The sequence below is a fragment of the Coenobita brevimanus genome, chromosome 22 (assembly GCF_032717465.1).
Source record: "Coenobita brevimanus isolate Jiangsu-jjx chromosome 22, ASM3271746v2, whole genome shotgun sequence".
In the NCBI taxonomy this organism is placed as follows: Eukaryota; Metazoa; Arthropoda; class Malacostraca; order Decapoda; family Coenobitidae; genus Coenobita; species Coenobita brevimanus.
The window spans coordinates 4,373,856-4,445,944 of record NC_136975.1 but is presented as its reverse complement, the minus strand read 5'-3'; the positions used below and the strand labels follow the sequence as shown (position 1 = coordinate 4,445,944).

The window sequence follows — 72,089 nt, the reverse complement described above, 5'->3', positions numbered from 1 at the left end:
CTTAAAATTCTTTAACTCCTTTATAGATTTTGCTACCTCTTCCAGTGTTATATCCCGTTTCTATCTGCAAATCTCTCTCGGCTGGCAAAATGTCCTCTTCAGTTGGGATTGGTCTACAGTATTTAGAACAGATTCAAAGTGCTCTTTCCATCTTCCTTTTATATCCAAATCTTTAGTCATCAAATTACCATTTCTATCTCGTACAGGTATTTCCTTCCTTCTCTTTTCAGTCCCAGTTAACTTCTTTATGGCCTGATACGCTGCTCTTGTGCCCTGACCGTCATACATTATCATATTAAAATAACCTTCCAACTCTAATCCACTCATTAAGCAATTTTGCCAGTGATAAAACCCTCCTACTTCAGTGGATCCTTTCTCACCCAGTCTTCAGGTGCAGTTCCTGGTAAAGAGACCTTTGGGCCCTGGTGCTAATAAGGACTCCAGAAAGTACGCTGGAGTGAATTTCCCCCCGCAAAATTGACTAAGTGACGGTGCATTTTTACTACAAAACTTAGGGAAACATTAAAAATTCACCCCTATTTCTACTGTACACTTTAGGATGTCTTAAATATATCACCAAGCCTCTAAATCTCCCCGAACTTCTACGTAACATTGGCAAGTACCTAAACGTAACCTAACCTTTCGATGTCAACAGTACCAGGGTTCAACATCCTTTCCATAGGCCTTCATTATTAGCACCACATTTTACTGATCATGATGCTCAACATTCAAGATGTGAGAGATGGCAAGTTTACGCCTAGATAAAATAAACTGAGCATAGCTGATGTCTAATGGGTTACGGCACTGCAGTAGGATGAGGCCAGTGAGAGCTTATATCTGAGAGACAGTTGAGGTTTACTTATTCCAGTGCCATTTAAGAGTAAACGAGTCTGGTCATCCTTGCCCTAACCTCTCTGTGGCAGGGAACATAAATATACGGTACACAATGTGTATCCTGCATGTCCAGCTTTGTAAAAAAACATTACCACTGGGTTTTAAAACTCACTGTTCACTAACCTCATTATTTATCCTACTGATTTATAGTATTGAAATGTATCAATATTTATGCCTATAATTCTACCTCAAGATTTCTTTTTCCTTGGCACAAAACAGATGCAACAGCCTTCTTAAACATTTTCCCACCCTATGTGAATGCAAAAAAACTGCTCTAAAATGATGGTGATACTGCCACAATTACAATGCTACTGAATAAGGTAGGTATAAGACTAATCTACTGCCTATCTTTAGCTAACAACCTTTATCCACTACCCAGAAAATGTTACAAAGACAATGAAGGTGTGTAAAAATTAGTCACCAAGTCTCTACGATTACATATTTTTTGTATTACAGTATTTCTTCTGCCTAAAGACATTTACATTCAGCTACGGCAAGATTTAGGATGGGGGTTGGTAGAGATATGTTTACCATGTTGAATAAAACCATCTGAAGGTAACAAGAACAAACTATAAAAGGACGAAGCCATATGGAAAGGTTACGTATAAATGAGGCTTGGGGTGGAAGACAATGAAGTGGACTTATGATTAACAGGAAGGAATGAGCATAAGTAAAAGAGGGTCACAGTGTCAAGACAATGGGGACATAAAGAGAGAGAGAGAGAGAGAGAGAGAGAGAGAGAGAATGTGTGTGTTTAGGGGCTCTGAGTTTTGCTTCCTCATTCTCCAGTGTTTCTTTGGATGTTATTCATGGAAGTTGGTATTTATCAACTTTTTATGTTCACCAAAGGATTGCTTAAAAAAAAATGCACTGATATTTTTGCAACTTAAGCACATATGACGTAGTTCATTTACATAATGTTTTTGACATATCAGATCGAGCCAGGATATCGGGGGCTTGAATGGTGAGCGAATCGAAGCGTGGCCCATTGGATCGGGCAAATTTGGCCTGTCTGGACGTCGTTACTGTGCACTCTGCCCTAGGGTGGGAAAGGAGGTCCGGATGATGATGATGACTGACCTTTTTTCCCACATGGCTAGGGTAAGGTATGATCCTTAACATAATGGATGGATGGAGAAGCTGCAATGATACACAGCCGTGGCTCAGTGGGTTAGAGCGCTCCACTCTGACCGAAGGGTCGGAGGATCGAATCCACCCAAGGGTCATTGGTAGACATCAGGAAGGGCATCCGGTCATAAAATGCTACATGCTCCAAACCAAAGTCCTCTACCCAGGGGCAACGCCTTAGCCCTTATCCAAAAAAGGGATATCTGGCGTAAAACTCACCACACACCATCCTGGCCGAGATTTGATCTCGGGCTCTCGCGGTTCATAGGTGTGCCCGTTACTACTAAGCCAAAGACAGGATCCCCACTTTGCCTCTAATGAACGCGGGCTTTTACAGACCCCATTACACTATTGGAATAAATCTCAAGCTAGCCTCAGTTTCTATCTCTCCTGGTTCTCACCCCAACATGGTGCAGTAGAGTTCTACAGATGACCCAGGGGCGGCGCAGCCAGTGTTCAAGAAGGCAAACCCAGAGTCAAAAGACTGGTTCTGCCGCATAGCACCAGGAGACCAAGTAAGCAGCAACACGTACAATGTGCCACCACCCCAGCTTCAACCTCCAGGAACGGGGACAGCCTACCGGCCAGTGTACCCAACCCTGCACCCAGAGACACAGGCCCAGTGGCAAGTGCCGACACCACCTGCGGCTCCTGGTAAGGCTACTATGGGAATGTCACCATCCCAGTACAAGGCATGGGCCCGCAGCGTCGAGTGCTGTAGCAGTGGTTGCAAGTGGGTCCCACCCTTAGCCGTGGGTTACACGAGATTGCTGTGTGATCCTGAAGTGCAGCAATGCATGGATGCATGGGTGGCCAAGCACAGATTCAAGGCCACGTGCACGGAGGAGGCCATCCACGTGGTGAGGAGCGTGGTGGTGGGGCCCAGGTGCACCTCTGGGAGCATGGTTAAGCTTCTTCACATACACAGAGCCCAATGATGATGTGTGTTCATATGTGGTAAAATGTACAGCCAAGGCGGTAAAGTGTGATTTTAACTGCCCCTAGTGTTCCATAAATCTTGATGATTTCATGCTATCGAAAAAGCTTGTGATGAAGCTGACTCAGCAAAATTTACAGAGACCTACTGTATTAATCACCTCGCAGGCGGGAGCAGACACATCGTGGGATGCAAGGAATACTGTTTCAATGTGGACAGACGGTCTATGACGAACCTGTACTTCATTGATGGGGTGGAGCAGCTGTATCTGTTGCTGCAGCTGTGCAAAGCGTTGGGCGTGGTGCCACACGACTTCCTCAATGTGCCCGTGATTATAGGGGCCATTGCAAAGGTAGAAGAGCTCCCAATCCCCGCCCAAACCAATACTCCCCCATATGCCCAGATGGAAGAAAATGTAAACCTGCTGGAAAAGTGGTTCCTGGAGCACTTCGGGCACATGACATTAGCAGTGAACTGCGACCCTCTGCTGGAGATGAAAGGGCCAGCCCATCACATCCACCTGCACCCCTGTTCAAACCCCTACGTGGTCCACATGCCAGCGTCCGTCCCCCACCACTCTACGATGAAGTTCGCCAGCAGTTGGAAGAGGACATAAGGAAGGGTATCATCGAGCCAGTACCGGCTGGAGAACCCACAAAGTGGTGTTCCCGTATGGAGGTGGTCCCGATGAAGGACGGTAGGCTGTGCAGAACAGTGGACTATCAGCAACTCAACCACGCAAGCCAGCAGGAGACCCACCCCCCACTTGATGCAATCACCAGCGTGCCAAAGAACACGTTCAAAACAGTAGCAGACACTTATTCAGGGTACCACCAGATCCCCCTGGATGAGGAGAGCAATAAGCTAACCACCGCCATCACCCCGTGGGGCCCCTTCCGCTACCAGCGCACACCCACCGGCCACCGTGCAGGGCAGGACACCTTTACCAAGCACTTCGACAACACAACAGCAGATCCCCAGGAACCTGAAAGGTGCCAACATGCTCCTGCATGACCGCAGCTTTGCTGATGCTTTCTGGTAGCCTACACATACCAGTTCCTGCGAGTGTGTGCGAAAAATGGGATCACACTCCGGCCAGACAAATTCTGCTTCTGCAGGAGAAGCGTGACCTTCGCAGGTTATCAGTCCTTGCCAAGACTTGCTAAGCAGTATAACCAATTTCCATATGCCGTCATGCCCCTCCCTCACAGATATCCGATCGTGGTTCGGGCTGGTGAACCAAGTGGCGCCATTCCTCACCATTGCATCACTCATGGAGCCCTTCGGAGAATTATGGGGGGGGGGGAATTAGGGAAAGTAATGTACTGGTAAAAAAAAAAAAAAAAAAAAAAGAGAAAGTAATATACTGGGACGGCAGACTCCAGTCCATCTTCGAGTCAACAAAGGAGGCTATAGGCAAGCTTGTGGCAGAGGGCCTCCAGTATTACGATGCCACACGGCCCACAGCAGTGTTGACCAACTTCAGCAGGCTTGGCATCGGTTTCAAGGTCTTCCAGCAGTACTGCCAGTTTGTCTCAAGAGGCCCCCCTGTGCTGCAAGGGCAGCTGAAAACTGGCCCTGTGCAGCAGCTGCCATTTAACAGCAGCTGAGAAGTACTACTCAGCGTAGGAGGGGGAGGCCCTTGCCATCAAATAGTGCCTGAAAAAGGTGCACCTGTTCCTGCTGGGATGTCTGGACTTCACCTTCACAACAGACCATTGTGCACTGACCAAGATCTTCAAGGAAAAAGAGCTGATACATATCAGCAACCCCCGCATACTCAACCTCAAAGAGAAGACACTGATGTACTCGTTTCACATAAAGTACCTCAAGGGGGTGGCGAACCAAGCAGCAGACTCACTCTCAAGATATCCCCTGCTATGGGGTGGGCAGGACGAGACAGACCTGGTGGAAGACAAGGCTGCATGTGCCATGGTCAGGGCAGCGATGGCCTGCACCCTAGAAGACAAAGGCACCATTGTGGACCTCCATCAGTGGGAGGAGTAAGCACACCAGGATGAGGTCTACAGGCTTCCCCTTGAGCACGAGCACCTGGGAATGGGCCGATCAGACGGACGAGCAACTGACAGCACTCCATCCATAACACAGAATGAGGGAGCGCCTGTCATGCCAGGGGGACACTGTCATGTATGCCAGCGATGAGGGGCACCTGTGACTTGTAATTCTCACCGCCCTTTGATGTGCGGTCCTACCCAACCTCCAGGCAGGTCACCAGGGCAGGGACACCATCCCCAGGCGTGCCAGGCAATGCATGTACTAGCCCAGTATAGATGCTGAGGTGGAGCAGAAGTGGAGGAACTGTCATGCATGTGAAATCAATGCCCCATCACACCCCATGGAAAACTTGCTGCCAATACCCCCACCAGTGTACCCCTTCCAGCAAACAGTGGCTGCTCTGTTCCAATTGGAGGGGGAAGAGTTCATCAGACATGTTAACTGGGTGGCTGGAGGTGGAGCATCTGCCCGGGGGCACCGCCAGCTCACAGCTCATAACGGCATTTCGTATGTGGTTCAAAAGGTTCAGCATCCTGGAAGTCCGGTCTTGTGATGGAGGTACAAACCTCATGAGTGGGAAAAATGAGGGCATTCCTATCTGTGTGGCATGTGCAGCTGAGGGGGTCATTGGCTCAATACCCAGAGTTCAACAGCCGAGAGGCAGGCAGGTCCGCCAAAAGGCTGCTGAAGAACCACACTGGACTTGGACGCAGCCGCCAGGGCCATATTGCAGTACCTCAACACCCCACTACATGACACAGAAGCGTCTCCAGCCGAGCTGCTGATGGGACGTCAGCTGTGAGACTCCGTACCCGCTGCCGAAGAACACTATAGGATCAGAAGCGATAAGTCGGAATGCTGAGAAACAGGGAATGGGCCATAGCCCACACTAGGGATGCAGCAGACACACGATTCAACCAGATGGCACACAACCTCACCCTTCTCAACCCAGGCCAATGGGTGAACCTAGAGAACCAGGAGATGGGGTGGTGAGATTGTTGGGGTTACTGCTGACACACCAGCCCCAAAGGCAAAACCTGGTGTGGCTGGATGGTAGTGGGCAAACCTCCCTCAGGAACGGCTGCCACCTCCACCCCTACGAGGAGATAGAGGAACAGACACCCACCACGCACGTCCAGGGTGGTCTCTGGCAGGGGGACGACCGCAGGGGTAAGGCCCCTCAGCCTTTCCCTCCCCTGGAGAAGCCACAGCACGCCTAGGTGACACTGCTGTGTTTTGTACCCCTGGGCATGTTAAGCTGTTTTGTAATATGTATAACCTTGCTGCGCTCATACCATGATACCAGAGCAATGGCTGCTCCAACGCAAGTAACTGAATTCCTTATCGTTGTATCCATTATGTCATTCTTACACCAGCATATATGTAGCTGTTTTGTAGTATGTATAACCTTGCTGCGCTCATACCATGATACCAGAGCAATGGCTGCTCCAACGCATGTAACTGAATTCCTTATCGTTGTATCCATTATGTCATTCTTACACCAGCATATATGTAACATGTAAATATTGCCTGCACTGTCAAGTAACGCCTAGTCTTATGATGAGTGTCAGTATCTGCCCACAGTTTTCTTACTGTAGTGACCTCCCTCCTCCCCAGCCAATGTGCTTTGTATCAATACTGCAGGAAGTGGGGATTCACTGCAATGGAGGGGGGGTGTTGCATTTGCACGAGAAGTTTTCCCACCACCACCCACACCTGGGGCTTGATGGGCAGTCTGACTCAAGCCGCACCAAAGAGAGAACGCGCCCTTGCCTGGACCTATTAGAATAAATCTCAAGCTGGCCTCGCTGTTTCTGTCTCCCTCCTAGTTCTCACCCCAACAGCCCATTAATGGTTATTTCTACAGACTGGCATCTCAATGACAAAGTATCACATTTTTAAAGGTACTCACCTTTTTAGTAACTTTCCAGCAGAGTTGCTCCCCTATGTCAAAGGTGGTGGTGGTGGTGATGGTGGTGATAACAATCGCAGGGGCAGCTTCCTCTGCCATCAAGCTGCCCCTCCTCCCCAACTGCCCTGAAGTACAAATATGATTTAGAATTAATTTACCCTTTAACTACAATGACAGTGCTACCTCAACGATTGCTGAAGTCTATGCTGAAGGACAAAACTTAAGGCTATAGCTAACCCATCCATCTCAAGGAGTCTCAGTTAATATTCTTGCCATATGGATATCTATCTACCTATCCCTCAAAAGGAGGATGGTGGAAAGCAGAAGGGTAATTTCAGCATCGAGTCAGCCAGATTCAAGTGCAGACAAGAATGAAAACAGAACTGAGTGATGGGTTCTAATAAACAAGTATTTCTCAGCGGAAAATATTCACACCAAAATTTCCATTGTAATTAGTTCATCTACTAAACAGTATAATGCTACCTCCCTGTTCAAGTTAAGCTAATGCAAACAATAAGTGAACTATCAAGTGACTGACAATCTTAAAATGCCTTCATTCCAATCTTTTCCACTTAATGATGGGGAGAGGCAGGGTGCAAAAAGCAAGAACAGAGGAAACACAATAAGAGGAACAGTTATATCTAGATCACCTCAGCTTCTTCACCCACCACAGCTATGGATAGGATGTGGCACGATTTTAAAAAAGCGAGAATTTACCAACATTTCCTTCATTCTTTCATTTATAAAGGCTCCAAGATGCTTGCATACATCAACCAAGGTCACCTAAATGCAGCTCTCCATGCTGCTGTATTTCTAGCAGCTTCTCTGTTCAGCCCCTTATGCCTGAGGTCACACTGAGCATCCCAGATAGTTTTCAGGCTCCCTCTCACAAGTCCACCCTCAAAGTTCGCACATCTCACCCTCTGCACCCAGTTGTCATCCTCCATCCTCTCTACATTCCCAAACCACCTCATCTACCCATTCTCATCACAACACATACTTTCAAGTCCCATCCTTCCACCCAAACCATCTCAGCCTACTCCTTTCTTTCAGCTCTACTCTCAATATTCACTCCTCACACTCTGTCCCCAGTTGTCATCCTCCATCCTCTCCACATTCCTAAACCATCTCAGTCTACTGCTTCCACTCAACTCTACCCTAAACGTTCACACATCTTACCCTCCACTGTTATTCTCCATCCACTTCACATGCGCAGTGAAATGAACCACAAATTTCTATTACTGCACCTACATATTATACCTCTGCCCTTACCACACTGAATAAAACAGGTCTCAAAGTTTCAATCACCTTTTTTCCTAATGTTTCTTGCATGGTCTACTGTATATTCTGTTAATTCTAACATCAGTGTCTGAATAACGAGATTAATTATTGTTACCTCCCTGTCCCACACTGCCACAGGCTCCAACAACAGTAGTACAATATAGGATGGACGTTGCCCAGTGAGTTGTTCTTCCTAAAGGCTGCCTTTAGGTGTACAACAACATAGTGCAGCATAGGCATTGTAAATAAACACTGGCTTCTAAAGCTCACTGTCCTTAATTTTTCAAATAATTACACTTAATGCTTGCCAACTTCACTATTTTCACAACTACTGAAGATATACAAACTTCACTGACAATGTTTGCACCAACACAAATACCGGAGCTATACAATCTTCACTAACTGCTTGCCAAAAACACTCCCCTAATTTCACAAGTACTAAAGATATACGGTACAAACTTTGCTAACTGCACTGACAGTGAACTACAAAGTGAACTGAAAACTGACAAACTGCTCTAGTCTCTTCTCCATCCACATATAAGCTTCCTGTATTCTAGAGTTTTTTTTCTTTTTCTTAATGTGTCTGACTCTAGGCATAGGCTTCACAGCCTGCTCCCAGGGCCAAGTAGTCCTCCTACATACCATACACCTCTACATGTCACCACTTCTGCACTAACACCCACTGTCCATAATGAATACATGCTAGGGTTGTCTCACACAGGACTGGTGTATTGGTTTTAGTGGGGATATTTTTACGACATGTCGGTAGGTCTTCCGATACATCAGTAAAGTTGGATTTTATGAAATTCAAATCCTTAACCTGCTCACTGCCCCAGCAGGGATTTGAATCTAGGTCTGGTAGGACTGCAGGCCACCTCTCTATCTCTCTACTGATTAAGCTACAAAGTTCTTATCTATTCTCAAGAGAGCAACGGTTACAACCATTACCAACTCGGAGACATCCAAAACATGCCAGAGTTACTTACACTACATAACTCAAAATGCTTTAGCATACAAACTGAGATAAAATTACATAATTTAACAAACAATCACAAATAAAACACTATTGAGAAAAAGGGCACAAAAATTAATGTACAACTTCTCCCTCAAACACAGCAGGCTAACTGACAACTCTCGACACACAGCCGAGCTACGAGAAACATTGGGAATTCTCCAGCACAATCTAACTGGCAAATCCTGTTTCTTAACATTACGCTGTTCAAAGAAGTGCTATGGCAAAGGTGTATAGGTAAGGTAGTGACATTCTAGCATTAAGTTATATTATGCAAAAAAAAAAAAAAAAAAGTCATTTCAATTTCTTAACCATGAGAAAAATTCTTACCACTAGGAAATTCTTACCTGACAGGGCAGGTTCACTCCCACAACTGGTAAATTTTTATAAGTTGCCAATATACCCCCCAAATTGTGCAGTATATTTTACTGGTAGTTTTGATGAGATCTGAGTGACTGACGTTCATTTTTGTCGGAAATGCTTCATTTTGCCTCTTTTTCCAATCATGAACTTTGACTGGATAAGGACTTGAAATGAAGCATTTCTGACAGAAAATGAAGGCAAAAATCACTCTAATCGCACCACAAGAAAAATATGTTGCACAACCAGTTAACCTAACCAAACAGACCTAACCTAACCTAACCTAACAACCAAACAGACCTAACCTAACCTCACGAAGGCACAAATCACTCAAATGACAAAAAAACGCCAGAAAAATATACTGCACAACCAGTTAACCTAACCAAAAATAGATCTAAGCTAACCAAACCAAACCTAAGCTAACGTGCTGCAGCGGAATGCTTACCTTAGAGATACGATGGCCCAATTCACCTCCTCATCCAGCCAAAGTTCATTATTGGAAAAAGGCAAAATGAAGCATTTCTGACAAAACTGAAGATCAGTATCACTCAAATCTCATCAAAAACTACCAGACAAAAATACATTGAGTTTTCTCAATAATTTAACGGCTTCCTCCGGTTTCGAGTGGAAATGCTTAATAACGCGCAAATAATCAATATTATACCCAGTGCACAGATCACATCTTACTTCTTCGGAAGGATTTAAATTTTCCTCCCAGAAGGAATCAAAGACCGCGTTTCAAATTGATTGGTAGAAGACCACCACGTGACAAAGTATGCCTATGAGTGGGTGAAACAGACCTAGCAGATGCATGTGCAGTCGACAGGAGGAGGAAAACACATACAAACGCACGCATTTTTTACACGGACTGGCCAAGTCAAGATCCAAGGTTTGGTTTTTGGGGAAATTTTAATTCATAATCTCTGTAAATATCAATTTCTGAATAGGATTATGGGGAATCATTAGCATTTTTAGGTAATATACTATGCATTTCTGGTGATAATGTCCCTGAACTGCATATTGGCAACTTGTAAAATAATACCCCACAACTTTAGTATGTAACTGACTACACAATTTTTCATTAACTTCATTGTTACCGAGACAGGAATGAGTCTCCTTGTTACTATAACCAGTATGTTTTCACTGGACAAAACTAAGCCTCCCACATCAATACTGTGTGGTTGCTTATATTCAGTTATCCATCACCAGACATCCTCATCCCATAAGGGGTGGCTACAAATAAATTCCCTTTACAATGCCCTGTTCTCTACCATTTGATTACCCTCCCTCCAACTCACACCTCCCCCTCCCATCTCTCGACTCCATCACTCCATCTTATCCTTGGATATGATGTAGGAATGAGAGTCCTTGGGGGTAATTCAGCCTTCCACAATTACCTGACCAAAAAACAGCCGAAAATGCTTAGGTTAAAACAAATGCATTACATTCCTGAACTTATCTGGGCAGACTTCTGTCACTCACCTCCAAGAAGTCAGGGCCCTACGCAACAGAGTTCTCCAGGGAGTCTCCCATCGTTCCTCTTGAACCAGAATCAGGCTGCCTTATCCGGAAATAGGCCATCTTGATACTTCGTTTTCACCTACACGAACCCATGGCCACCACTGTAACACTACTGCAATTATTGCAGAAATAATTAAATTTCAAGATCTGTGACGCCCTATTTCCAGATTTCCTACTCGAATGAAGTGTTGACAGAATCCTTTCGAACGTTCGTAAATAGGGGGTGCCATTACTGTACTTAATACTGCGCATCTTATATTTTACACAATATGAAGTGATTTAATTTAATTGTTGAACGCTGTTTTACTAACCTGTTTCACACAAACGGATGTCTCCTGTGTGATGTATATTGCACAAGGATCTGCTCTATGAACGCACCTATCTCCGCCATCGACACTCGTGTGAGCCTGTGAGGTGTGACGATTACGCCACATGCTTAACGAACGCTTTTAACGCACGAAAGTTTTGGTGCAAGTTTTAAGTGATACGCATTTTAGTTTGCACTAGGCTATGTAGGTTATAATCACTGGGGAGTCTGGGGGGCTTCACCCCCACTTAGGTTTCAGCGCTTCTAGTTAGGTTTCCACGGTTTTAAATTTTGTACATTTGAGTTTGAACGCTGTTTTAGTTGTGAGTAAAAGATGGAAGAGGAGCATAAGACAGTATGGATCAGTTGGATCAAGGATTATGTGGGTAAAGTTGAAAGTTGGAATACAAATGTGGGCGATTGTGTGTGTGTATGCGCCAACGCAAGATCGTGCTAGCAGAGTGAGAGAAGAGTTCTGGACAAATGTAGAAGTGTGCATGGAAAAGTTTGGAAGGAATGATAGAGTGTTTTTGATTGGTGATATGAATGGTAAAGTTGGGAATGTGAAGGTGGATGGAATAGTTGGTGAGTGGGGTGTGCCTGCTGAGACAGATGAGAATGGGAGTGCGTTAGTGGACATTTGTGCTGGGAGGGGGTTGGTGATAGCCAATACCCTCTTCAGGCATAAAATGATCCACAGGTATACATGGCGAGTGATGAGAAGGGTGGGTGGTGAACTGAGTGAAAGGAAGGCAATGATTGATTATGTGTGTGTGGATGAAAGGATGCGAAGATGTATATTGGATGCAAGAGTTTATAGAGGTTGGGGGAGTGGACTTTCTGACCACTACTTGGTGGTGGCCAGAGTTAAAGTTCAAGTAAGATGGAGGAATAGAAGAAGGGAAAGACGAGAGGAAGGACTAGTTGCAAGGAGAGTGGAAAGGTTACAAGAGGATGAGAAAAAGGCAGAGTATAAGAGAGAAGTGGAGGAACGATTGGGCAAATATGAGTTGGAGCAGATGGGGGACGTGGAAGGTGTGTGTAGAATATTTACAGAAGAAATATGTGCAGCATGTGATGTGGTGTGTGGAAGGAAGAGAAGACGGAGGGGGGTGCAAGGAACAGCGTGGTGGACTGAAGAGGTGAAACGGGCTGTGGCACAAAAGAAGAAAGCATACAATGAATGGATGAGAAATAGGGGCGTGGAAGAAGTTGAGAGGCGGAAGAGAGAGTTATATGTAGAAAGAAAGAGAGAGGTGAAAAGATTAGTAAGAAGAGAGTGGATGAGGAATTTGGAAGGAATTTGAGTGTAAAGTGGAGGGACTGTAAGAAAATGTTCTGGAAAGAGGTGAAAAGAGTAAGACAGGGTGGAAGTGAAGTTAGCAGGGGAGTGAAAAATAAAAATGGTATATTACTAGTGGAGAAGGGAGAAAAAGTGAGCAGATGGAGAGAACACTTTTAGGAATTGTTGAACGTGGAGGATGGAAGTAATGTGAGTATAAGTGGCTGGGGAATGGCTGGAAGAAGGAGGGAGGTGAGAAGACAGGAAGAAATCAGTAGGATAGAAGTTGTGGAAGCAATGAAGAAAGTTAAATCAGGGAAAGCCCCAGGAATTGATGGAGTGTGTGGTGAAATGCTGAAGCATGGGGGAGAGATAGTAGTAGAATGGATGTGGAAGATGTGCAGATTGGCCTGGGAGGAAGGTAGAGTCCCGGAGGATTGGAAGTCAGGTATAATTATTCCCTTGTACAAAGGAAAAGGGGAAAAAAAAGTGTGTGGTAATCATAGGGGCATTTGTCTTCTTGGTATAATAGGAAAAGTGTATGGTAGGATACTTATTGACAGAGTTAGAGAAAGAACAGAGAAATTAGTTGGAGAAGAACAGGGAGGCTTTAGGAAGGGAAGAGGTTGTGTAGATCAGATATTCATTCTCAGATCTTTAGTGGAAAAGTTTCTAGAGAAGGGAAAGAAGTTGTATGCGGCTTTCATGGATTTGGAGAAAGCATATGACAGGGTGGATAGACTATGATTGTGGAAAGTGTTAAGAATATATGGAATAGATGGGAAGTTGTTGAATGCTGTGAAGAGTATGTACGATGGTGCGAAGGCTGCAGTGCGTGTGGATGGTGAACTAAGTGAATTTTTCTCTTTGAAAGTTGGGTTGAAACAGGGATGTGTCATGTCTCCATGGCTGTTCAATCTGTACATGGATGGGGTAATAAAAGAGGTACAAGGTAGGGTAGTGGATGTTGGAGTGGCCCTGGTGAGAGAGGATAGTGTTTGGAAACTCCCTGTACTGTTGTTTGCAGATGATACCGTGTTGTTGAGTGAAGACGAAGGGGAGCTGCAAGGCTTGGTGGATGAGTTTGAGAGTGTGTGTAAGAAACGGAATCTAAAGGTGAATGTAGGGAAGAGTAAAGTGATTGTCTTTGAGAGAGGTGAAGTCAGTGAATGTACTGTACAGCGAGGTTGGATGGTGAGGAATTGGAAAATGTGAGTACGTTTAAGTACTTGGGTAGTGTGATGAGTAAGGATGGAGGTTTGGAGGGTGAAGTGCTTGAAAGGGTACAGCAGGGAAGAAAGGTTGCTGGTTCTTTGAAAGCAGTGATAAGAAACAGGGAAGTGAGCATGGAAGTGAAAAAGTTACTACATGACAGTATTGTGATACCAACTCTAACTTACGGAAGTGAAGCTTGGACGTTGTTGGAAGGACACAAGTCAAGAGTGAGAGCCGTGGAAATGAGTTATTTAAGAGGAGCCTGTGGAGTCACATGGAGAGACAGGCTGACGAATGAGGATATAAAGGAGCGTTGTGGTGTTGATGTGGATGTGATAGGAAGCGTTATGAGGAACACACTGAGGTGGTTTGGCCATGTGGAGAGGATGGAGGGTGAAAGACTGACGAAGAGAGTGTATGTGAGTGAGGTGGGGGGGGAAAGAGGGAGGGGGAGGCCGAGGATGAGATGGAGGGATGGGGTGGAGAGGTATATGAGAAGGGGGGTGTGAGTTGGGAGCAGGGGAGTGAAATGGCGGGGGACAGGGCGACTTGGAGGCGATTTGTTTGTGGCCACCCCAAACGGGATTGAGGCGTCTGGCAATAGATAGATAGATAGATAGAGTTTGTTTTGGTGTGCTGACATTATCCAGTCGGCGGGATCGGCAGTAAACACGCTATTGGGGGCGTTCAGGTGACTGTCTAATATCACTAAGTAGGTATATTTCGTTTGTTCTCCAATATTTTTTTAAATCTAAAATCAAATGTTAATCACCTAAGACGTATCTAGTACTAAAATGATTTTCCTTGAGAACGTAGGTCTATAAGAAAACAGCTCGAATCTGTGCGTCACCTATCTTTGCATTTACCTTACACTGTACATTTTTTTTTATATTAGAGCAGACAGTTAAACAGTAGATAACACTAGAACTTCTACCATCTACTTGCCCAAGATTTTGCCATATGCAGTCCATTTTGCATAGTTTAGCGGCAGAACAAAACAATGCAACAGCTAGTTTTCCTTTCCACAGGACTTCGTGATCATATTCTGTATCTGCTGTTACAGCTCAAAGTTCAATATGTTGAGAAATTTTAAACTAAATTACTGAAGAGCGTAACATCATATTCTACCAAGTTTTTGTTAAAGCTAAGAATTCAAGGTCAGGAGTTGTTGCTTTTAGAGATCATTCGGCACGCTTTTTTGACAATGGGTCACTCTCACAAAAATACGATGATGTGGGTGCATGGACTTTGACGAGCCGTAATTATGAGTTAAGATTTAATCCTTGGTAACCAAACTTTTAACTTGACCGAATACTGATACCTCTCCATCTTGAATGTCAAGTTGTAATACTTGATTAGTACACTATCTATCTATCTATATACCTAGGCTGCTTCCCCCAAGGAAAGGGAGGTAGCCGAGACAGGACGACACACTCCCCATTTACTCATCCATTCAAACACATTCATTCGCATCTTAGGCCCATGGGGAGAACGGACAGATCCTCACCGCACCACACCGCACAAGGGTCAACTGCGCAATGCAATCAGTGACACCCGCAGCAGGGTCCGACAGCAGAACTGGTTTACCCCTGCCACATCATAACATACCCATCCCCTTACCCGCACCTGACCTGACTAGTTGATCAGACCAAATGCGGGAGAATATCCCCTCAGGGCTGCGTCATCACTTATTCATTCACAATTTCTCTCCATTTATTTGTCACGCACAGCCACTCTTCCTTGCTCAACAGACATCCCTCTCGCATCCAGTGCTCTCTTCACACTGTCCATCCATCCTATTCGTGGTCTTCCTCTCAGCCTTACACCTCTCACATCAGATCTAGTTATCTTTTTCACCAATCGCTCATTATCCATTCTCTCCATATGCCCAAACCATCGCAACACCCTCTGCTCAACTCTACCAGCCATCTCCCGAACAACTCCAGTTCTCCTTCGCACTTCATCATTTCGCACTCGATCCATACGCGTGACTCCACACATACTCCTCAGACACCTCATCTCCATTATATTCAAACTTTTCCTCTCTGCTACACCCATATTCCATGTTTCAGCCCCATATAACGCAGTCGGTACCACAACACCCACATACAACCTTCTCTTTACGTCCATTCTAAGCGAACGACATCTAAACACTTTTTTCATTCCTCCCAGCACCTTTCCTACTTCATTTATTCTACACTTCACTTCTGCATCTATTCTTCCATCCACAGCAACATGTGACCCTAGATATTTAAAACACTCTGCCTCCTCAAGCAACTCGCCATTCAAAGCTATATTCATCCCCCTACCATCTACCAACCTCGTACACTTCATCACTTTACTCTTATTCTCATTTACTTTCAATTTCCTCCTTTCACACACCCTTCCAAACTCCTCTACCAACTGTATCAATCTCTCCTCTGAATCAGCCACCAGTGCAGTATCATCTGCAAACAGCAGCTGCTTCAGATTCCACTCTCCACCATCAACATTCACCAGACTCAGACCTCCACCTAAAACTCTTGCATTCACCTCCCTTAGAACACCATCCATGTAAATATTAAACAACCAAGGCGACATCACACATCCCTGTCGCAGCCCCACTCTCACAGGAAACCAGTCACTCACAGCATTTCCCACTCTTACACACGCTCTACTATTTACATAACTTTTCACCCCTTTTAGTAACCTACCATCAAGTCCATACAATCTTAAAACAGTCCACAAAGCCTCCCTATCAATTCTATCATACGCTTTCTCCAAATCCATGAATGCCCAAAACACATCCTTGCCTTTCGCAAAATACTTTTCACACACTTGTCTCACAGCAAACACCTGATCCACGCATCCCCTCCCTCTCCTAAAGCCACACTGCTCTTCACCAATCACTCCCTCTGTACCCTCTCTAACTCTCATAATTAACACTACCATACACCTTACCTACAACACTCAACAGACTTATACCCCTAAAGCTAGTACATTCATACTTATCACCCTTGCCTTTATACAACGGGACCACACAAGCACTTGCCCAGTCAACTGGCACCATACCTTTCACAAAGCACACATTCAACAATCTTACTAACCAGTCAACAATGGTCACTCCACCACCTTTCAGGCATTCCACAGCACACCCATCCATACCTGCAGCTTTCCCTGTTTTCATCTCCTTTACTGCCTTCTCCACTTCCTCCTTCGTGATCAAAGAATCATTCAACACTCCCAACACATTTATTCCTTGCACCCTTCCACCTGCCACAATCTCAGCCACCCTTTCCTCCTCTACATTTAACAATCTTTCAAAATACTCTGCCCAGCTCTTCCTTACTGCATCCATCTCAATTAACATCCTTCCATCCTCTGCTTTTACTCGTTCTTCCTTCCCAGACTCTCCCTTTCTCATCCTTTTCACCTCCTTCCAAAACATTTTCTTATTCTGTTGAAAATTCTCTGTAAGCCGCCTACCCCACTGCTGCCACTTTAGCATCACGCACAGCCCTTCTCGCCCTATTCCTCTTTTCCTTATACCTTTCATATGACGTCTCATCCTTCCTCTGCAGCCACACTTCATATGCACGTCTCTTCTCAGCCACAGCCATACTTACTTCCTCGCACCACCATTCACTTCCTTTTCTTACACCACCACCCACACGTCTCACACCACACACTTCTGCATGCCCCACCACAGCACTCTTAAACAACTGCCATTCCTCCTCCACACTGTCATTTTCCTGATCTTTCAGTGCGTTCCACTCATCTTTCAATTTCTTCTGATACTTTATTTTTTTCTCTATTTTATCCAACTCACTCACTTTCAAAACCTCCCTGCCACACCTAACCCTCCTAGCTCTCACCCATCTCTCACCAACTCTTAACTTTCCCTCCACCAGGTTGTGGTCAGACATACCTCCATCCTCCCCTCTCAGAACTCTCACATCCAACAATCTTCCTATTACATTCCTAGACACAACCACATAGTCCATCAAAGCTCTATCAACACGAATATAATATTACTAATGAAGTGTTCTGGGAAGAATGTAGAGCATTGTCTGCCAGTGAGCTATGTGAAACGAGTTACGAAAGAACGTAAATCTGAGCCAAGTTATCGTGAAAAACCAATAATCAAAATTACCTTCCCAACGAACTGAAAAGAGGCTGGGGATCTTACGAAGAGTCATGATACGAATGTCTCCCTGGTTACTAGTGAAAATGATCCCAATCTGACTACACATGGCCAGTCTGAAAAGAAACAAGGGATCATTGGAAGATGAGACTTGGAATGCCATATGATTTTTAAAATTTGTAGAAGTTAATATACCTAAACCTTACATAAAAGTCATGTGGAAGTAGCAAGAACAATAATAAAATAAAATAAAATGTGCGCAAATAGATTTATATTTAGAAAAATATAAACAAAAATATAAAATATTAAAAGTAATATTAAAGATGAAAATTAATACAAAATGTCACTAATTAAAAATAAAGTAATAATAAAAATATAATGTTATAATTATAATTATACATGTAATAAGAATTTGAACAGGCTTTAGCATACCAAACAAGTATCTAGTTAAAAGCTCCCTCCAGTGATAGTTGTGGTGGTGGTGGTAGATGTGGTAGTTACGGTGGTGGTAGCCCTCAACAGCTGAATGCCTTGAAACCGGAAAGGTTGTAACAAATTAATCGCCTCCATGTCATGCTATTTTTTCGCCATTATAGTGGGGGGAAAAAAAAAAATCCCTGTAAGCCATCACACCAAAAACCCCATAAAAACCATCAACACTAAAATATAAACATATCGAAAACTAAAATTCCACTCCCAAAGCCTGAACTTCAGACAGACTCCAAACTCCTCACACAAACCCACCCCAAACTCTACACAACACACACACAGCTCTGTTGCACAACTATTGTCAACTATTACAATTTCAGTTATCTGAGTAAGCATTAAAACTATTCAGGAGTGCTTACGATACAAATTATAATCAATGTAACCTTCATAAAGGCTTAATGGAAAGAAAAAGAAATAAAAACTTACCATTATTGTATACAACCTCCACCCACCACAGTTCAAACCAGACTGACCAAAGCCGCTAATTCCACCTCCCCCCCAGATTCTTTCCACACGCTTCCTCCATCCCCCCCTCTCCCTCCTCCCTACCCCTGTCCTTCCTACCCTCCTTACCTCATCCCTCACCCTCCGTCCTTCCCCCCATCACCGCCCCCCTCCCCCTCCCTCCTTACCTCCTCCCTCCCGCTCTCTCCTTCTTCCCCTTCAACCCCTCCTATCTTCTCCCGCTCTCGTTCTCCCAGTCTCTGTCTTTCTAGACCATTCCATATTTTAAGGACATTTTTACACACACACACACACACACACACACACACACACGATCACGACCATCAAGTGATCCTGACCGACCCGGTGAATTACACACACGCATTATCTATGTGATGATGATGATGATTACACCAATATTAATGCTTGTATGTATGATCTCAGGATTATCACCACCGCATTTATTACCACCACTCACCATCATTACCACTGTTAACCACTACAATTACCAACATGCGCATATCACACCTTCTATTCACATCTTTAGTAATGGCCGCTGCAATCTTACTATCAAATGAGGTGGTACCTCGGATTGCCACCACCGGCAGGCACAGGGTCCTCCCGGTCGCCATCAAGCGACTGTGCCGGCAGCGACTGTTGCTATTTCCGGGAATGCTCGTCGGCGAAGAGGTGACGGTGCGGCCTTATTCTTTACCAACATCCGCGGCCTTACCACAAATTTAAACTCAGTTCATTTTTTCCTTCAGTCCATATCCCCTTTGGCCCTTTTCCTCACAGAACCACAAATCTCAACCTCTACCGATATATCTCCATTTCGTTTTCCCGGTTACCATCTCCTTACAAACTTTCGTAACAAGGGCGGCACCAGTTGTTATATCAAATCCCAATATGCAGTTGACACTATTTTAAACTTCACTTCATCCAGTTTTGATTACTCATTATATAAATTAAAATGCCAAAACATTACCAAATATATCTGTGTAGTTTATCGTTCCCCCAATGCTTCTTCGGAACCCAGTGTATTTGATTCCATATCCACTCAGTTGAGTAACCTTGACCTTGCCCTTGGCAATGAAATTACCATTTTGGGTGATTTTAACATACACAATGTTGAATGGTTATTGCATTCTGCCCGGACTGACGACGCTGGTCTAGAATGCGAGCTGTTTGCTGAATCGTTTAATCTCACCCAGTTGGTAAAGCAACCAACCGGAATACCTGATAATCCTGACCATAATGCCCATCTCTTGGATTTATTCTTGACAAATAATCCAGATCAATACAGGATAGAGGTACTGTCACCACTTGGATCCTCTGACCATAGTCTCATCAAAGCCTCATTAGTTAACCCTCCTACACCTCCCCATGCTGAACCTGTCAGGGTGACCCGATGGCACTTTGACAGGGCAGACTGGGATGGATTTAGAAATTATCTTGCTGATGTTCCATGGCAGTCTTTCTTCTCTAGTGATCCCAGTTCTACCCATTCCCACATTTGCAACTTAATACTAGCTGGTATGGATTTATTCATACCAAGTCAACAATTCACTAAAAGATCAAACTCTCCAAAATGGTTTGATGGCAATTGTGCCAGAGCAACAGCCCAAAAGTCATTAGCATATAACTCTTACTTAAAATAAAAAACATCTGAATCACTCTCCCAATTTAAAATTGCTCGAAATCATGCAAAAGCTGTATTAAATCTATCTAAATCAAACTTTCTTCAAAAGCAAGCATCAAAACTACTTAACAACCCTAATGACAATAGAATATTCTAGTCAACTCTTAATTCTTTCAATAATAACTTTAACAAATCATCTTCCATTCCCCCACTAAAATCTTCAGATGGCAATATTACAAATGACTCACGTGGGAAAGTAGATATCTTTGCTAGTACCTTTGCCAGAAACTCTACCATAGATGATACCAGCCAGAATGTCCCAGTACTGGAACTTGATTCTCCAGAAATTGCCCCACTTAAAATACAGACAAGATACGTAAAATCCATCCTAGACAATTTACCTACCAACAAAGCTCCAGGCCCAGATGGAATTCCGCCAATTGTTTTGAAAAGGTGTTCCCCTGAACTTGCCTCTGTCCTAGCTAAATTATTCAGGCTATGCATACGTACTTCTTTATTCCCAAATTCATGGAAAGAAGCCAATATCCACCCAGTTCCGAAGAAAGGAAGTTCGTCTGACCCCTCCAATTACAGACCAATAGCTGTCACATCTTCTCTTGGTAAGGTATTTGAAACTTTAATTAATAAGCATATTGTTAAACATCTTGAATCCAACAACTTAATTAGTGATAGACAATACGGTTTTCGCCACGAAAGATCCACCATTGACATACTCAATCTCTTAACTCATACCATCCATCAATCAATTGATCTTTTTGGAGAAACTCATGCAGTAGCTCTTGATATCTCTAAAGCTTTCGACAGAGTATGGCACCGTTCCCTGCTGTCCAAACTCCCTTGCTATGGACTAACGTCTTTTGTTCCTTTGATTTCTTCTTATCTTAGTGACAGGAAAATAAGAGTAAAAGTAGATGATGTATATTCTAATTTCCACTCAATTAACTCCGGCTTGCCGCGGGGATCAGTTCTGGCGCCAACCCTGTTTCTGGTTCATATTAATGATATCTTATCTGTCACTCACAATCCCATTCACTCATATGCAGATGACTCAACACTACATAGTTCATTCACACTCAGACATCCATTTACAAAGTCTAATATCTCTACCTCTCAACTCAGTACAGCCATCTCCATAAATCAAGATCTATCTACAATCAGCGAATGGGGACAAAACAACCTTGTCTCTTTTCATGCTAGTAAAACTAAATATATACAGTTTACTAATAGACAGATATTGCCAGATTCGTACATTACCTTCAGTGCTACTAATATTCCCATCTCCAAAAGTATTGAAATTCTTGGTGTCTCACTTAACAGTGCCCTCAGCTGGACCTCTCATGTCAGATCACTTGCTAAAACCGCCTCAAAGAAACTTGGATTATTGTACAGAGTCCGTAACTTCTTCGCCGATGAGCAGTTAGCTATAATTTATAAGAATCATGTGCGCTCTCAGCTTGAATATTGCTCACCCTTGTGGAATGGTTGTGGAGAGGTTGCATTAAGAAAACTAGACAAAATTCAGAATAAAGCTGTTAGAATCATTAACAACCCTGCCATTACATATAAACTACCTCCCCTGCAAGTAAGAAGGAATGTTGCCTCCCTTGCATTATTTTACAGATATTTTTTTGGCAAATGCTCAGACGAAGTTGCGTCCATGGTGCCACCTCTCCATGCCTTCCCTCGTGCTACACGGGCATCTGGTAGCGCTCATGACTGGAATGTCATTCAACCATATTGCAGAACTTTTGCCTATCAGAATTCTTTCATTCCCCGAACTGCATCTCTCTGGAACTCGCTTCCCCAGAGTTGTTTTCCTCCAAATTTCAACCCACAACTGTTCAAGTCTAACTGTTACAGAGATTTCATGAACAGAGGACACCAGTAATCTGGTGTATGGATTATTTTTTTTTTTTACCCATTTGTTTTTCCTTCCTCCGTTCTGTTATTTATAAAAAAAAAAACACCACCACTACAAGGTACCGCAGTTACCACCACCACCACCACCACCACCAATACCACCAACTACCACCATGACCACCACCACAACCAACTATCACCATTACACCACGACCACAACCAATTACCACCATTACCACCACCACAACAAACTACCACCATTACCATCACCACCTTCAACAACTACCACCATTACCATCACCACAACCAATTACCATCATTACCTCCACCACCACCAGCTACTACCATCACCACCACCACCACCACCGCTACTACCACCACCACCATCACCAACACCAAAACCACTACCACCATTACCACCACCAGCTACCACCGTTACCACCACCACCAACACCAAAACCACTACCACCACCAACAGCACCACCAAAACCACTACCACCACCAACAACAACACCAAAACCACTACCACCACCAACTACCACCGCTACCATCACGACCAGCAGCTACCACCAGCTACCACCTTCACCACCACGGCTACCACGGTTACCTTCACCACCACCGATTACCACCACTACCATCACCACCACCAACTACCATCATTACCACCACAACTACCACCGTTACCTCCACCACCAACTACCACCACTACCATCACCATCACCAACTACCATCATTGCTATCACCACCACCAACCACCATCATTACCATCACCACCTCCAACCACCATCATTACCACCACCACCACCACCACCAACTACCATCATTACCACCACCAACAACAACAACTACCACAACTATCATCATCACCACGAACTACCACCACTACCATTACCACCACCAACTACCATAATTACCATCCCCACCACCAACTACCACCATTGCCATCACCGCCACTATCAACTACCACCATTACCACCACCGCCACCATCAACTACCACCATTACCACCACCACCACCAATAATAACAACAACCATTATTAAAAACAACAATTACCAACATTATCATAACTCCATCACTCCTGCATAAGTGCTGGGTAAGTTTCTTTTATATTAACACACATCTCTGGTAATTTAGATACCATTCCATCCACATTTGAGTACATCAACTTTATCATTTTGTTTATATACTTGTCATGGGTGGACAGTATCTATTTAGATTTCAAGAAAGCTTTTGACACAGTACCACACCAAAGACTTTTATGGAAGCTGTACCATCAAGGAGGAATTCGAGGCAAACTGTTTTGTTGGATGCAAGACTTTCTCATAAAAAGAGAAATGAGGACAGTACTAAGAGGAAACTACTCATCATGGAAAGAAGTGACTAGTGGAGTACCACAGGGTTCGGTGCTGGCACCAATCATGTTTTTAGTGTACATAAATGATATAAACAGTAACACTGGAAATGAGAGCTATCTGAATATGTTTGCAGATGATGCAAAAATACAAAGGAGAATTACTAGCACAGACTCTTGTAGGGAGCTACAAGAAGAATTAAATAAACTTCATGAATGGAGTAGTACATGGCAAATGGAATTCAATGTGGACAAGTGTCATGTAATCAAGTTTGGTAAAAGTGGAAAAAGACCTGATTGGGATTATAAGTTAGGAAATAAAACCCTATACACATCAGAAAGAGAGAAAGACCTAGGTGTGATTATCAATAACAGACTATCTCCGGCTGACCACATCAGCGAGAAGGTACAGAACATGTATACACTGCTTGCAAATATGAGAATAGCATTCACATACATAAATGAAGACATGCTAAAAAGGATAATAACATCATTCATTAGACCAACCCTGGAATATGCATCAGTAGTCTGGAGTCCTCATCTCAAAAAGCATATAGACAAGATTGAAAAAGTTCAAAGGGCCGCTACAAGATGGATACCAAGCTTAAGGGACCTAAGCTATGAAGAAAGACTAAATAAACTGAATCTACCAACACTACAGGAGAGAAGGAAAAGAGGTGACATGATAATGCTATATAAGTGCATATCAGGAAAGGAGAAAATAGACATAAATGATTACTTAACATATGGAGAAGCATCAGCAAGAGGACACTGCAAAAAACTGCATAAGAAGAGAGGTGATAAAGACGTAAGGAAATTCAGTTTCCCAAACAGAGCAATTGATCAATGGAATGCACTACCGAATGAAATAGTGTGTGCCAAAACAATTCACAAATTTAAGGATATGTACGATAAATATGGTCTAAGACACGGGACAATACGAGCTTGACTCATTCCTGTAAAGATACAATTAGGTAAGAACAATTAGGTAAGAACACACACACCGCTCGTTGGTGCAACACCGCTCGCTGGTGCAGTGGTAACGCTCTCGCTTGCCATCTGGTAGACGGGAGTTCGCGCCTCGCTCAGGTTGCGAAAAGTTTCACTGACGAAGTGGGTGGTTACTGTCCCCCTGGAGCAAGGGGACGGGTTTGTGGGTGTGTGAAGGTCACAGCCTTGCCCTTAGATCGGACTATATGTGCTCTCAGCTTCCTTCCGGGAGGGTAAAATGCTGACGATCACGACCATCAAGTGATTCTGACCGACCCGGTGAATTACACACACACACACACAAACAATCCAATGTTAGTCAGAGATTCAGTATAGATAAGCAAGTCTATAGTAATCACTGGTATAGAAGAGGAAGAAGTAAAAAACAAGATCACAAGAGACAAAAAGGAGATGGCAAATGTAATGAGCTTACTGAAAGAAGTATCAGAGGAAATCTGTAGTAAAGACACAGAGGAACACAAAAGGTTAGGGAAATACCAGAAAAGCAAGACAAGACCTCTAAAGGTGACTTTCCAGAGTGTAAACATTGTGGAAGAGATACTAAAAAATGCAAAGAATCTTATGGAAAAAGAGGAGTTCAAAAATATATGGATAAAAAGATGCCTAACACAAGAGGAACTGGAATTACTGAAAGAGAAAAGGGAGGAAGCAAAAACATAAAATGAGGGAAGATCAGAAGAGAAGAAGAAGAAATTTTTTTACAAAGTAATAGGATTGCAGGTACGAAAGTGGTACACAAACAGGATGAAAGAAAAAGGAGGAAGGTAGTAGAACCATGTCATGACAAATATATAACAAGAGGATAAAGTTGATGTACTCAAATGTGGATGGAATGGTATCTAAATTACTAGAGATGAATGATTATGTCAGAGAAAATGAACCACAAATATTATGCCTAACTGAAACAAAATTAACACCAAGGATATCCAATGACGGACTAAACTTAGAGGAATACAATATATGGAGAAGAGACAGAAATTTAAAAAAAGGAGGAGGAATTATAATATTAACTAAGAAAAATCTAAAAGTCAAGGAAATAAAACTAGATATACCATCACAAGTAGAACTGATTGCAGTAGAGATCGACACATCTGAAGGTAAAGCAATTGTAGCCAATTTGTACATGCCACCCAGATCAAACACATGGGAAAGAGACGAATATGAGGACCTGGCAAACAGTACAATTCAGAGTATAAGATCATTACTACATAAAATGGAAGCGAAATCGGAAAGAATTATACTAACTGGGGACTTCAATACAAATATAAATTGGAATACTCTAGATATAAATAGCCAAGAAAGCTGTTGGGACCAAAAGCTCCTGGATCTCGTACAAGAGTTTTTCTTAACGCAACATGTGAGGGAAACCACCAGAAAAAGAGGAGTTGATGTACCTTCAGTGCTAGATCTAATATTTACTAGGCAAGAAAATGATATTGACAGTTTAATATATCACCCTCCACTCGGCAAAAGCGATCATGCAGTACTAAATTTTAACTTCAGGATAGCATATGACATAGTAAACAGCAATGACAGTTACAAAAAGAGCCTAAACTATAAAAAGGGAAATTATCAAGACCTAAAGAAGTACTTCTTAGAAGTTGATTGGGAAAATGAGCTTAGAGGACAAGATTTAAATACTGTATATAAAAATTTTTGTGAATTTTATGAAATAGGAGTCCAGAAGTACATCCCACAGCACAAAGAAACAGATAAGAAAATACAGAAATGGTTCAATACAGAATGTAAAAAAGGAGAAAATAGACATAAATGATTACTTAACATATGGAGAAGCATCAGCAAGAGGACACTGCAAAAAACTGCATAAGAAGAGAGGTGATAAAGACGTAGCCTAAGGAAATTCAGTTTCCCAAACAGAGCAATTGATCAATGGAATGCACTACCGAATGAAATAGTGTGTGCCAAAACAATTCACAAATTTAAGGATATGTACGATAAATATGGTTTAAGACACGGGACAGTAAGAGCTTGACTCATTCCTGTAAAGATACAATTAGGTAAGAACAATTAGGTAAGAACACACACACACACACACACACACACACACACACACAGGCGTGCGGGAAGGGGGGGCACTGCGATATGTCAATGGCCAATGTAACAGGTGCAGTGCTCCATTATGTATGATTCTCGTATACTCTGTGGGCCTGTTCTACAGGCTGGGCACATGTCGTCCGTGATTCCACCCAGCCTAAATCTAAGGTAGAAGGATGGGTGATATCCTAATTTAGACCTATCTACATGAACTCCATTAGATCTGTTTAAGGATAGCTGTGATGGGTGGACGTCGGGGGGGGGGAGGGGAGAAGGGCTTGTAGTTTATTGTTCTAGTCGAACGCAGTTCTATCTATCTATCTATTGCCAGACACCACAATCCCGCAAAGGGTGGCCATTTGACACTGAGTTAGTTGTTTTACAGGGAAGGGCACCAACCCTCCACCAACCCACTTGTTGACACGTAGGGAGCACGTATGGTTTGGTTATATGGTTACCACCCAGCGTTGTAATTGGTTTCTTGGCTTACAGGAAACCATTTGGCTTGTCACTCAATGTAAAGCCACCTGTAAAGGAAAGAAAAGGAATAAGAAGTGACAGGAAAGACAAGAGAAATAGGAAGAGAGGAGGGCAGGCACAGAAAAAGAATGATAAAAGCTAAGGAAGTAGGCAGCACTACATCAAGTGAGTGGATGATGGTCGAACGCAGTTAACTCTTAATAATGGAGTGCACCACAAGTGAATTACGCATTTGGTGAAGAATAGTTATTTGGTTTCCAATGATGTTTACACAACACCCAGATTCTTTAATAAGTTAATCTCATTTCATCTAAGTAAAGCACTCTAATTTCTGAAAAATTAAACTCTTGTTACTGTGATGGAAAATAATGCCGACCTATAGTTAGAGGTACGCTAGAGGTCGGCCTATACGCACCCTGTTTTTGTGGCTATTTTCGTGTGATACAGACATTTTGATAGAAAAAGGATTTCTCACTTAAAAGTGGCCGTCACCGCTACTTATAAGCAATATAAAAAATTAATGCAAAAAATTTTGAGCTTGATATTCAAACGGAATATTTGTCTTTTTATTTTATCTGAGCACTCGCCTGACCAGGATTTACAAAAACATAAGGTCTTTTTTTTTTTTTTTTCTAATTCCTTGATTCGCCACACAGTATAAGATTCAAGATCAGTATCTAGGAATATGTCGCTGAAGGCAGGTAGGAGCCAAGCGAAAAATAGCCAAGTTATCCCATACTTGGAAGGAAAACGGTTACGCGAGGCCTACAGTATTTTTTTTTTTTTTCCGTGTGCATGTATATATAATTATCTGTGTAAATTATTCACGTAAGTTACTTCAGTTATTATAATAATATCTTTCTATGAAATATTAAATTAAACTAAATAAAATCGAACTGATAAAGGGAGGCTGAACACAACTCGTAAACAAACAGGTCGGCTTCATCTCGAGTGGATTAATCTCCTGCCACTCTTATTCTCTCCAAATCCTTCATACGGTAAATTAGCTCATTGATCAATAAAGTCAAGAATATTTATAGTACCACATTGCCAAATCTTTTATGGTGTCATAGGTGTGGAGAGGGAGGCCGTGGAGGGGAGGAAGAAAGAGTTGGGCGTCCCACCACAGCTATTTTTGGAATTAGCTATTTTTCTATTTTTGCAGCCGAAATTATAGTGTTTGAAAGAGGCTAAGTTTTGTATGGATAATTCAAAAGATGTGAGTAGAGTGTTTTGAGTACACAAAACCAAATTCTTATATTTTGGTGTCAAGTGGGTACACATTCTTTTTGGTATTACTATGAAAATAATGTAGATTAGCGTACAGCCCCATTTCAAACAAATTTTCAACAGTTTGATTGTGTTAAAGATTTTAGAGCCAGAAGGACCACTTTTTTTTTTTTTTTTTTTTAATGTTGAAGATTAGATGTAACGGTTATATTCATCTCAGTTGTTGCATGATGAAACTCATACTTGTGGGCTTGTAGTAGGTTTGATGCCAGTTTCTTTATTGGGATTTCCAGATTGTGAATGAGAAGCTACATGCTTACAGAGATTTAATAGCCTTTTGTGTGGCCTGTATATCTCAGTAACAAAATATTTGCTGAGACTTTTGACCAACTGCAAAGTAACTTTGTTTGGTACGGTATAGGAATTATTGAGTTCAGTTGTGCAGCCATACGATCATGTATTTTTTAAAGCCAAAATTTCATTGTGCAAATACGCTGTTGATGTTGTTTGATTTTAAGTTATGGGAGACTCTCCATGGGCTATATCAGCTGTACACTACCCCAAGTAAGGAGCACTTTGAAGAGTTGAGATAATGTAAGTTTTTAATGCACGAACATCATTATTAAACTATTGAATCATGGAAACAAAGAAATATTAGGAGTTTTGGAAAAAAAAAAAAAAATTAATCCAAGCCAAGTTCTGAGTTTGGAAAATAAAAGATATGTAAAAAAATTAAAATCATAGGTAGTTTTGCATGTTATGATATTGAAGATACAAAAAAATGGGAACAAGCCAATTTGTATGCAGCACAGTGAGGTGAAAGCTTAGGGAATGGGTGCTTGTGGAAATAATAGTACAGTTGGTGGTACACAAGCCAGATGTAACTGGATCTTACCTGATGGCTGATCATGAAGGTTGCATACAGTACTTCCCTCTTAAGCATTGCATCCTTCACTTCTTGGTTTGAAACCCTTTAGCCTCAGCTTTGGCATCCTTATCCCAGATCTTGACAGCTTTGAAATGGGGGAGGGGGAAACACCTGTGGAAATGTATATGGTGAATTTTGTTGTTTTTGTAGCCACTAGGCCTATGCTATTAGTTTGTCTTATATAACTACCATTATTTTATTCTGTGTACCTCTCACAACTCATCTTTGCTTCACCAAGCTAGAATGTGTCTGTCTGATTACTGTGGAAATGGTCTCCCACATGGACATTGCTATTTTGCTGTGATTTTTGGCATTTTGTTGTGATTTTCACCACAGTACCAATGCTTTGTAAAGATGCTAGGTTAGGTTGGATTAGGCTATCAGTGATTTGTGAGAGAAATTGTTAGAATAAAGTTTTCATCCTTACAGGAGTGCATCTGTTACTAAAATGATGAAGTCTGTGAATGTTCAGTCCTGCTACTTTACTAAAGGGGTTGTTTATGTGTGTGTAAATAAACTTAACTTTATGGTATCAAGCTTAGCTGTGAAAGTCACATCCTCCAGTCCCAAACTTGGCATAGGTCCTAATATAATACTGTACAGCACTTCAAATTTTAATTATCGCTATTCCTTAATGTTACGATTTTAAAAAGTTTGTGTGAATACTGTTTTCTGGGTTTCTTTGATATCACATTTGGCCATTCAGCATATTTCTAAATTTTTTGGCACTTCATTTGTTCTAAGTTAGTTTATGAAATGAGTTATTTAAGAGGAGCCTGTGGAGTCACGTGGAGAGACAGGCTGATGAATGAGGATATAAAGGAGCGTTGTGGTGTGGATGTGGATGCGATAGGAAGCGTTATGAGGAAAACACTGAGGTGGTTTGGCCATGTGGAGAGGATGGAGGGTGAAAGACTGACGAAGAGAGTGTATGTGAGTGAGGTGGAGGGGGGAAGAGGGAGGGGGAGGCCGAGGATGAGATGGAGGGATTGGGAGGAGAGGTATATGAGAGAGGGGGGTGTGAGTTGGGAGCAGGGCAGTGAAATGGCGGGGGACAGGGCGACTTGGAGGCGATTTGTTTGTGGCCACCCCAAACGGGATTGAGGCGTCTGGCAATAGATAGATAGATAGTTTATGGTTCTAGGAGAGTAGGGTATGTGGAATTTCAGTCATATGTAGCTACCATCTTTGTACTTAGTTATTATTGTTTATATTTCGTTGCCAGCCATTACACAGTTTCCATGTTTAGAACAATAGTGTCAAAGTACACTTTTCAGTATTAGCAATGCCTTGCAAGAATGTAGAACTAAACTAAAAATTTTCCTTAGTTTTTTTCACCCACCATAGCCATAGGGATCAATATATTAATTTACAAATACAGGTATTGCATTGCTACATTTCATCTTCTTTTTAGGTGCAGAATACTGTACAGTATAACTGTGTACCATCTGTTTTAGATGACTTTGTACGATGTCCTTGGAGTGAGTCAAGATGCAAGTGAAACTGAAATACGTCACCAGTACCAGGAATTAGCAAGGCAGTATCATCCAGACAAAGCAGCTACTGACGGAGCAAAGGAAAAGTTTCTCAAAGTGACTGAAGCCTGGCACATCCTTGGAGATACACAGAAGAGGCGAGAATATGATGATCAGCTGAAGCGAGAGAAGGTTAGCACTCTGAATTCAGTAGTTACAATACAGTATAATGTACACTCGACCTTTGACTTTACGGACCTCTGTTTCCCAGAATTCTGATTTCCTGGACAAAATACCAAAACTTACGTTTCAAACTACCCGCGCGCAGTAATCCGTTCTGTTCCCTGGTCAATGTCCGGGCCACCCGCTAGGTGGCCATGTGCGCGCCAGACATATTTCTTTACTGTTGTCTCATGCTGTAAAGCGGCTGCACTCCGACCTTACATTTGACCATTATTTGAGCTGTTTAGGCTATAGGGCTAACTCCAGGATGGCACCACCAATCCCTATGAAAGTGTCCCAAGCGCACGCGGAAGCCTGTGCACCTCTCAGTGTCCCTAAAACTTGAGTTAATAAGGAAACTTGAGGCTGGGAAGACAGTCGGTGTGGTGTGCAAAGAGTATGGTTTAAAAAACAGACTGTATCTGACATCAGAAAAACGAAAAGCTGCAGAGTTATGCTGTGAAGTTTTCTGTGTCTGGGCCAGAGAAGAGTGGATGTGGTAGAAAAGTTTAAAGAGTGTTGACTTAGATGCTGCTGTGCACAAGTAGTAGCTACATTCAGCAGCGGGCTTGTGGTGTGTCAGTGAGTGGTGTGGAGGTGGCTGCCAGTGCTGCAAAGCTTGCTGCACACATGGGTATTGCCGATCTTAAGGCAAATGACGGATGGCTGTGGCATTTTAGGAAACGCCACGGCATCCATAGTGTGAAAGTATCAGGCGAGGATGCCAGTACCAATGTTGACAGTGTTGAACCATTTAGATTGAAGTTAGATGATCTTATTAAGTGTGAACATTTATCAGTGAGTCAAATTTACAATGTGGATGAGACTGGGGTAACGTGGAGATCCTTGCCTAATAATACTCAGTTAAGGAAGGACGAGTATAAGGTTCCAGGTAAAAAGATTGATAAAAAACAGTTATCAGTGATGTGTGGTGGTAAAGCGTCAGGTACACACAGGCTCAGACTGGCTATCGTGGGGAGGTCTGCGAAACCCAGGGCCCTCAAGGACTGCTTGAACAAGCTTCCTGTCCATTATTACAGTTCTAGCAATGCGTGGTTCACCAGCTGGATTTGTGAAGACTGGTTCCATCATCACCTGGTGCCTGAAATAAGGAACCACCAGAAAAAGGTGCTGAAAATCCCACCTGCAGAAGTGAAGGCATTAGTGCTAATGGACATTGCCCCCGCCCACCCCTCCCAGTTTTGCAGAGTGCTGACAGGAAGATAAAATGCATGTTTTTACCCTCAAACACCACCTCATTGATCCAACCCATGGATCAAGGCATAATCAGTTCATTTAAGCAGAGGTACCAGAGAAAATATCTTGATGAATTGCTGGTTGTGTTGGAGACTGAGGCTGACAAGGGAGAAGATGCAAGAAGGAAGAGAACCCCGGAGAATATTAAAGCATATAACATTGGCTTCGTCATCCACAACTTGGCTGATGCGTGGAATGACGTTAAGCATTCAATGGTTACCAACGCATGGAAAAAAATCCTCAAGAATGAAGATTATGACTGTGATTTTGAGGGGTTCGAGGCATCAGACATCCATGCACTTTTCCATAGGGGTGGGGAAAATGCAGTTACGCTAGATGACATTCATGAGTGGATAGAAGAAAATGAAGATGCAGAGGGGCATGAAATATTGTCCAAGCAACAGATAGTGGCAGCAGTGATTGGAAAGCAGAGCAACAACAGTGAGGACAATGATGTCGAGTAGCCAACAACTGTTAAGATGTCTGTGATCAGGGAATGTGCAGATACGCTACTTCAGTTTGTGGCAAACAGCACCAACAAGGGCTTGCAGGAGCATTGCAACCAGCTTCGCCTTCTCTGTGCAAAAACTATTGTGATGCAGCACCAGGTTTGCCACCAGTTTTCAAGCTGCGCACACCCAGTTGCTTTCTTCTGAATTAGGCTCCGGTGGTGTGAGCCAGTCTGCCACTGCCAAGCCATCTCCTCCTGAGCCAAGCAGCTTACCTGTAGCTCAGCACGACTCCAGTGGTGCTACAGATTCACCGATGGATGTCATGTCTGACCTCAAAGTGTTTAAGCTATTTGGGGAACCACTATGCGGTCACAGCATACACCTACATCCTCTCTACAGTACAGTACAGTAAGTACATACAGTACAGTAAGTTAAATATATTTATATTTCTTTTTATGCAGTCATATATTGTTATTATATTAAACCATGTTTTGTATGTTACTTATGTTGATACATGTAGTACTGAGTGCTGGACAAAGTGTGGTAAAAGTCCAGGGCGGATACTGAATATTGGCGATTGCTGGACCGAGTGTGGTAAATGTACGGGAATGGGCCGTGACCCCCGGACTTTTGCGATTCCCTGACTTTTGTGGTTACTGGACAAGATTTCCCCCCTTTTAGTGCGGGAAATCGAGGGTCGAGCGTATTGACAAGCTGTGGCAAAAATAGGTGGAGTTCAGTGAAGACAGACCTGAAAATGGGCATCAAATAGATAACTGTATTGTGAGAAGCTCATGTTCCATAGGTTGGATGAATCACTCTTCTGACTGAGGGCTACATGTGTTAGCTACTGCTTAGAATTTTCAGGCAATATGTTTATAGTATTCTTTCATCTCTGGCCACAGCTATAAACAGACAAAGCAATAAAGGTTACTGTAAAATCATGCAATGACTTTGTAAAGCTGCCATATACTTGTATAGCTTAATGAAAATATTTGGTGAAAAATTAAAGTGGTAACAACAGCTGTATGTGAAGCAGAAATAAAATTATGAAATATAACCATTACCCAACAGTGCACCCATGCTATTTAATGACAAAACCAACTTCCATCTAACAGCTTAAATGTTTAAATTTTGAATTGGAACATGGTAGACTACAGTAAATGACAGTGCAAGGTGCTGGTACTCTCTCTCTCTCTCTGTCTGTTGGGCTGCCAACTATATTATTCCACCTTCACATATTATGCCTAGGTGGTTCCTTTTTCCAACCATATACATATCCATTGTTATTAGGGGCCCATATTTTAGTGTGTCCCACTGGTCCCTTACACCGCTAACACTGTTTCATTCTGTCATTTCCACTCTGCACATCTAGTCATGAAATATATGCTACAACCTGAGACATCCTGCTAAATACAAATAAAATAATCTGGCATCAGGCAGGGTAAGATAAAAAGAACATTCCCCTCATGTACAGTAATGGGTTAACATGTGGTTTCCGTGGCCTCCATATTCTTCTCAGGACAGCCTTTTTCTTTCCTTTAATTTTGCTTCAGTTTCACATCATGCACATTAAGTACTGTATTTGCCTGTGTATAGGGTGACTCTTGAACCTCATTAAAATATACCCAAAATTGGGGGTCGTCCTAAACACCAGGTATAAAATCCTAACCTCGACATCCTGTGGTGATGGGATCCATAGGAGTGATGGGGAACATTGCCAAACACTCACCTTGACCCTTGTTTCCCTGAATACAGTACATATACTGTCAAAAACTGTTGAAATTACTAACATCATCAAACACAACTTGTTTACTATATGAAGGCAAATTTTTATTAAAAAAATATCTCCATGGATATGGCCATGAGGACATAAGAAAGATGAGTAACCTGCTGAGCCCACACCATGAACACCATTGTGTGTCTCGGCAGCAACTGGCTGGGTTGTTTACAAATTACCACTGAGCACAGGGTTGCCAGATGTGAAGCAGGGCTCATTACCAACAGTGACATTGTTGTTATTCCTGGTGGATTAACTTCAGTCCTGCAACCACTTGATGTCTGTCTGAACAAACTATTCAAAGACCGCATCCTTGAGCAATGGAATGAGTGGATGATCAGTGGTAAAAAGTCGTATACAAGTGGTGGGAATATTCGTGCTCCAGGTACGGATGTGCTGTGTGATTTTATCATCAAGGCATGGAGTGACATTTCTGTGGAAACAGTCATCAACGCTTTCAAGAAATGTGGAATATCCAATTCGGTGGAGTGCATAGAAGGTGATATTTAATGGGCGGATGAGGAAGAGGAAGCTGATGCCGAAGCTATGCCTTTGAATTCAGAGTTTGATCCTTACGGTGAAGAACTGTAAACTTTAACCCAGGATGAAGTTGATGAACTGATGATGTCAGATGTGGATGATACAGATTTTGAAGATTTTTAATCTCTGACAGTTGATGTGATGACTTTAATAAAATGTAACTTTCCATTAACCTATTGTGTAAAATTCACGGTAACATGATTTTAAGGTTTTAATACAGTGTGAATTTATACTTGTATATTAAGTGTTGAGGAGGCGAAGGGGAAGACAGGAGGAAGCAGCTCCTGTGAGAAGAGTGGAGAAATTGCAAGATAGTGAGAAAAGGACAGAGTATAAGAGCATAGTGGAAGAAAGATTGGGAAGGTATGAGCTAGAGCAGGTGGAAGGGGTGGAAGACGTATGTAAGATATTCACGGAAGAGATAAGCGCAGCGTGTGAGGCAGTTTGTGGAGTGAGGAGGAGATGCAAGGGTGTGCAAGGGACAGCATGATGGAATGATGAGGTGAAACGAGCTGTGGAACAAAAGAAGAAGGCATATGGTGAATGGTTTGCGAGTAGAGGTAGGGGAGAAGATGAGAGAGAGAAGAGAGAGGTATATGTGAGCAGGAGAAGGGAGGTTAAGAGACTGGTGAAGGAGAGTAAGAAGAAAGTGGATGAAGAGTTTGGGAGGAATCTGAGTGTGAAATGGAGGGAGAGTAAGAAATTGTTTTGGAAGGAGGTAAAGAAAGTAAGGCAGTGTGAAAGGGGAAATAGTAGGGGAGTGAAAGATAGGAATAATAGATTGTTGGTGGAGAAGAGAGAGAAAGTGAGGAGATGGAAGGAGCACTTTGAGGATTTGTTGAATGTAGAGAGTGAGAGCAGTGTGAGTATAAGTGGTTGGGGAATGGCTGGGAGAAGAAGAGATGAGAGGAGGGAGGAAGAGATCAGTAGGTCGGAAGTAGTGGAAGCGATGAAGAAGATTAAGCTGGGAAAGGCCCCAGGAATTGATGGAGTGTGTGGTGAAATGCTTAGGTACGGGGGTGAGATTGTTGTGGAGTGGATATGGAAGTTGTGTAGATTGGCTTGGGAAGAGGGAAGGGTTCCAGAGGACTGGAAATCAGGTATAATTGTTCCTCTGTACAAAGGAAAAGGGGAGAGAGAAGTATGTGGTAACCATAGGGGTATTTGCCTTCTTAGTGTGACTGGTAAAATATATGGTAGAATACTCATTGATAGGGTTAGGCATATGACAGAGGAGCTAGTTGGAGAAGAACAAGGGGGATTTAGGAAGGGAAAAGGGTGTGTAGACCAGATATTTGTTCTAAGATGTTTAGTGGAGAAGTATCTAGAGAAGGGAAGGAAAGTGTATGCTGCCTTCATGGACTTGGAGAAAGCTTATGACAGAATAGATAGGCAAGGTATGTGGAAGGTATTAAGAATATAGGGAGTGGAGGGGAAATTGTTGAGTGCTGTGAAGAGTATGTATGAGGGAGCTAGGGCTACGGTGCGAGTGGATGGTGAGCTGAGTGAGTTCTTTGATCTCAATGTGGGACTGAAACAGGGGTGTGTAATGTCTCCATGGCTGTTTATTATATATATGGATGGGGTTGTAAAGGAGGTTCAAGGTAGGGCAGTGGATGTGGGGGTGGCCCTAATGAATGAGGGTGAGATTTGGAAGCTTCCGGTGTTGCTGTTTGCTGATGATACAGTATTGTTGAGTGAAGATGAATGGGAGTTGCAAGGTTTGGTGAATGAATTTGGGACAGTGTGTAGGAGGAGGAAGCTGAAAGTTAATGTCAACAAAAGTAAAGTTATGGTGTTTGAGAGGAATGAAGTCACAGAGTGTGCAGTGAGGTTGGATGGTGAGGATATGGAGAATGTGAGTGCATTCAAGTACTTGGGTAGTGTGATGAGTAAGGATGGAACTTTGGGGGATGAAGTAAATGAAAGGGTACAGCAGGGAAGGAAGGTTGTTGGTACACTGAAAGCAGTGATGAGAAATAGGGAGGTGAGTATGGAAGTTAAGAAGTCACTGCATGATGGTATTGTGATCCCTACCCTGACATATGGAAGCGAGGCGTGGACCTTGCAAGAAGGGAACAAGGCAAGAGAGAGCAGTGGAAATGAGTTACTTCAGAGGAGCATGTGGAGTGACGTGGAGGGACAGGTTGACGAATGAAGAAGTGAAGGAATGTTGTGGGGTAGATGTGGATGTGGTTGAAAAGATTAGGAGAAATACACTGAGGTGGTTTGGACATGTGGAGAGGATGGAGAATGAAAGACTGACTAAGAGGGTGTATGTAGGTGAGGTGGAGGGAGGGAGAGGGAGGGGTAGACCGAGGATGCGGTGGAGGGATGGAGTTGAGAGGTATATGAGGGAGGGGGGGGTGAGTTGGGGGGAGGGGAGTCAAATGGTGGGTGACAGAGTGACTTGGAGGCGTTTTGTCTGCGGCCACCCTTTGCGGCATTAGGGCGTCGGGCTATAGATAGAATAGATATTAAGTGTATAATCCATTTTGATATCTGAAGTGGCACATGCAGCTTAGATAGCCTGTAAAACCCATAGAGGAAGCTGGTTTAAAGTAAAACCAACCAAAGGCTATGTTGCCTAGCATCGTGTTATTAATACAGTATCACTTCACTGGTTAGTGGGAAGAGTGATAAAGGGCTGGGGTTACTGGGGCAGCAAGCTCCCAGTGTCTGTCTAAAGAGTTGGGGGCTTGTCTTATGCACAAAGTATACCTCTTAACCCACATTTTTTATGGAAATACTGTTTTGGGAGTGGTCTTATACACAGGTCAGCCTTATACACTGGCAAATATGTATAGCCCAGTCAGTCTGCATAGTCATTTCTCATTGTATTATTTGCAACCATGTTAACACTGACTAAGTATTCTCTTGTCTTCAGTGTTCTTAGTGCTTTATCCCAGCCCACCATTCACTTCCATATATCCCTGAGATTGTTCGCTTGCTTGCCCATAGAGGCCATCCACCACTGAGATCTCATATGTACCCAACCCAATTCTGACAGCACAAGTAGTAGTACATTCAAAAACCTATCCTTCACTTCCTCACGTACAGTAACACAGCTTGGAGAATACCCGCTGATTTAACTACCAGGTTGTGATTACTAACTGGGTTCCTCGTAATCATTGTTCTGGCATTTGCTTTTCTCACCCATGGCTTTGCAGTCATATTTCTGCCAGGCCCCTCAATTCTTTAGTTGCTAAAATGTATTCCTGCCAGATGCCCATTTTATATCAAGGTGAGTGCCTCCATTGCCTTGCATCCTCTACACATCACTTATATTCTTCATTCATTAGTGTGTCTCCCTCCCCCCCATCCCCCTGCCCTGCAGTATGTCAACAGTATACAGTACAGTAAACCCTCATTATACGATGGGGTTCCGTTCCTGAAAACCCCATCGTAAAGCAATCCATCGTATAGCAATCCCATTATAACATGGAGTCAATGGGGATACGTTCCCAGACGTGCCTAAACTCTCACTTACACACGCCTTAGCACTCACATACATGAAATATCCTTATGTTTAAACATTTAAAGTAACACATTAATAGTGAATAAAGAGAAAAAAGCATGAAAACTACAGTATACAGTAGATCTTACATTTACTGAAGCAAGCAACGGTTGTTTATGTGGTTCCTAGACAATTTGCCATGAAGTCGACAATTCGTCGTCATAATATGGACGTTCCCCGTCAGGACAATTCCCCGTCATTCTATAAACATACTTATTACTGATTAACTGATACTTTAATAACTAATTCTCAGGGGGATCTATCAAAGTCTATTTTCATTCAGTAGCATTGGCTTTGGATATCATTTGTAAGTTGCACTTTTAGACAATATTTAACTTGTTTCTACCTTGCTGTAGTTGACTTTGAATTATGTTCTAGCATCACCCACAGCTGTTTTCATTAATTTCCATTGGTACTACAACATCCTGGGTATATTTTAAAACGACTTTGAAGAGGTACAAGTACAGTACTAAAAAACTAGTGTACTTCCTAAATAAACTGATATGAAAATAAACGACGGGGAATCATCCTGACGACGAAAAGTCCTGATGGCGAATTGTCTTGTTATTGTTGTGATGGCGAATTGACTTGATGACGAAATATCCCGAAACATTTATATAGACATAACATGAAGATTATTTGTATAATTCCAAAGTATGTCGATCGTTCGCTTAAGGTAATTAGGCATTTATATAAATGCCAATTTCTCGTATGTAGCCTTATGCTAAGATGAAGGATCGATCATAAATCAGCTGATTCACGTTTCAATATATTATTATTTTTCATTTAATGCCCATGATTTGATGCCATATTTTACATTTACTATATAAACAGTAAACCACCATCACTTTTATAACTTACATAATTAAAAAACTAGTGTACTTGCTAAATAAACTGATATGTAAATAAATGATGGGGAATCGTCCTGATGGCGAATTGTCCCTACTCGGCCTCACAGTCACAGGGACTCACAGCCCTCACTCATCAATGTCAGAACTGCCTGGCTGGGCAGGGCTGGCTGGCTGGGCAGGGCTGGCTGGCTGGGCAGGGCTAGCTAATGAGGCTGGACCGGTGGACAAGTGTGTGTGGTCTAATGCCGACAGTGTGAGGACGTTTTTGTTGCGTCTGCACATTCGCTGTTCACTGAGCCGCGGATGATCCATCGTTGCAAATCGTTCCTATTGTATAGTGGGCATAGGGTACTAAAATTTTGACATTGTATAAGCGAAATATCGTACAATGAGGCATTGTATAATGAGGGTTTACTGTACTAGGATTATTTATTCATGCCCCTCCTTACCATACCATGATCCCAGTGCATCCTGACCACAGCTTTCCATCCATCCCTCAAATTATTTGATCCCCTGCTTCTCAGATTTTGTGGAGAAAGCTTGGACCATGATTTTAGTTTATTCATTTTAACTAGGTGGAGATTTTTCTCCATTTGTTGCTCGTTTCCCTTCGCTCAGTGACAAAATACAACAGCGCTAAGGTTCAGTGTTCTTTCTATAGCTTTTCTTCTTGAGTGGTACCATATTGTAGTGTTTAGCTCTTGGTACTCCACAACATTCAAGATGGAGAGATGGCAATTTTTCATTCAGTTAAAGTGAACAGAGTAGCTATAGGTCATTATAGACCCACTTCTCCACAAGATAAGCCTTACCTCACTTTCCCTTTATGACTAGCCCAAGTGGGTGGGAAACCACCGCCAGTATTGGTAACTGTTATGAGTCACCCCGCTTGCGAGAAGCGATCTGGTAGGCATGCATCATGTCCTATGTAATGGATAGTATACGTTAAATGCAAAAACTTGTCCAATAGGTCCACATGGTTTTTCCCATTTACTGAAAGGTATCCAATGTGTACGACAGTTTGACCAGGGACCCTCAAAATGTTTGTTAAATCTGATATCCGGTTTAGCAGGGAACGTTAAAATGGGGTTTACTGTATTTAGCTACAGCATTTATGGTTTTTAAGGCAGGTTGGGGCACCCATCATCCACTCGCTTAGTGTAGTGTACTTTGTTTTAGGGTAGCTCCACACTGAGTAGCAAGCCAAATGATATTCTGTAAACCAGGAAATCATTTACAGTTCAGGGTGGTTATGTTATAACCAACCAACACATGTTCCCTGCGTGACAGCAAGTGGGTTGGCAGCAGGTTAGGCTCCTTCCCGGAAAACAATTAACTAAAAATACAAACAAGAAGCCTCGGACCAGGACTGACCAGCAGGTGACGACTAAGGACCGAACAAAGGACATGGTATGGATTGCGACATAAAATGTAAAGGATGTGACTGATGCATTGAAAAAGACAGAAATTGTCCAGGTGCTTGAGGGTGCAAAAATGGACATATGTGGAGTAACTGAGACTAAATGGAGAGGGGAGTGTGTGAGAGAGTGGGAGTATGGATGGGATATATGCACGTGAGAATGAGAGGGCAAAACAAGGAGTATGTATAGTATTGTTGTGTACAAGAGATGGAAGGAGAATATAGGAGACTCTGGATCAGTTGGCTCAAGGATTGTGTGGGTAAGATTGAAAGTAGGACTGCAAATGTGGGCGATTGTGAATGTGTATGCCCCCGACACAAAATAGTGCAAGTAGAGTGTAAGAAGAGTTCTAGGCAAATGTGGATGCATGCTTGGAAAAGTTTGAAAGAGAGAGTGTTTTTGATTGGAGATATGAATGGAAAAGTAGGGAATGGGAAGGTGGATGGAGTAGTTGGTGAGTGGAGTGTGCTTGCAAAAGTGGATGAGAATGGCAGTGCTGTAGTGGACATTTGTGTGGGGTGGGGGTTGGTGATAGCCAGGACCCTCTGTAGACACCAAATGATCCACAGGTATACATGGTGAATGATGAGAAGGGTGGGTGATGAACTGAATGAATGGAAGACAAGGTTTGATTATGTGTGTGTGGATGACAGGATGAGAAGGTGTGTAATTGATGCAAGAGCATACAAGGTTGGGGGAGTGGATCTTCTGACCACCATGTGGTGATGGAAAAAGTCAAGGTTCATATGCAGTGGAGGAATAGAAGGAGGGAAGGACAGGAAGAAGCATTTAAGTACTTGGGTACTGTGATGAGTAAGTATGAAAGTTTGGAGGGGTGAAGTGGTTGAAAGGGTACAACAAGGAAGAAAGGTTACTGGTTCTTTGAAAGTAATGATAAAGAGGGAAGTGAGCATGGACGTAAAAAGGGACTGCATGACAGTATTATGAGACCATAGAAGTGAAGCGTGAACCTTGTTTGAAGGACACAAGAGTGAGAGCTGTCAAATTACTCTTAATGCGTGGTAGTGAAGCTTGGACCTTGTTTGAAGGACACAAGTCAAGAGTGAGAGCTGTGGAAATGAGTTACTTGAGAGGAGCATGTGGAGTTACATGGAGAGAGAGACTGACAGATGAGGAAATGAAAGAGTGTTGTGGTGTGGATGTGATAGAAAGCATTTTGAGAAATACATTGAGGTGGTTTGATCATATGGAAGGATGAAGAATGAGAGACTAATGAGGAAGTGTATGTGAGTGAGGCAGAGGAGGGGAGAGGGAGGGGGAGAATGAGATGGAGGGATGAAGTGGAGAGGTACATGAGAAAACGAGGTGTGAGCTGGGAGCGGAACATTGAAATGGCAGGGGACCGGGCGACTTGGAGATGATTTGTTTGTGGCCACCCCATGCAGCATTGTGGCGTCTGGCATTAGATAGGTCATTTTGTTTCATTTTTTGAAGGCTGCAACATGCGTGTGTCAGCCTTGGTCACCTAATGGCAGTTCTCCATGCTGCTTGAGCTCTGACAGCCTCCCTGTTCAGTCCCTTGACCCTGAGGTCACACTTAATGACTTCGTCCCATGTCATTTTTGGTCTGCCCCTCGCAACCTGACCCCTAATATTAACGCATCTCACTTTCTGCACTCAGTTATCATCCCCCATCCTCTCCACATGCCCAAATTACCTCAGTCTACCTCTCCTCATCACAACACCAATACACTCCAGTCCCATTCTACCTCTCAACTCTTCCATTGTAAACCTAGCCCTACCCCAGGCCATGCACTCAGAGATGCAGTCCACATCCACCTAATCATTGTCATTTCTGTATGTTTGAGCCTGCGAATCTCCTCTTCCTTTACAGCCCAGGTCACACTACCATACAGCATTACTGTCTTAACACATGCTGCATACAAAGATCCCTTAGCGTTTAAGGAGAGCCGTCTCAGTGTCAGGAGAGGCAACAGCTCCTCAAACTTCTTCCGAGCATTCCGCATCCTAGCCTTAGAGCTAGCCCCAGCCCCACCTCCAGCACATAACATGTCTCCCAAACAACAAAAGTCTTCCATGCACTAAAGAGATGCACCAGCAAGTTCAATCCTTTCACATCTGACAATTTCCACCTGGTCTCCCAGACACGCTGCAACCGTAAAATCAACATTATCTTGCAGCCTACCTCCAATACCACTACATCTCTTATGCACCCACTTATCACAAACACTGCATAAGATGGAAGTACTTCACACGCCTTTGTGGCAAGTTGCACACAGCCACTCTCCCTCATCTTTGACAGTGTCGCCACCAACCCCAGATATCATCAGTTTTGCTTTATCTTCATTTACTCTTAGCCCTTGTGTACCATCTCACCACTTTCTAGATCTTTCCTGAGCCTCCTTTTCATTCTCTGCAATCAGCATCAAATCATCAGCATACAACATCTCCTATAGGAGTCCATTCCTGAAGTCACTTGAGAGGGCTTCAGGTACCATGATGAACTACAAGGGACTCAAAACTGACCCTTGATGCACTCCAAAATTCATGGAAAACTCATCATTCAAATCTCCATTCACCCACATACATGGCCATAACCACACTAACCAGCCACTCCATGATCCTAAGCTTTCTCATTGCTCACTTCACCACCTCTCTAGGGACTCTGTTAACCCCTACACCGCGGGCTTGTTTACCAATAACTTGCGTGTGCCGCGGGGTTATTTGGGCTCCGACAGACTCTCAAAAAATATTTGCCAAAAATCAGTTATTAGTCCTGGAATAATAAAATTACATATGCTTATGGCACATACCTTCAGCTTTCTCCTGGAATGATTGTTGAGCCTTCGTCGGTTACCGTAGGACTTGTGGAGACCTCTGAAGTAGGGTAACGAAGTCTCCACTTTACACTTCCCGACAACCCGTAATGTGATTACCACAGCCAGATACAAACACTATAAACACTATTCTACAATTTTCAAGTAGTTTGGGATCCATACTAAAAAAAAAAAAACACTGTGAAAGCAATGGAAATTACGAGCGCGTCTGATCGTCGCACTGGCACTATTTCGCTCATGGTAGCCTGTCATTTATTATTCATAAAACCCCTCACACTTTATATTTCTATTACTATATAACACTTATATATATCTACAGTCTTTATCCATAAGTTTCCTTCAGTAGTATTAGTTTATTGTCACTGTAGGGATTCAATTTCTTTCAGTAAAATACGTAGCATTCACTTTCTCGTCCTGTATACTGGCATTGAGAGTGAATGTCACTTTCATCTTCACTCTCATAACTCATAGCATTCAGATAATGCTAGAGCGAAACTTTCACTTTCATTACTCCTAGGGTATATACTCGTAATCTTATAATACTACTCATTTACATTTCTATTTACGTTCTCTATTTTATTTACGTTATTTACATTTCTATTTTATTTACACTGTTGTGCACTGTCACTTGAAATAACTTATAAAACTATTTTCCATTGTTCACGTATATTTACATTCATTACTTTCACTTGCTGTTTACACATTATTTACACATTATTTACAATTCCACTTGCACTGTTTTACTCAATAGAAAGATCACAATTGTCAGCCCTTTACCTCTTTCCACACGAGGTTTAGTAGGGGGTAAAGGTCACAGAGCCATTTGCATGGGGGTGAAAAAAAGGCCTTGAAGTCAGCAAGATGAAACGTACGTCCTCTCACTTCGGAAGATGAGAGTACACTGATAACGCAGGGGCAGCCTAGAGGCCTGCTTTAGGGGTTATTCAGAGTTACCAATATTACTTCTTGAAACAGCTAAGTCTAGCACTGATATGATTGGCAGGAAATCTAGACAATACATTATAAATCTGGTAGTTCCAGGTGAATGTAAATATTCTCCCTTCCCTCCTTACATGTATATTTATTACGAAAATAGATTAGAGGCCTACTTAGGAGATATATAATCAGAGCTACCAATGTTAAATCTTGAAACAGCTTTGTGTAGCACTGATATGATTGGCAGGAAATCTAGACAATACATTATAAATTAGGTAGTTCCAGGTGAATGTAAATATCATTTAGGCTTCTCCCTTCTCTCCTTACATGTATATTTATTACGAAAATAGATTATACGGCATATTTCAAGGGGAAAAAAACAGCGAAAATTAGCGAACGAGTGCACGTGAGGTGTTGTCAGGTGATAATTAGCCAATTCCAGGTGTATGGCACTCTCACTTACCTGATTTCTTACTTGTATATATTATTTGGTATAAGAATACGACATAGGGCTTATTTCAATGGATGAAATCAGTGAAAAATTCCAGGGAAGATTTACTTAGCGTAGCATGGCCGGGCAGGCGAGAGCATAGGGTAATGGAGGGGGGGTGGGGAGGGGAGTCAAGAACGGGGAGAAATGGCTAAATTGTCAACAATGGATGGGAGTACAGATGAGATTAGGAGTGCTGACTAGTGTTGGACATTGTCAGTACTGATAGATGATACAAGCCCCCACTGGAAAGCCCGGGTGAATTCAAAATAACACAGAATCACAAAAGCGACGCCCCGCGGTATGATCCCTTGCTCCCAAGCGTCACGAAAGTGACGCCCCGCGGTTAAGGGGTTAAAGGCCTTCTCTAATACAGCAAAAACAAAGTACAGTTCCCTTTTCTTTCCTATATATTTTTCCTGGAATAGATAGATAAATTTATGATTGTTGTTAATCAACCCTTGTCAGTCTGGCTGAGCAGACCCATCAATCACAGGCAAGCAACTGCATTTGCAGAGCTGTCCCATTTAGTATTTACAGTAGAACACATTAAACACAGTACCCTAGGAGTGAGCTATTTGAAGTTAAGCCTTGAGTAAGAATGGTAGTACAGCACTCCCACCTCCCAGTACAGTTCTGTAATGCATGTTTTTCCTCTTCCAGCTGTACCAAGAATTCCCTGTAAGTGAAGAATTATTTTTGGAAGATTTGGAGCGTGACCGTGAGGGAGGAGTGTACTTGCACAGCTGCCGATGTGGTGGACGGTATACACTAGCTGCCCAGGACGCCCGCAATTCTACCGAGAAGGAGGTGGTAGTGGCTTGTGACAATTGTTCCCTTAGTATCCTGGTTTTGCTCAACTGTGATGACAATACGTGATAGAACCAGGGCCACATGGTTGAATGATGCTTTCCTGACTACTACTACTACTACTACTGCTATTTTTTGAATGATCTGAAATCAAAGAGTTATTATTAAAGTACTGAGACATTGTTATTTGAGACTAGTAACATTTTGAAATTAATTAGGTCTGTTGGTTTAAGCCCTTTTGGATGCAAGTGGGTGTTTTATAGATTTTTAATGTTAAACTGTTGTCGTTCATAAGTTTTTTATTGATATATTTGAGTGCCTCACCTCAGTGTGAAGGCAATGTCAGTGTTCATGAAATAACAACATGAGAAGCTCGATCACAAGCGATTAATTTTGCTTTGCAGTTTTCTATTAATGGCTGATGGAGGGTATGAAAGGATTGTTCTCTGGTACTGTACTGATATTTGAAGAGCAAGAGCATCATTAACATATTTACTCTACACTAGTACTGCATGATATCAAGCAACATATTAGTAGTGTGCATAGCACGTGCTCAGTGTTTGTGATGTTCTGAACAAACTGTGATACTTTATTTTCACCAAGGCTTCAGTAGAACACCCACCTCCATTGTGTGTAATAGAAAAGTGCATGCTCTGTTCTGTGGTACATTAGTAATAATAATTAAAAGATTTTACAATACAGTACTCTAAACACTGTGATTGATCTGTTTCATCTTTTGTCTATAAAATCTTGTTTATAAACTGATCTAAGACAATTATAATGGGGAGAACAAATGTGAAAGTGCATTCTAAACCAGAAAGTGCACGTATGACTAAATTTAGGAGATCTAACTCTGCTCTTAAGCTTATGCCTTGGGAGATACGTTATCAGCATACAGTAAAAGAATTCTTTGTTCCTTCTCACCATATTCAAGACTTCTCTGAGGCTAATGATGATAATAGAATTACCAGAACCTCAGACACTTTAGATGATGTACCTAATAACTGTAAAATATCGTCTAATTTTGAAAAACCAAATGATGGTTTGGCATTAGATTCTAAACAAAGGAATGTGGAGAGTCACCAAGAATCCCTTACAAGAAATGTTGCTGATGTAAGGCAGCTAGGATGGCAATTAGATAAAGTTCCTAATCAGGCTTGTTACAAGGGAACAAAAATGCTTGATAGCAAAAAGAAAACATTATCTAGCTTGTTTTCTTCATATGCTGTACAAGATGTATCAGGCAGGAATCATATGAAAGCTGCTGAAAGTACACCACCAAAGGACTTCATTCATAATGTCTCTGGAAGTCTGTCTAAAGACACAAACATTAAAAATGGGCAGCTGTGTTATCCTGATCATAGACCGATTGACAATAAAAAGAAATTCCAGGTTAACAAACAGGCTGATGCAACTCTGAACAAGTCTCTGAAGTATGCAAGAAAGTACAATTTAGATGAAATATTTAATTATACCTATCCATGTGTGAAGGAACCATTATGTAAGAGACTTGCTTGATATTTGCTAGTTAATTTAAGTTACTGCCAAAAATTACTGTAATTTAGCATATGTTTAGAACTGGTTCCATATTATGTGTTGAAAGCATAACAGTTATGTCATTTAACTTGTCATGAATAAATATTATCATACATTATTATGAATATATAAGTTTGGATATAAGTGTGAATGGAAAATTTGTGAAGATAATGAACTGTATGCTAGTGTGAATGTGTGTGTACTGTATGCCATTTTGTGATCTCATATTTAGGCAGAATTTATTTCTTTGAATGAATGATCATTTTTGCATGACTTTAAAAATTTAACCATAATTGAAGTATGCATATAATTTAATCTTTGCATTTATAATCATATGTTAGTAATGTTTGTCCCATTTCTGCAGGATTGCTGTTTTAGCTTCAGAAAACTGTATTTTTCTCTCTCAAATTCTCTCTAGTTATTGTGATAAGGCTACATTTAGCTGAGTACTGTATTCACATTGATTAATATATGTAGTGTTTGGTACTTGTTGCACTACATACGGTATTATGAGTGAACATGTTCAAGCTGAAATAATGCTTCATAGCATCAAGTCACTCAGAGCAAAATAGCAACTCCCAACATTTAGTGACTATATATATATATATATATATATATATATATATATATATGCTGACAGCTCATATTTTCCCTTCCACATTTAATTGCTTACTTTGTGCTATATTAGAAGTTGTTCTATTTATATAGGGTATGATTATGTACTTGAGAAAATAATTGTCACTGACTGATTGTTTTCTTTATAAAACCTGTTATCTTCATATATGTAAAGTTCATGGTTGTGTATTGTTAAATAATATCGTTATAGGAGACCCGAAAGAGCACTTGGTAAGCATCTACTGGGGTCCTGCATTGTGGTATTGAAGCCTTTGTTTTGGAAACAGTGTCTTGTGATATATTTTGTCACAGTGTGATGAATTGTCACATGTTTAATGGCTTGCATCATTCTTGTGATGTTATTTCTCATTGCCTGCTTTCTTTTTTTATTGGGCAAATGTTTCATGTCATCACTGATTCATGGCAACTCAAGCAAGACCACCCACCATGAGGATCAGTTAACTTGTACACAAGTGAGGGTATCTAATATTATTTCTCTTTCTTTTAATACAGTCCTGTAAAATACTCTATCAGACATTGCATCACAGCTCAACAATGTTATACATTCACTTTCCACCACCTGGTGGATGGAACCCAAACTACCTTAAGATCATCTTTTGATTATCACCATAGGAATGCACTCCATATTAGTGCAATCCCAGATCATTTGCATACCAGTAAATTATAAAAAAGTAAACAACAAATTTCAATAAAGAAATACAACACGCACACTAAGCACACCACCACCAGCATGACACACACAAAATTTAACAAGATCATACTAAATAAAAGAAAAACCATATTCCATGAGGCGACAGAAGACAGTATGACCCAAACTTTATACTAGAGGCTGCATGCTTGCATTATAAGACAATGTATGTGGAGTACAGACAGTGGATAGGATACAAAGTAATGTGATTCATGAAAGATTCAGAGTGACGAAGTCTGTGGACACCAGAATCAAAGAGAGTGTACTGAGATGGTATGGTCATATTGAGAGAATGGATAACAATAGAGTGGTGAAAATGGTATATCTGAGTGAATTTGAAGGAAGGAGGAGGTGAGGCAGGCCAAGAAGGTGGAGGGATATGGTGGATGTGTGTTTGAGGATGAGAGGTATGGAAGTTGGTGAGGCTAGGGGACTAACAGAGATTGAGCTGGCTGGATGAATGTTGTGAGAAGAAGTGCATGATCAGGGATTTGGTACCTTTTTTTTTAACATGACAGCATTCAGATTGACTCTATTGGATACATTTAGGTGACACTACAGAATGTGGTGAAGACTTTTGGCGTATCAGATAGAGCCAGGACTCGGGGGCTTGAATGATGAGTGAATAGGAGAATGGCCCATTGGATTGGGCAAACTTGGGCTGTCTGGACATCATTACTCCTCGCCTTGGCTTAGGGTGGGAAAGGAGGTCCGGATGATGATGACGATGATGGTAATTGTTCAGATATAATTCCCCCCCCCCCTCTCTCTCTCTCTCTCTCTCTCTCTCTCTCTCTCTCACACACACACACACACACACACACACACACACACACACACACACACACACACACACACACACACACACACACACACACACACACACACACACACACACACACACACACACACACACACACACACACACACACACACACACACACACACACACACACACACACACACACACACACACACACACACACACACACACACACACACACACACACACACACACACACACACACACACACACACACACACACACACACACACACACACACACACACACACACACACACACACACACACACACACACACACACACACACACACACACACACACACACACACACACACACACACACACACACACACACACACACACACACACACACACACACACACACACACACACACACACACACACACACACACACACACACACGAGCGAACAGCCACAGCGAACGGACGTCTCCTGACTGCTCCCTGGCCAAGGCTTAGCCACCGCTGCAAACCTTAAGTATTCAGGAATTATGTTTGTCCTGTCTCCTATGGTCTTGTTTTCAGTTTAAAATACTGTAAGTTAATATAGACTACCAAAAATGTAAAGATTTATTGGCAAGAATATACATGAATGTTTGTAGTATTTTTGGTAACAGCTGTTTTGGTACTGTAAGTTGTAACCAACCTCAATCATGGTCGAAAATGTAAACACTGAGGGACTCGAATTTCCAGGATTTGATAGAAATACTAATGTCATGGATCTGGTTAAAACATTGATTATGAAGATTAGTGAACTTGAAAAGAAAGTGGAGAATCTAGTGTTAAAAGAGGTGTTTGAGAATACGGAGATTACTATACAGAGTCTGATCCAGTCTAATGAGATGGCGAATGAAGAGATCAGAAATTTGAAGCGTGAAAATATTGACTTGAGGAGAAAACTAGAAGAGAGTACTAATAAAACGGAGAAGGTGAGCAGCGTATTGGAAGAGCATAAGGCAAAGTGGGCACACGTAGAAGAAGAACAGAAAGAAGTGGTCAGCTTCAGAGAAATCATCCAGGAAGAAAGGGAAATGAACAAGATAAAATTGGAAGAAAATGTAGTGAAAATACTGAAGAAAAAAGAGAAAATAGTGAGAGAAACTGTAGAATGGAACAGATGCGTGGTAATATTTGGAAACAGGGAGGAGGAAGAGAAGGTTAGATCCACGAGACTCGAGAAAGACACGAACCTGGTGAGAGGAATATTAGGCAAGATTGATCCCGGAGACAAGTGGGTAAAAGAAATTGAAGAAGTAAGGAGAATAGGGCCTTATAAGTAAAGGGAAACAATACCAATGAAAGTCAAGTTGTCAGCTGAAAGTGTAGTAGATGATATACTTAAAGTGACCTGGAAATTAAGCAAAGAGGCAGGGATGGAAAATATTATAATAAGAAAAGATTTGAATGAAGAAGAAAGAGAATTTTTAAAATCATTGAAGGAACAAGTAAAGGGAAAAAAATGATAAGAGAACAGAGGAAGAATGTAATACTTTTTTTTGGAGAGTGATGGATATGAAAGTAAGGAAAAGGTATTTAAGGAAATAGAAGTGAAGGAAACTAAGGGGGATGGCTGTGAAAGATCAGAAGTTGAGGAAGTGGTACTGACAGAGAGGAGGAGAGAAGAGGGTATAAAACACATCAAAAATAATTTGAAGGTGATATATACTAATGTTGATGGTTTAATATCGGCAAGGCTTGAAATTAACGATTTCTTGAGAGAACATGAACCTGATGTCATGTGCTTTGTAGAGACCAAATTACGAGAAGATATTGATGTTCATTTGGGAGATGGTAAATACAAACTGTGGAGAAAAGACAGAAAAGAAAAAATGGGAGGAGGAGTTATGATAGCAGTGAAGAACAACATAAATGTAGATACCGTGGAAATAGGAGAAGGCAGGGCTGAAGTGATATATGTGAAATTAGAAACTGGAGAGAATGTTAAGAGAGATAGGGCGGTACTGTATGTTCCCCTTAAGACGAGAGCATGGAATGATGATGAATACCAGATGTTGTCAGATATGGCTAGCTATTTACAAAAAATAATTGAGAAAAGCAATAACATAATTTTGGTGGGTGACTTTAACTGTAAAGAGGTGAACTGGGAGGAATGGTACTCAGGAGGCGGCGAGGATTCATGGGGCACTATGTTATTAAATATAATAATGAATAATGTGATGACGCAATGGGTCAAATAAGAGACACGGTTTCGAGGTGAGGACACACCAGCAAGGTTAGGTTTCCTGTTTACCAAAGAACCCGATGTAATAGAATCATTGAAATATCTCTGTCCTATAGGAAAAAGTGATCATGTGGTCATTGAGTTCCAGATGATAATAGGGAACGTCGAGCCAAGAGACGAGCTTCATGGACAGGGAAGATACAACTTTGGGAAAGCAAATTTTACAGGATTGAGAAACTTTTTTGAAAATGCAGATTGGAGAAAATTCAGAGAAACGAGAAATACAGAGGAAGTGGGATATCTTTCAAGACCTTTTTAATTTGGGAGTGGAAAAATTTGTACCAAGAGTAAGAGGGAAAGAAAACAGGAAAAAGGAGTGGTTTAATAGAAGGTGTATGATAGCAAAAAAAGAGAGAGATAAGGCATGGAACAATTGGAGAAAGAGAGGTAACAACAGAACAAAGGAAGAATATAAAAGAATTAGAAATGAATACGCAAGAATACGTAGAGAAGAAGAAAGGAATTTTGAAAAAGGTATAATAGACAAATACAAGGATGAACCCAAACTGTTTTATAGATTTGTTAATGGCAAACTGAAACAAAAGGAAGGAATCACCAAACTGCAAGTAAAAGGAGAGGTCTATAAAGATGCAGCAATGCAAGCTGAAATAATGAATAAATGTTTCCAATCAGTTTTCACTAATGAAAAAGAGTTTGTGGAAGGGGAGGGAGTGATTAGAAATGTACCGGTGATAAAAGATATAAAAGTGGAGGTACAGGAAATGTATAAATTACTGGAAACTCAAGATGTAAGGAATGCCCCAGGACCTGATGGAATTTCTAATTGGGTACTGAAGGAATGCAGAGAACAACTGGCGGATAAAATTCACAGTTTAATCGTGTGTTCTCTGGAAGAGGGGAAAAGTGCCACAAGAATGGAAGAGGGCAAATGTGGTACCAATTTATAAGGGAGGAAACAGGGAAGAACCCCTGAATTATAGACCAGTGTATCTAACCAGCATGGTCACAAAATTGTGCGAGAGAATCCTGAAAGACAGATGGATAAAATATCTAGAAGAGATGAATATTTTGGCTGAATGTCAGTTTGGATTCAGAAGTGGAAGGTCATGTGTTTCTAACTTGTTGAGCTTTTACTCAAGAGCTATTGACGTGGTACAGGAGACAGATGGTTGGGTGGATTGTGTGCTTAGACTTAGAGAAGGCCTTGGACAAGGTACCTCATAAGAGACTAATGTGGAAACTAGAATATACTGTATAGAAGGACTGAAGGGGAAACTTCTGGAATGGATGAGAGACTTTTTGAGAGACAGACAAATGAGGACAGTAATAAAGGATAGGATGTCTGGATGGAGGGAAGTAACAAGTGGAGTCCCTCAAGGGTCGGTGTTGGTGCCAGTAATGTTCCTGATTTATGTAAATGATATGGTAGATGGAGTGAACAGTTATGCAAGTCTGTTTGCTGATGATGTAAAGATCTTGAGGAAGGTAGATCTTGAGGAGGATTGTAAAATGGTGCAGGAGGATCTGGATAGGATACATGATTAGAGCCGGACATGGGAAATGAAATTTAATGTAAAGAAATGTAAAATATTGGAAATGGGTAAAAGTACCAGGAGGCCATCACTGAATTATTTGTTGGGTAATGAATTAAGCACAAAAATGAGAGAAGAGAAAGATTTGGGAGTGCTGGTCCAAGATAGTTTGTCACTAGAAAACCATATTAACAAGATACTTGGAGAGATTTTTAAACTCTTGACTAACATAAGAGTAGCATTTCATTATATGGATGAAGAGATGATGAAAAAATTGATAGTGGCCATAATCTGCCCCAGGTTAGAATATGCAGCGGTATTGTGGTCCCCATACAAAAAGAAATATATAAACAAGATTGAGAGAATACAAAGAACAGCAACCAAGATGGTCCCCAGTCTGGCAGATCTGTCATACAGAGAGAGGATGGAAAAGCTGGATTTGCCTTCCTTAGAGGAAAGGAGAAAGAGGGGAGACATGATTGCAGTGTTCGGGACCATGGTGGGAGTAGATAAAATTGACAAAGAAGATCTGTTTTTATGGGAGAAGAGAGCAACTAGAGGACACAGAATGAAATTGAAAAAGCCAGGCTGCTTGAAGGATATCAAGATATATAGCTTTCCTTACAGAAGTATAGACTTATGGAATAGCTTGGACAAAGAGATCGTCCAGTTTAAAAACTTAAATGAGTTTAAAGCTAAATTTGACATTGAGAATCAGCGATGGAAACCCACGAGCATAGCACATTCCGTGTATATCACAATTAGGTATATTAGGTAAATACATAAGTATTTGGAACAACTTAGACGAAAAGGTGGTGCATGAGAAAAACATTCATGCGTGTAAAGGTAGACTTGATAAATGTGGATATGGAGACAGGACAACACGAGCATTGCTCGATTCCTGTATACTACAAATAGGTAAATACACATCATCATCATCATCATCATCATCATCACAAGGCTTGAACAATTAAACAATGAAATATACAATAAAATTAGCACAAAGATAAAATTGGTAAGCCTAATAACAACACTCAGTCACTCCACACAAAGCACTGAAGAGCAAGTAACTAACAAGCACCTCCAAGACCTACAGTATCATCTCTCTTTCCTCTACACTTTTCAACTAATACTCTACATGTATAACATTCCTAAACCCCCAGCTGCCCAAGAACATTGCCACATATGTCAGTGACATTACTAATAACAACCTTGCAGGTTGCAGATATAGCCTGCATAGCGCAACAAGAATACTGCTACATGCTTCAGACATAGGTTGAGGACTGCAGGCTGATGGCTGCTCCAGCCTAATCCACTACTACACTTATCACCAGCAGTAATCATGAGCACAAGTACACCACAAACAATGTACCTGTGCCACATGCACTCCCACCAAGATCTTCGGAATGACATGACACTGGACTCACCTTCAAGGACTATATACAGTACATCAAAAGGATGCACACCCCCACACTCCATGTTATCTATCTATCTATAACGCGACGCCCTAATCCCGCAAAGAAGGGCTGTAGACAAGATGCCTCCAAATCGCTCTGTCATCCACCACTTGACTACCCTCCCCCCAACTCACTTCCCTCTCTCTCATATACCTCTCAGCTCCATCCCTCTACCTCATCCTCGGTCTCCCCTTCCCTTCACTTCACCTACATACACCCTCTTAATCAGTCGTTCTTTCTCCATTTTCTCTACATGTCCAAACCACCTCTGTGTATTTCACCTAATTTTCTCAGTCACATCCACATCCACCCCACAATGTTCCTTCACTTTTCATTTGTCAACCTGTCCTCTAAGTCACTCCACATGCTCCTCTCGGGTAATTAATTTCCACAGCTCTCATTCTTGGCTTCTTCCCCTCTAGCAAGGTCCACGCCTTGCTTCCATATGTCAGGATAGGGATCACAATACTATCATGCAGTGACTTCTTAACTTCCATACACACCTCCCTATTTCTCATCACCGCTTTCAGTGAACCAACCTTCCGTCCCTGCTGTACCCTTGCAAGTACCTCATCTTCAAAATTTCCATCCTTACCCATCACACTACCCAAGTACTTGAATGTGCTCACATTCCCCATATCCTCATCATCCAACCTCACTGTGCATTCTGTGACTTCATTCCTCTCAAACACCATAACTTTACTCTTGTTTACAGTAACTTACAGATTCATCTTCTTTCACACGGTTCCAAATTCATTCACCAAACCTTGCAACTCCCGTTGATCTTCACTCAACAATACTGTATCATCAGCAAACGGCAACACCAGAATCTTCCACGCCTCATGCTCATTCATTAGAACCACCCCCACATCTACTGCCCTACCTTGAACCTTCTTTACAACCCCATCCATGACTATATTAAACAGCCATGGAGACATCACTCATCCCAATTTCAGTCCCACATTTAGATCAAAGAACTCACTCAGCTCACTATCCACTCGCATCATACCCCTAGCTCCCTCGTACATATTTTTCACAGCACTCAACAAGTTCCCATCCACTCCATATATTCTTATTACTTTCCACATACCTTGCCTATCTACTTTATCATATGCCTTCTCCAAATCCATGAAGGCAGCGTACACTTCCTTTCCCTTCTCTAGATACTTCTCCACTAAACATCTTAGAACGAACATCTGATTTACACACCCTTTCTCCTTCCTAAATCCCCCTTGTTCTTCTCTGGCTAGCTTCTCTGTAATATGCCTGACCCCATCAATAAGTATTCTACCATATATTATTCCAATCACACTAAGAAGGCAAATACCCCTATGGTTACCACATACTTCTCTCTCCCCTTTTCCTTTGTATAAGGGAACAGTTATACCTGATTTCCAGTCCTCTGGAACCCTTCCCTCTTCCCAAGCCAATCTACACAATTTCCATATCCACTCCACAACAATCTCACCTGCATACTTCAGCATTTCACCACACACTCCATGCAGTTAGCACAATTACAGGGACAGACTTTAACAAAAAGAAACTTTCCCAACTCTACAAACAATATAAGGGATTTAATCATCCCTGAACTATATAGGCAACTATGGTCATACAGCCCCACTAGGTTACAGGATCGCGCTACCACTCCCAGCAACAGTGACCCGTCAGAGGTTCTAACTCACAACCTCGCGATTACAAGTAAGGTGCTCTACCGCTGAGCCACTGCCCCCCCTACAAACAGTATTTCAGATCAGTGCTGTCTTGTGCATTCCTGCCATGAGCCAGCCCTATCTAACACCCACCTTAACACCATGCAAACTATACAGAACAATGCCCTGTGCATCATCACTGGCTGTACCAATACCATTCCTACAGCTCACTTACACTCCAAAGCATGAGTCCTCCCTGTAAGCGAATATTACAACACAAAAAGCACGCAATTCTACGCAGTAGCCTGTGGCAATACACAAAGCTTCTGACATTTTGAGAACCACACTGCACAGCTACACATTAATCACCACATAAGCACCATGGCCCTCTTGATAACATCTCACCTCAAGACATTCCAAAACAAGCACTGAAGAAACTTCTACACATACATTTCGTACAGAGGGCAATACATCTCATCACAACATTAAATTGCAAGTTCCTCACCTGATATCCACCCATTAGGGGTATCAGTGAAGCTAACCAAGTTCACCTAGCTAGGCTGTGATAAGAACATCACCCAGCCCTTCTGGGTTTCCAGGTTAGATCTGGGTTGGGTGGAATCAAAGATGACATGCCCCACTTGCAGAATAGGCCCACATTACACAACTCACAATAAGGAGAGCTGCATAGTACATGCCACACTAAGATGCAGATACAATATCAATGGTATATGGAATTTATGGGATAACTCCACAGGGGCAACTGATTACCTGTGGGCCGATGGGTTTGCTAGGCCAGGCTTGACTGGGGTTGAACAACTCCATCAGACAGTGATGAGAAGCTTATTCCTCACAGAGTGATATAGACTAATCCAGTGATGAATATTGTACTGAAAATAAGCCTGGAAATAAATGGTATTTCTGAAAGTTATGAGTTCATCGAAGGGTATGGGTGTAGCAGGAAGTGGGTTAAGATTTTTCTGAAAAAAGTTTGAAGGCATTACTGCAGCTTAGCTGGGATGAGAGGCTTCTGTCTGTTTGTTCATCCAGACTCTATAGAGCACAATAATGGACCACTTTTGACATTGCTGAATGAATTTTCTCCACCTGACACTATGCACTCAAGTGGATGACATGCTCAGAGTAACCCCCCCAGGTCAAAGTGACCAAAAAAGGTCAGGCCATAAAGCAAATATATTTATTTACAGGAACATACACATAACACTGGTATAGTTAGGAAAGGTGTTCCAAATGCTGTACTGTAATTTAAGCCTTCACCACAGTTTTAATACAACTCACTAATAAATGGCAAATTGCAAAATAATTTAAATACTGTACACATATGTTGCTACCACATCAGGTGATCGAGGAAGGTTAGGTGTCAGTGGGTATGTTGGCAGGTAAGTACAGTATGTAGATAGGCAGGAAGGAAGGTACTGTACACTGGGTAGTGGGCAAAGGAGGTTGACAGAAAAGCTGGTAAGAAGGTAAGCAGGGAATGGTGACATGATGTGCAAGTTATTTATTTATATGCAAAGGGAATAAAATCCATCAAAACACCTTTTGGTTAAATGATCACATAGGCTACAGAATGGTTGTAACACCAAAGATCAATGCACAACAAAGCATTTGTATGTCGCAAGGTTCATATGAAACTTCACCTTCAGGACCCAAATGTGGAAATGTGCAGATAGTATATTATGTTGGTGTTGTGCAACAGTATATATAAAAATATACAGTAATAGGAAGTACTGTTACAGTGATAATTCTGCCCCCATTAGATCAAGCTAGAATGGTAGAAGAACGTTTAAATTACTTTTGGGCTGCATTATCCTACCACTGGAACCCTACATCTCAAAAGGGGTAATATGGGACTGTTTCTTACCACTTAATTTTATATTTCATTCACACATTCATCATCCAACCCTACGTTGCCCCATGGGGAATGTAGGAGCCCAGGGCTGGGCAAGTTGGTCCTGACATTTAAGATGAGAGCTGACATTTAAGATGAGGGGGACCAGCCCCACTCATCACTGAGTGGCATTACGTGAGCAATAAAACCCAACCACCCCATGGATATAAACCTGTACTGGCTCAATCCGATTGTAGTGCCGTAATTACCCACTAAACCACCAGGTACAAAAATGTGGTTATATGGTTACCACCCAGCATGGTAAATGGTTTCCTGGTGTACAGGAAACCATTTGGCTTGTCACTCAGTGCAGAGTCATCCATAGGCAGAAGGAAAGGGAAAGAATGAAGGAAAGAAAGACAGAAGAGGAAGACAGGAGAGGGTAGACACCCAGAGCAGCAGTACATCGAGGAAGTGGATGGTGAGTACTCCAACTACCATTATATACTGTATATGTATATATATATATATATATATATATATATATATATATATATATATATATATATATTAGTGGTAGGTGGGGGCGCTCACCATCCACTCACTCGATGTAGTGCTGCTCTCGGTTGTCTGCCCTTTCCTCCATCCTTCTTTCTTTCCATTCTCTTCTGTCTTTCTTTCCTTGTCCTTCTGCCTACGGGTGACATTACACTCCCTCTTCTGTCTTTCCTTCATTCTTTCCACTTCCTTCAGCCTGTGGGTGACTCTACACCGAGTGACAAGCCAAATGGTTTCCTGTGCACCAGGAAACCATTTACTATGCTGGGTGGTAACCATATAACCAAGTTTTGGCACCTTGTGGTTTAGTGGGTAATTATTACACTCCAATCGGATTGAGCCGGTGAAGGTTTATATCCAAGGGATGATTGGGGTTGATTGCTCATGTAATGCCACTCAGCCACTCAGGGATGAGTGAGGCTGGTCACTCTCATCTTAAATGTCGGGACCAACTGCCTAGCTCCGGGTTCCTACGCTCCTCATGGGGCAACGTAGGATTGGATGATGGATGGATATATATATATATATATATATATATATATATATATATATATATATACTGTGTGTGTGTGTGTGCGTTTCCTTCATTCTTTCCTCTTCCTTCTGCCTGTGGGTGACTACACTGAGTGACAAGCCAAATGGTTTCCTGTATAACAGGAAACCATTTTGTACACTGGGTGGTATCCATATAACCAGATTATGGCGCCTGTTGGTTCGTAAGTAATTTAGGTGCTCCAATCGGATTGAGCCGGTGCAGGTTTATATCCAAGGGGAGGTTGGGGTTTATTGCTCATGCAATGCCACTCAGGGATGAGTGAGGCTGGTCACTCTCATCTTAAATGTAAGGACCAACTTGCCTAGCCCTGGGCTCCTATGCTCCTCATGAGGCAACATAGGACTAGATGATAAATGGATGTGTACATATAAATATATATATATATATATATATATATATATATATATATATATACACACAATAAGGCCTCGATATAACAGACTTCAGTTGACCCGAATTCGCTTTCATCGGAATCGAGGAAATACTGGACTAAAGTCCTACATATCGGAAAATGTCTGATAAAGCCAGAAGCAGTCCGGACTGCCTGACCACTTCCACTATGTTCACCACAATAAGGTAAAAAAAAGACATGTTTATCAGTGTACAGTACAGTATTATTATATATATACCATTTGATTAATGTAGTGAAGGTATAACACAGTACAGTACTGCAATGGTCATGAAAACAGTTTAAAAACCATTGGTGCAGTCCGGGCTAATGTCTTATATACGGGAAAAAGCCCAGATTAGAAGGGGAAAGTCCGAATGTCGCTTGTATCGGAATTTTACTTTTTTCGGGACGGCTTGGGCCATAATTAGTCTGTTACAGTGAGGTCTAACTGTATATATATATATACACACACTGGTGTATAAACACCTGATCTTTTACACATGGAAGGGTTGATGCAGGGCACAAAAAGTAAGGAGAGAGAAAGCATGGTACTGTAATGGGAGAAATACCACAGCACGGCCAGTGAAATGGGCCAAACACATCCATTCACCATGAAGTCCTTGGATTCCTGTCCCAACCTCAGTGGCCTAACCATCTATACTCTACCTACCAGACAATCAATCTATAAACTATCAAATTAAAATAGGGGTTCCACTACTATCTGCATAATTCCAATAAACTCCAGTGAGCCATAAAGAAGCCTGCATAGCCTGGTTGTCAGCACAGTATTTCTCTTGGCTTAGAGGTTATGTCAACTGATATCCTGAGGGACTCAGGAACTCCCACCTGACAGGTTAATTTCTCATATTTTGTTTGAGTTCATACAATGGGACACCCTGTGCAGGACGATAATGGTCCACAATTGATTTAACTCTAAAGTAATAAAGATTCAACAAGTAAAATTCTCATATCTAACTGATGTATCACTTAGCGGGTGGTGATAACAAAAGACACAATATGCACATCATCTTAAGGGCCATATTAATATAGAAATACTGCATCAACTACTAAAATAACTTAATATGCAAATAAACTCTCTCTTGTCTATAACCTCTTCTTTCAACACCATTATCAATTTTAATCAAAACCTGGGGAGGGCGGTGATGGTTCAGACATTTTTAAAAAATATATTTATAAAAATTCAGGTTTAAGCAGGAGTGTAATCTGGTTTATGTTAAAATGTTGCCACATCATTTGGCTCTTTAGGTTGATAATATGACATTCTTAGCTCTTTTCAGCTTCAAGCTATCGTTAATGAAACACAAGTGACTAAATCGTCCGAACCATCCCCACCAGTGGTGATGGTTCAGACAGCAGGGTGGGATGGTTTGGCCATATGTATAACTCGGCATATTCTTAAAATTATGTGAGTTATATTGGATAAAAACAAACATTATTCAAAGACATTTCATTTTCCTCAAGTACAATATTAAACTTCATTATCCAAATGAAGTACTTGGTATCTGTTTAAAAAATATATATATAACTGAAATAACCTTCACCAGATTTAATAATAAATGACTTATCCTCTTACTTTCTGCTACAAAATTATGCATAATTAGCCTTTTTTTTCTCTCTCTCTATCACTCTCACTTTCTCACAGTCTCTCACTCTCTTACTCTCTCTCTCTCTGGAATATTGACTTTACTTTTCAATTTCTAGGCCTTATATCAGACAGACTAACTTAGGACTTTTAATGCATATTGCAGCCTGCAAAACGGAAATAGAAGTTGTAATGCCCCTTTCTTCTTTTAACACTTTGAGGAATAGGTTAAACAAACAAAGCTATTAATATATATTCCCTGATAACTATTAAGAATGGTGTTTCACTATGTGTTCAAATATAAATGATCAAAAGTAGCGTTATCATTTGATAAGGTCACGACTTGGTAGTAGTGGAGGGATAGTTAGGACTGTCTGAACCATCCCCCTCCTCAACTGTCTGAATCATCCCGAACCTAAGTAATTAATTGACAGGTACTCTCAAGTCTCACCCAAGAGAGTTTAACATTCATTTTTCATAGCAATATGTTCTACATGCAACACAGATTCACCCTGATAATGCACAATTCGATGCCTGGCATATTCACAAAGGCAGAGCTTACGATATACGCTCAAATTATTACATAGGAGATGCAAAAAAAACATAAAATCTGACCTGCATAAAAAAGTGAGGGGTTTCTAGCTTGGAGGTTCCGTGTGGACGAAGTAAACAAGCTCTCCTACTTTCACACATGATCACACGGCCCTAGGTCCCATACGTTTCTCAGGGAATGCACTGTCCGAACCATCCCACTGTCCAAACCATCACCGCCCTCCCCTAATTATAGGGATGAGTAATTATAAGCTTTTCATACCACCAGCACAGTAAGAATTAAGCTAACTAGCTTTGAATTCTAGCCAATATTAAAGTTTTATATTCTTGTCTTAATAAAATAAAGCTTTACTGCAATATACTGTACTGTATGATGCACTTATACACTACATTATATACAATATACATTGCAGTCAATGAAGAGTATACAAATAACAAGAAGTAAAAGGATCACTGAGACTGCTGTCTAAATACAGTACAATCCTAGTTAACTGGGAAACTTTGAGAATTTACATTCCAAGTTCCCAATTTTTCCAAGATATCTGATATATACTCTTATACAAAGGCTATACAGTATCATTGGAATATATACAATACCACTCATATCCAGGGCCAACTAGCTTGTTCCATTTGGAACTGGATTTTTTTTTTTTTTTTTTACCAACTAACTGCTCTATACAGCCTGCGCTGTTCTGAGTGCGACTGCTCAATACAGCCCTGGCTGCGCAGGTGAATTTTGAATATAGTGCCATGGGGACCAAGGCCGACCCATGTATGCATGTTTGCACCTTCAAAGCCGAAACCAAAACCGAAAAAGAAAACAAAAACCATACATTCCAATAAGGAATCAGACCTTTCGATGTTCATCTATGGTTTTACCAAGGTAAATATCGAGCTAATATTTCATTACTATATACTTTGGCATGTGTTCTCTCAATTCCTAAGACAAAATTTGGCCTTTGGGAAATTTCACTTTAACCCCTATGTCTGTGCACCACGGACACCTCTAAAAAAACGCCATGCGCAGTTAACGGGTTAATATGGGGAAATAAATTCCCCGAGCTAAACCTTGATGGACCATATAGCCCCGCTAAGAGACAGGAAAACGCTACCTCGTCCAGCAGGGCAGCTACCCAGGCAGGATGCGAACTCTTGACAGTTTGGTCTTGAGTCAGGTGTTCTACCGCTGAGCCACCCAGTCCCCAACATTTTCCATATGAAATAACCCTTAAACACACCCCACAAACATAACACACGCAACTGCAGCATCTTGCAGTAGTGCAAAATGCACGCATTAAGTTCATTTTTCTAAATATTACAGTATTCATTATTTATCAAACATGGAAAAATAAATAAATCTTAAGCATTATTGGTGAACTGATGATTTGGAGAAAAGTGTTGCACAGTAAATTATCGCGACTCCCTTGCTCACAGTTGTGTATACAGCTGCAGCCCCTGTTTTCGCAAGCACTCCACCCCTCAATCGCCACTCAGCTGTTATGCTGATATTACAGTACAATAAGTATGCAGGGATTGCAATCACAGTAATTTTGTCAAACAAAACGACCTTCGGTTCTATCCACAAGATTTTATCTTTCTGTCAGTGTAAATGTGCTCATAAGACTATTTTATACATTAGTGGGCAGTGGCTGTATACACAACTGTAAGCCAGGGCACTGTGCAGGCAGTCGTCATAATTCTACTGTACAACACATCTTTCCAAATCATCGGTTCACCAATAAACTGGAGATTTTTTCTATAGGTTACTTTTCCATGTCTTTATGAATAAAATAAAGAAAACCACTTACTATGCTGAGTGGTAACCACATAAACCAAATTATGGAGTCTGGTGGTTTAAAGGATAATTAAGGTGCTCCAATCGGACTGAGTCCGTGTAGGCTTATATCCAATGGGAGGTTGGGGTTTACTGCTCACATAATGCCACTTAGGGTCAAGTGAGGCTGGTCACTTTCATCTTAAATGTCAGGGCCAACTTGCCTAACCCCAGGTTGCTACGTTCCCTAAGGGGCAACACGGGATTGGATGTTGGATGGATGGATAGACAATATTTAACAGAATGGAGTTGCAAAGGTACTGTATGATACTGCAAGCTCCTGGATAATCATAGAGTCGGTTTGTTAGGCAGAAAACTACCAATGCCACACATTTTCGGCTGATGAAGAGTATGTCTTTCTTTCAATGGATTTATTTGTCTTGCTTTTCAAGAAAAGTTCCTTGAGCTTGGGTACCTGGGACTTGTATCATACACCAAGGAACTTCCTATGTTAAATTATCTTAGTGTTCACAATTATCATGTCTATTGCATTTGTCCAGCTTCTGTTTCAAGGTGAAGACAATGCATGAAAGATTAGTTTCCATTTTAAACATCATGGAGTGTACAAATCACTAGCATGGCACAACAGTAAGAGTGCTTGTTTACTGACTGGTGGCAGTAAACAGACTGGTGATTTGTGAAGGTATGGAGGGTGACAGAAGTAGAGGAGTGGAAAGGGGGAGGGGGGAGGAGAATTAACAAGGAAATGATCTTGACTGGAAATGCCTTCACTTCACAACGCCTGAACTAACCAACTCTCACGTTACACATGACTATTCCACGCAGAGGCAGCCATTTCAAGTGGCACGCACCCATACAATTTTATTTATATATTTTCCAGTCCCTGAATTTTCCCAATTGTCTGATAATCTTGGCAGTCTGGATACCAGATAACTGGGACTACTGTACTTAAAACTAGCAATATTTGATTAAAAAATCTTCACTCGTGTGTGTGTGTTTGTGTGTGTGTATATACTGTGTACTGTATCTGTGTGTATATATATATATATATATATATATATACCCATCCATCCAATCCTACACTGCCCCATGAGGAGCTTAGGAGCCTGGGTCTAGGCAAGTTAGTGCTGACATTTAAGATGAAAGTGACCAGCCTCGCTCATCTCTGAGTGGCATTACATGAGCAATAAACCTTAACCATCCCTTGGATATAAACCTACACAGGCTCAATCCAACTGGAGCACCTTAATTACTCACTAAACCACCAGGCGCCATAATCTGGTTATATGGTTACCACCCAACACAGTAAATGATTTCCTGGTGAACAGAAAACCATTTGGCTTGTCATTCAGTGTAGAGTCACCCGCAGACAGAAGCAAGAGGAAAGAAAGAAGGAAAGCGGAAGAAGAAAGAAGGAAAGAAGGGAGAAAGAGAGGAAAGGGCAGCCACCCGACAGCAGCACTATATCAAGTGAGTGGATGGTGAGCGTCCCCACAATATACTGTATATATATATATATATATATATATATATATATATATATATATATATATGTAAATATATATATATATATATATATATATATATATGTTTCCTGTACACCAGGAAACTACAGTATTTACTACGCTGGGTGGTAACCATATAACCAAATTTTGGCGCCTGGTGGTTTAGTGGGTAATTATTGTGCTCCAATCAGATTGAACCAGTGAAGGTTTATATCCAAGGGGTGGTTTGGGTTTATTGCTCAAGTAATGCCACTCAGGGATGAGTGAGGTTGGTCACTCTCATCTTAAATGTCAGGACCAACTGCCTAGCCCCAACCTCCTACGCTCCTCATGAGGCAACGTAGGATTGGATGATGGATGGATGGATGGATGGATGGCAAGATGTCATAATCCCATACGAGATGGCCATTTGACTTTGAGTTATTTGTTTTACGGGGCAGGTCATTAACCCTCCACCAACCCACTTGTTGACACGTAGGGAGCACATATCGTTTGGTTATATAGTTACCACCCAGCGTTGTAAATGGTTTCTTGGCTTACAGGAAACCATTTGGCTTCACACTCAGTGTAAAGCCACCTGTAAAAGAAAAAAAAGCAATAAGAAGTACAGGAAAGATGGGAGAAAAAAAAGTGGGCAGGAACATAAAATGAATGATAAAGGCTATGGAAAAAGTAGGCAGCACTACATCACATGAGTGGATGATGGTCGTCACCAACTATATAAACTGTGTGTATAAATAAATAAATAAATTATATATATATATATATATATATATATATATATATATATATATATAATATATAATATATATGCAGGTATATCCTGGTTTAACGATGCAATTGGTTAAGTAAAAACCCATCGCTAGGCAGGATATTGTATCTTGGGATAGATTTAACATGTAAAGTAAAGGAATGCATTTTTTGGGTTTCCCCCCAACCAAATCTTAACCAGCCCAAATGAGTCCAGAAAGAAGTTTCTAGCTAACCTAAACCCCCAAATAGCTTTGAAACAAGCTAAACTAAGCCTAAAAGCAGTGTATAACTCACCTAAACCCAAAAAATTAAATATGAAAAGTCAAATATGTCTTGAAAAAATCAAACTTAGTAAACTGTACCCCAAAATGACAATATTCACACCACCCATAACTAAAACACACTAAGTCTAAAAACAGTATAAATCAGCCTAAACACAAAATTTGTCCTATTAAAAAAAAAAAAAAAAAAAAAAAAAAAAAAAAAAAGTTAGAGGGATTTGGCCATGGCTAGGCGGGGTATGGTGGTTTTTCTACCCCCATCGCTAAGTCAGGGTATTGCATCTAGGACTATCGTATCTCGGGGTATACCTGCGTATATATATATATATTTATATGATTAGGTGGATGTGAAGTGCATCCCTGCGTGCAAGGGCTGGGGGGGCTGGGTTTACGATGGAATAGTTGAGAGGTAGGATGAGACTGGAGTGTATTGGTGTTGTGATGAGGAGAGGTAGCTTGAGATGGTTTGGATATGTGGAAAGGATAGGGGATGCCAATTGGGTGCAGAAGGTGAGAAGTGTTAATACTGAGGGTGGGGTTGTGAGGGGTTGATTGAGCAAGACATGGGATGAGGTCATTAAGTGTGACCTCAGGGTTAAGGGACTGAACAGGGAGGCTGCTATGGATCGTGCAGCATGGAAAGCCGCCATTAGGTGACCAAAGCCAATGCATGCAAGCATGTTGAAGCCTTCAAAAATGAAACTAAATGAAACTATATACTGTATATATGAACCAAGAAATACTGAAACTATAGCAGTGTTTCAACTATATATATATATATATATATATATATATACATATAGTGTGTGTGTGTGTGTGTGTGGTAATCATAGGGGCATTTGCCTATATGGTAGGATACTTACTGACATAGTTGGGGAAATAACAAGAGGAATTAGTTGGAGAAGAATAGGGAAGTTTTACGAAGGGAAGGGTTTTGTAGATCAGATATTCATTGTTAGGTCTTTGGTGGAAAAGTTTCTAGAGAAGGGAAAGAAGTTGTATGCAGCTTTCATGGATTTGGAAAAAGCATATGACAGGGTGGATAAACAAGGACTGTGGAAAGAATTAAGAATACATGGAGTAAATTGGAAGCTGCTGAATGTCATGAAGAGTACATATGAGGGTGCTATGGCTGCAGTGCGTGTGGGCAGTGAACTGAGTGAATTTTTCTTTTTGAAGGTTGGATTGAAACAGGGATGTGTCATGTCTCCATGGTTGTTCAATCTGTATATGGATGGGGTTATGAAAGAGATACAAGGTAGGGCAGTACATGTTGGCGTGGCCCTAATGAGAGAGGGCAGTGTGTGGAAACTCCCTGTACTGTTGTCTGCAGATGATACTGTGTTGTTAAGTGAACATGAAAGAGAGCTGCAAGGTTTGGTGAATGAGTTTGGGAGAGTGTGTAAGAAATGGAATCTAAAGGTGAATGTAGGGAAGAGTAAAGTTATGGTCTTTGAGAGAAATGAAGTCAGTGAATGTACAGTGAGCTTGGATGAGGAGGAAATGGAGAATGTCAGTGCGTTTAAGTACTTAGATAGTGTGGTGAGTAAGAATGGAAGTTCAGAGGGTGAAGTGCTTGAAAGTGTACAACAAGGAAGAAAGGTTGCTGGTTCTAAAATCAGTGATAAGAAACAAGGAAGTGAGCATGGAAGTGAAAAAGTTACAGGATGACAGTATTGTGATACCAACTCTTAACATATGGAAGTTAAGCTTGGACCTTGTTGGAGGGACACAAGTCAAGAGTGAAGGCAGTGGAAATGAGTTATTTGAGATGAGCAGGTGGATTCACATGAAGAGTGACTGACAAATGAGGAAGTGAAGGAGTGTTGTGGTGTGGATGTGGATGTGATAGGAAGCATTAGGAGAACACACTGAGGTGGTTTGGCCATGTGGTGAGGATGGAGAACAAGAGACTGACAAGGACAGTGTATGTGAGTGAGGTGGAATGGGGGAGAGGAAGGGGGAGGCCAAGGATGAGAAAGGGATGGAGTGGAGAGGTATATGAGAGAGGGGGTGTGTTAGCTGGGAGCAGGGCAGTAAAATGGCAAGGGACAGGGAGACATGGAGGCAACTTGTTTGTGGCTACTCCTTACGGGATTAAGGCATCTGGCAAGATATATATATATATATATATATATATATATATATGGAATGAGCCAGGGTAGGTTTATATCCAAGGGGTGGTTCGGGTTTATTGCTCATGTAAAGCCACTCAAGGATGCCTAGCCCTGGGCTCCTATGCTCCTCATGGGGCAACACATGATTGGATGATGGATACATTATATATATATATATATATGAACCAAGAAATACTGAAACTATAGTAGTGCTGCAACTTTACATATATAAAATGAGAAAAGAAATACTAAAACTAAAACAGTGCTGCAACATCTATAACTAAAGAGTATATTGGTGAAATGTTGAACAACATGTAAACTAATATATTTCCAATATATCCACCAGGAATCTCTCCTCTTTATAAGCTAATGATGTGTTTGTCTCTAGCTGCCTTTCTAGGAGCTTCAGTTTATGTGGAACAAGATGGAACAGACCCACAATAACATTGCTTTCATGATTATATTGGAGATATTACAGGTAAAACTCATCTAGATACCTCTACTGTACACCAAATGATTCTCATAATACAGTAACAACCATCTGCATTATGTAGGTTTAGTCTTATGTAAACCATCCACAGCTACAGAAAGAAAATTAGCAAAATTAAGCAGACTGGGCCATTTCTCTATCTATCTATCTATTGCCAGATGCCACACTCCCGTAAGGGGTGGCCATTTGACTCTGAGTTATTTGTTTCATGATTGCAATTGTAAACGGCATTAGAAAAGGATTCGGGCAACTACAGTAACAAAAATCTGATGGCCTGTTTACCAGTTGCATAGCCATATCTCAATGATGTGGGTATCGAGGTGTGGCCAGGCTCTATTATGGGAGGCCCAAAGCTTCACATTGTCCATAAATTTTAAAAAATTGATTTTTCAAATGGGGGGTGGGGAGGCCCAAGGTCTGGCTAGGGGGCGGGGAACCCAGGCCCCCCTTACACTTCAACAACGTCTACTTGAAAAACTGTTTGCTGCAAATAAAGTTCATAAATATGTAATATTTACAATATAGGGCATCATAGTTCCCATCATATACATAATACTATGCACAGTGTATGTGAAAAAATGAAAAAAAAAGAAGAGATATGATTTTGGTCCAATATAGACAATATAAATTGAAAAATTCCTGAAACTCTGTACAAAAAATTTACATAAGTACTTGTGTTGTTAGGAAATCATTGCAATCACTAATACTAGTTGTTCCATCTTTAATTTGAAATTATTCTCCAAACAAAATCTGGTGAAAGATTCCAATACACATAGCTCTGATACAACTACAGCTATGAACAGTGAATAAAGACGCAATGCACAAATTAATCAGTTTATAGTGGATAACACTAAGTATCAAGTCCAAGGATCAAGGAACCATCGCCACCAGAATCTATCCTCGACCATTAGAAAGGGAGACGAGTCCATACGTACAGTGAATATTGGATGACTCCTCCGTTTTTAAGCTCAGTACATACATTGTACATGGGCAATATACACACTGATGATGATTACAGTTTGGTTAATGATAATACCTGTATGCTACACAGCATATACAATGCATCATATACTGCATTTATATTATATATATATATATATATATATATATATATATATATATATAATATATATACAGTATATATTTTTCATACACATATACAGAGCAACCTCTAAAATTCAAAGTGTTTGTGTTGACAAACTATTCCAGCTTTTGAAAAATTAAAACTATAGGCAAAAGAATTTATCTGACTATCCTTTATCGCTCACAGCACCTTATGATATCATCACTGATGACATCAGCCCAATTTCTAGCTATGATGCCAGCTGTCAGTTCTCTCCTCAAAAAACTGCTTAATTAAATTGCTCCCACGAGATAGACAACCATCCTACGGTCCCACAGAGTACCCAAGGCTATAAAATGATATTCAGAGACAAATACAAATACATGAGGCAGTTGGAGAGGGTTACATAGTAAAAAGTCCTGATTAAGTATGAAAAGCCCTGGTGAATGATAGACAGTCTGTCCTCGCGTAACGTGGTTTGCTGTAATGTGATATTGCTCTAACATAGCACAACTGTGAGGAAGGAAATAAACATTCTCAGGCGGGCATTATTAGCGCAACGCGGTAATTTGAACCGAGCGGGCTGTGACGTGGTGTGAGTGGCGCAGCCTCACAATACTTGATGTCATTGCCTGCCAATCAAGCTTCACCTTTCTCGCTTTCCCAGCCAGTCAGGACCTCCCTACTTCCCTCCCACCTCCCATGTTCCCCACTCAACCCTCTCCCACACACACCATCCTCCTCAGCTTGCCTCGTGTTTTAATGTGAGTTCTCTCCCTCTATCTCATCTCCGATGATGTGTGTCTGCTCTTCTCCTCACATTAGGTACAATAAATAAAAAAGACCTATTGACCTAATGTATTTCTTATAACCATAGTAATGCTTTTAGTATGTTAAACTTGGGAGGTAAAAATTTTTTGCACCACAAGGGAAGAAAAACTGGACTTTGGGCAGGGGTGCAGAAGGAAATAGGGGTTTTCAAGAGTCCCTCTAATGCAATATTTGCCTAATGTGAGGTTGGTGTGGAAGCAAATACCCACGTCAGGCAAGGACAGACTGTATGTTGTGTCTAGCACCACGATACGGAAGCTGAGGGAAGCAGTTATGATTGCGATAATGGACCTGTGTACGCTAGACGAGCTATGGGTGTGAATCATCAATTCAGCTGTGAATCATTGATACCATGATGGTTCAATTGCCACCACATACTTGTGGACAACTAGTGCGGCAACACTTTGAGAAGCCTGAACGAATGTTATGCAACATCTAAGACCATGCCCCTTTATTAACAAACTATTAGCACCTTTACAAGCAAATGATACAACACTGAACAGTCAGAAAAAGACAGATGAGCAAGAGAGGAAGACACCCAAAATAGAGGAGCAAAGCTGGGCAGAACTGACCACGGTGCAGAATCGATGAAGTTTGGGATACTGGAATCATCTAATAGTAACAGTGTACTGGAGAGTAAGGGTGTACAGTGTGATGCAGAGAAGTACTGAGCAGGGTTTTATGAACTAGAATGAACAACAACAAATGAATTTTTGAATTATGTGGGACAGAGGACCTGTTAGCTGGCAAAAGATTAATCAAAGGTGTATAAGGTGCCCCTCACAAGTGAATGTTTTCATGTTGTTAAGAGTTAAGTGACTGGAAGTTTTTGCTATAGTTATTAGTCTTCACTCTGCAACTGTGAAAAAATAATAGTATCACCCTGCAGTACTGTTGCTTTAACTTGTGCAGTTAATGTGGAGAAGTAGAGTCAGGCAACCAGATGGCTGGTGGTACTGTGATAAGATACAAGAATACTTCTTTAATTTATTATTTTTTCTTCTTTTTAGTGCTAGGAAGAAGGAACCAAAGGCCATGAGCCAGCAATAACTGTTCCTTCCAAGAGAAAAACATAATACAAGAGAGAGCCAAATTCAAAATGAGTATTGTCGACAAGTAGATTGGTCACTGATTAACTGGTTTTGT

At 41.5% G+C, this 72,089-nt stretch overlaps 2 protein-coding genes across 4 annotated transcripts in view; one reads left to right on the top strand and one right to left on the bottom strand.

Annotated features, from left to right (window-relative positions):
- LOC145392360 (small ribosomal subunit protein uS10m-like) overlaps nucleotides 1-1,988 on the bottom strand; it is a 7,076-nt gene extending 5,088 nt beyond the window's left edge. The window contains exon 1 of the mRNA XM_080266762.1: nucleotides 1,975-1,988. Coding sequence (XP_080122888.1) covers nucleotides 1,975-1,988 — 14 coding nt within the window. The remainder of the gene's footprint in view (nucleotides 1-1,974) is intronic.
- A 26,280-nt stretch (nucleotides 1,989-28,268) lies between these two features.
- On the top strand, nucleotides 28,269-48,305 carry LOC145392511 (dnaJ homolog subfamily C member 24-like). Of its 3 annotated transcripts, XM_080266904.1 has the most exons (4): nucleotides 28,540-28,561; nucleotides 29,091-29,166; nucleotides 30,958-31,167; nucleotides 45,924-48,305. In XM_080266904.1, the coding sequence occupies exons 3-4, from the start codon at nucleotides 30,958-30,960 to the stop codon at nucleotides 46,137-46,139; spliced, it is 426 nt and encodes a 141-aa protein (XP_080123030.1). In that variant the 5' UTR covers nucleotides 28,540-28,561; nucleotides 29,091-29,166; the 3' UTR covers nucleotides 46,140-48,305. The 3 variants fall into 3 exon arrangements, with proteins under 3 accessions (XP_080123029.1, XP_080123027.1, XP_080123030.1); XM_080266903.1 differs by lacking the exons at nucleotides 28,540-28,561; nucleotides 29,091-29,166 and adding an exon at nucleotides 28,269-28,340; XM_080266901.1 differs by lacking the exon at nucleotides 29,091-29,166 and having other exon boundaries at nucleotides 28,425-28,561.
- Nucleotides 48,306-72,089: the final 23,784 nt, after the last annotated feature.

Bases quoted from the DNA above. Each gene is read 5' to 3' on its own strand.
- LOC145392511 (XM_080266901.1), top strand. The intron at 31,168-45,923 runs GTTAGCACTCTG...TTCCTCTTCCAG, and splicing joins ATCAGCTGAAGCGAGAGAAG to CTGTACCAAGAATTCCCTGT.